At 44.6% G+C, this 72,089-nt stretch overlaps 2 protein-coding genes across 2 annotated transcripts; both read left to right on the forward strand.

Moving 5' to 3' along the window:
- The first annotated feature begins 19,982 nt into the window (after positions 1-19,982).
- Positions 19,983-23,629, forward strand: LOC128837572 (interleukin-8-like). Its single transcript, XM_054028793.1, has 4 exons — positions 19,983-20,245; positions 21,277-21,412; positions 22,180-22,263; positions 22,771-23,629. The coding sequence occupies exons 1-4, from the start codon at positions 20,182-20,184 to the stop codon at positions 22,799-22,801; spliced, it is 315 nt and encodes a 104-aa protein (XP_053884768.1). The 5' UTR covers positions 19,983-20,181; the 3' UTR covers positions 22,802-23,629.
- Positions 23,630-35,700: 12,071 nt separating this feature from the next.
- LOC128837573 (interleukin-8-like) lies at positions 35,701-39,098 on the forward strand. The gene is made up of 4 exons (XM_054028794.1): positions 35,701-35,839; positions 36,774-36,909; positions 37,672-37,755; positions 38,263-39,098. Exons 1-4 carry the CDS (start codon positions 35,776-35,778, stop codon positions 38,291-38,293), a joined length of 315 nt encoding a protein of 104 aa, XP_053884769.1. The 5' UTR covers positions 35,701-35,775; the 3' UTR covers positions 38,294-39,098.
- The last annotated feature ends 32,991 nt before the right edge of the window (positions 39,099-72,089 follow it).

Below are 72,089 nucleotides of genomic sequence, written 5' to 3' on the forward strand. Positions count from 1 at the left end.
GGAGGGGGGCGGGGTGATAGAAGTATGAAGAGGTAGCACATATTTCCATGATGTCACCTTTCTGGTTAACAATGACCTCATTAAATACAAAATTGTTACCCTTGACTTACATGGATTTGTGCAATAAGACTATCGACATCCCGTGCTAGCATAACTTCCTGTGTTGCAAAGAAACCACGGTGCCACAAGTCCAGCTGCCAACTGATCTGTAGAAAACAGTGTTGTTGAGCAGTGTTGTTATCACAGAGCTGCGACTGGAAATGCCGCGGCAAAGGAGGTGGAGATGGGATGGGGAAAGAGCTCTGAAGGGAAATAACCGTCCAGAGCCTTTGGGGAATTCCACAGTGCCTTATGAACACGCATGAGCCTGCTCAGCAGAAACGCAATACACATCTGGAAAGGCGAGTAGCTTTGTGTCACATTATAGGTACTTAGTGCTCGTTGCCACTAGGTTGGGGTGTGAATACAAGAGAAGTTTATAGGGACTTGTGGCTCTTACGCTGTGAAACCCAAAGAAAGTAAGGTGAGAAGATCACATATTTAGATGTTTGGCCCATAACAGCATCTACATAAACTGTTAAAATGAAAAAGGTACAATCTCTCCCATCTAGCCCAAAGGGCAGCATAGCTCTGTATTGCCCCTTACAGAGGCTCTGTGAAAATTACACAAACTAGCCTTCAGTGTGTTGGCATCTGGGCAAGCTTGTTAATACAACTTTTTAGATTTTAACAGCTTGGATTTTTGAGCGTAGTTCTGCTCTAAGGATTAATCTGGATGTCTTCTCTCTTGTTTGATCATTGCCACTGTAATTGATCACCACATAAAGAGTTATCAAAAAGTGACCAAATGAGGTACCTGCATATGAGCAAAAGTTTCTCCCTGCCATGATGGAGTATGTTCCTCAGGGCATTTTAAATTGATCGGGCCTATTTTGTCACCACACCAGTTGATATCATGGTTCTAACTGGCACTCCCACAAGCTGATACAAATCTTTAACTGCAGCCATATCATGCTCGAAAAGTTGTGTCATTCTTTCTGACCTGGTAGACTCATGCATGCCAAAATTATCTAGCTTTTGGCAGGGACTGACCTAGACCTGAACACCAAATCCAATGACTCCTCTAAATCTGAGGCAAGTTCAGATTTGAATCTGGATCCATGCTCGGTGGTTTGGTTATCTCTGACAGCAAGAATTGATTCATTGGGTCACTACCCTCAGTGACATGAAAGGCCCACTGCCTAAACCCAGTTTGCATGTAACAGTTCTTATACAAAACAAACACCCAGTGTATTATTGTCAAAGACCCCAGTCCATCTCCTACACCAGCCCATCTGCCTCAGTCCCATACAGCATGTTACAAAACGCCATGTTCCTTCCAGTGCAAAAGCTTTTTAAGTAGAGGAGATGATGGACTGTGTCGTTTACACAAAAAGAGTCCAGAGTTGTAACCATTCCCCCATGTGGAAGTCCCACTGAAGCCAAAGACAGTTCCTCAAAGGAAATAGCTATCTCATCCCCTTGCTGCCTCCATTGAGAAGTGGATGACAGACAGGCATTCATTTGAATCACATGGATTCAAAACAGAATTTCTTTTAAAATAGTTCTTTATTGGAAGATAGTCGCAGAAAAGCGGTGAGAGATGGTACAGTCACTGAGCAGCTGACTTACAGAGTAATCGCAGCTCTCTGGTCTGGAAAGATCAGTGATTTCTGTGATGTATTGAAAATTTTTTAAATTGTAGGCTGTCACTTGACATTTCAGGGGTGGTTGGTTTGTTTTTCCCCGCTGGCTCCCTCTATAGTTATTTCTTACCCAGTTTTCTTTAAACTTGGATAGGTACAGGAAGGAGTGTAAGGGATGGGTTTTTCAGAGCTACACGGTGTTGTCTTAATTGTGCGCCTATTGAAGGCAAGTGCAGTTTTAACCCCGACTTAATTGGGAACAGGGTAGGACCAATGTGATCAATTCTAAAAATCCCACACAAATAAATAAAATTTAAATACCAAAGCCTAACTCTCATTCCTCAGCAAGTCACTGGCTGACGGAACTTGTATCAAGATTCTCTTAATGTGTGCTTCTGTCAGCTATCTTCTGTTTTACCAAATCCTTCTATTTTTTCCTGGATTTTCCACTAGGAAAAAATAAATTGATGTTTGTAAAGTCTGTGGTTAAAATTATGTAATTTGTTTGCAGACAAAATGCTCTGTAAGAGCCGGATTCATTTTTTTCCTAATGAAATAGTTTGTTAAAGAAACAAAATGGATCTTGTGGCAGTAGTTGATGTAAAACAACATAGAAATGTGAGGGGAGATGAAATTTTCAAGGGCTCAACCTCTACAGCTAGGGTGGGATTTTCAAAAGAGCTCAGTTCCCATGTAGACCCCTAAATAAGGACTTATTTTTGGAACATGCTCAGCACCCAACATGCTCCCGATGTGCTGAGCTCTTTTGAAAAATCTGGTCCATATTGTACATAAATTTATTATCCTTTGTTATTATTACAGTTCCCATATTTTGAGTTACCTTCACCTGGTCCTCTGCACAATTTGACTTTATTTTAAGACATTTAGGTAGATAATTTCCCAAATAAATACATTATAGAGTAGTAATTTTTAAAAGTAAAAGTGAAAGACCATGCATTTGAGTCACCTCTCACTTAGACCAGTTTTATCCTAGTGCAGTGGTTCCCAAACTGGGGTTCGTGAACCCCTGGGGGTTTGTGAAATGTTACAAGGGGTTCTCGGGAAAAAATTCCCTAATGGCGGACAGAGCTGTCCCTAGGAACCCCGGACAGCAGGGGCCCAGCAGTCCGGAGCCCCTGGACGTCCAAGAGCTAAGCAGATCAAAGCAAGCATATCTATCATACTGAGGAGATTTAAACTCCAAGACTCCTTTTACAAAATGGAAAGGAAGGTGGATATTTTTTGCTGTTTTTAAAATTAAATAGGCTGTTAGTGTTGTTTTAAAATTATTATGAAGAACAAGTTTAAGCTTTGTTGTAACGTGCGTTGTTTGCCTGGACTGCTCAAGACCTGAATGCTTGTGTAGGAGGAAGTCTTTGAGTTGGCTTCTTACATCCCTGCATGTTGTTTCACATCTGATACTCCTTGATGAGACATCAGAGCCTTGTCTTATAACGTCTAATTCAAAGTGATACAAGCTACGAAAGTGAGATCTTGGAAGAGTGTTGCCGTTTTCATAATGTAATAAAAATACTGTAATGATAAATAATTAATAATCGTGTGTAATAAGCGTGTCATAAAAACAAATTTTATATTTCCAAGATCACTGCTTTTTATGATTTATACTCAGGTAAAGGAGATAATCCCTGGAAATATTCATTTTTAGGAGGGGGTTGGCGAGACTTGACATTTTAGTGAAAGGGGTTCACAGGTTGTTACAGTTTGGGAACCACTGACCTAGTGTAACTCCACGGACTTCCATTGCATTGCAGCTAACTTAGGACTGGACACACTGCTCAGGGGGAATCATTCCACTGAATTCCTAATACCAGAGCATGATCAAAGGTGAGTCCCATCACTGAAGTGCGGTTGGAAAACAGGGGTGTGGCGCCCAGGATGACTGAGGGGATATCTACACTACAGCGGCACAGCTGCAGTTACATTGCTGCAGTGTAGACATTTGCTACAGAAATGGAAGGAGTTTTTCCATCACTGTAGTAGATCTACCTCCTCACGAGCGGTAACTAGATTGACAGAAGAATTCTTCCACTGGCCTAGTGGTGTGTATAGCGGGGCTTAGACCGCTGAATTTTTCACACCCCCTGAATTGCGTAGCTAGATCAACTTACATTGAAAGTGTAGACCAGGCCTCAACCTTTTGATCATATCATCATGAATCGGTGCCGTTCTAGCGCTCTGAGCACTCTGGTAAGCCCATTCTCTGTTTAATTATTGAAATTGTATTTAACTTGCGCTCTGGTTTGTTGGCTCAAACTAAAGTAGAATAAGAATGACAAAATGACCACTCCCATTTATTTATCCCTAAAAATGTTAGGGAATTTTTCTTCTCACTTGTATTGGTGTAAACCCGGAATAACGCCGCTGACATCAATAGGAGATTTGCCTCAGTAAGGATGGCAGGATCTGCCCTCAATACAAATAAAGTTCCTGGCCTGCCTCACCCCAGCATCACTGCAGTTTTATGCTGGTGTAACTCCACTGACTTACATGGGAAACTAGATTCTGTTGCAATACTATTAAAGAAACACTACACATGCACTATTCTCCTATATGGCCTTCCTTTTGACATCCAAGATTCCCTGGCAGGAATCTCTACTAAAGGAATGATATGTGCATAGGCGCCGACTTCCTCTCTACCTGGGGAGTGATGGACCCCCCCCCCTCAACTCCAGGCCCTGCTCCAGGCCCTGCCCCACTCCACCCCTTCCTCCAAGCCCCCACCCCTGTCCTGTATCTTCCTGCCCCCCTCCACCATCGGTCCCACCCCCACTCCACCCCTTCTCCCAAGGCCCCGCCCTGCCTCTTCCTGCCCCCTCCCCTGAGTGTGCCCCTGCCCTGTCCTCCCCCTCCCTCCCAGCGCCTCCTGCGCACCATGGAACAGCTGATCAGTGGTAGGCAGAAAACGCTGGGAGTGGGGGAGGGGGGAAAAACAGGGGAATTGGCTGCCAGTGGGTGCTAAGTACCCACTATTTTTTGACATGGGTGCTCCAGCCCTGGCGCACCCACGGAGTCGGCGCCTATGGATATGTGCTGCCAGCAGAGTACATCATATCTCCCCTGCATATGTTCACAATGTGTACTGGTGGTGGGTGGGATCTTCCAAAAGCACCTAGGGCACTTAGAAGCACAGATTCCACTGACAAAGGCCCAAATTTTCAAAGACATTCAGGCCCCTCAATTTCAGTTGCGAGTAAGGGAACTAAATGCCTTTGAGGATCTGGGCCTAAGTATCTTAGGCACTTTTGAAAAATCACCTTGCATGAACCATCCCAGTATTTAGGTTACAGTTCAGTCACCCAGAAGCTCCGATTGCTGATATCCATTCCCTGAGATTTCAGTGCAAGTTGGGTCTCTTCTCAGGTTTACCATGCTAGTAAATGTTTAAGAGAAAAAGCCGGACAAAGACACATGTAACAAGATAAAGGAGATTTGATAATAGAGAGAGATGCTGAGATACTTCACTGATGGGTACCAGTATAAAACCCTAAGATAAACAGATGACGTAAGTTATTACACTAGTTGGTCTGCAACTGACTTTCACTTCATCAAAATAGACCATTATAAAACTTTGCTATAGCAATTCATCATCATTGCTTTTCCTGCTGTTATATTCCATATCTCATAGCCACAAGCTGCTGCGCTGGGGAAAAAGGCTTCCTCCCAGACAAATAAGAGAGGAAATTACAAATGAGGGGGGAAAAAAGCAGTCACACATTTGTACATTAATGCTTCTATTCTTAGCTAATTATCACTTACAAAAGCCAAGGCTTAGAGATCTATTATAACTGCTGCTGCTTTGAACCACTAGAGCATTAGCCAGAAAAAACAACTAGTGAAACAGGGAGCAAAAAGCCAATCGAAAATAATTGCTGATATTCCTGACAGACAAGGGAGACTATTAATAAAGAACTTATTCTCAGTTCTTCCTCCTCTGTTAAACCATTAGCAATTTAAAACTTCCATTAGATGCCATAATTTTTAAAGTTACAACTATTATTACTGTATCACAGTACTGCCTAGAAGCCCTAATCAGGATTGTGTCCTTTTTGAATAATTATTTGTATTGCAGTAGTGCATAGTAGCCCCAATCCTTGACCTGGGCCACACAGTGCTAGGTGCTGTACAAACACAGAACAAAAAGATGGTCCCTTCCCCAAAAAGCTTAACAATGAATTTTTAAAAACTTAACAATAAGGCACTTTGACATGATCACGATAAACACATGAGCAAAGAAGCCTGTATCATACTGTCTGGAGTGGTTCATGACCGGGAATGCCAACCTCAGGCAGACTGTGAAAAAGCAGGGCAGACACCTCAAACAGGTGGTGTGATCTATAATTAGATTTCATCAGCCCAGTAACTGGTGAACTCCTGGATCACTGTGACAGGATTACCATGGAGTCACAGACAGCCCCCTTGGGGGTCTTCCATCTATCTTGCCACCCAGACAAGCTGGACTTGTGATCTTTGTTGTATAGCAACCAACTACAGACAAGCTGGACTTTGTGATCTTTGGCGTAGAGCAACCAACTATCACAAAAGATTCAGGTTGCTTCCAGTTCCAAGAGACCAGCCCCTTACCCAAGTCAATTTGTACCTCAGCTCTCACACCAGAGACAATGCTTGCAGCCAATCTATAGTAAAACTAAGGAAGAATTTATTTAGTCTCTCGTTTCTTTTTCCTAGTTATTTACAGGTTAAAGCAGGCAAACGCAGACTGTAACTCGTTTGTGTAGGATTCCAAAAAGTGACAGAGTTGTAGCAATCTGTCAGCACTGAATGGCTTTCCGGGCTGATCCATGTTGACCCTGGGGAATCTCCGGGAGTTTTTGTATTGTGATGTCCCACAATGGCCCATTCAGTTTGACAGCCCTTCCTGATGAGTAAGAGGTAATACCACTTATAGGGATTTAGCATTTTGTACTAGGTACAGTTGGTCCTTGTTTGGTGAACTACATAGTTCAGAACAAACATTTTACAGCTACTTAGCAAACACTTTGGTTTTACCTTATAGCTCAGGATACAGACATAAGTAGGATTAAATACATGTAGCAACTCGCCAGCATTTCACAAAGCCTAAAACACATTGTTGTAAGTCCTATAGCCTAAAGCCTTGGCAAGAGCTGTCACCTGGTTTGCCAGTATCGCAGCCCCTACTGTTGATATGGGTTTGGATAGTGCAGTGTATATACAGGAAGGGTGAGACTTCAATTACTGTTTCTGCAACGCTTTTATTTCCAGGATTATGACTCATTAAGCAGATATGTGATTTTGCTATAAAATCAATATTCAGGCATCCACAGAAAAATAGGGATGTAGCCCCCTTGATATCATTTGTCATGTTTTGTCTACATTTAGGGCATGATCTTGAGCACTTTAAACCTCTGTAAATTCGGTTTAACTCCACTGATTTTAAGTGAGTTGCTTCTGATTTGCACAAATGGGCATGAAATCAGAATTGGCCCTAAACCTGTAAGGGCACCGGGCCTTGACTTTCCCTGTAAATCACCAAGCAGATACTTGGTTCTGATTATGGCCCATCTTCACTTAGAAATTATTTTGATTTCACTTTCATGCAGTGTAGTAGCTGAGGCCACAGGCACGATTTTTGTAATAAACAGGAATTTAACAAACATGCATAAATTAAGAACACACAGGTCCCAACCTAGGCTATAAGAAATTCAGCCCACGATGCACACTAAAGACACTGAGCAGATATATGGAAGTCCTGCAGTATCTGCTCCCCAGGATATTTTAAATGAGCAGTTTATTTGATAATCTGAGGCATGCCGACTTTTTTGACTTCACAAAATGTCTATTTGATTCTTTTAAAACCATTTATTTAAAAATCCTCAGTTTCTACCCTGGATTCTTTTTTGATCATGTAAGTAGAGAGTTCTGTATTTGGGTGGTTTCTTTCTGAAGCCACTGACTGATGAGACTGAATCAAATCCTGTCCTCACCCCTTTTTGATTTTGCAGCTGTTTGGAGTGGTCAGCCATTTGAACTCTGAACCCGACAACTTATGATCTGCCCAGAAGCGGAGAACACTGTGGCAAACCCTGCCTGCTTTCCCTGTGAGGATGTGTGGGCTGTTTCTTTAAATATGTAGCAGGAAGCCAGGCATGTGCTGGGAAAATTCTATGCAGAAGTACTATAATGAAGCAAAACTCCAGATGATTTCAGCTGGGCTGGGATGTCTGAGGATTTTTAATATTTTTTTCCTTATTCTAATAAAATTCCATCTTCAGAATTCTGTGTGTTCCTGACATCATTCTCTCCCTGTCCTTGTATTGAACCACTCTGTCTCAGAGCTAAGTTCTGTTAGTGCTGTCAACAAGTGACCATTCCACATTAGCGCAGACATCTGCAGCGACATTTGGCTCATCTCACTAAGGGCTTGTCTGTGTGATGGGGTAAGGCACTCAAGGGGGTTGTGATTTCTCAAGTGCAGTAATGTGTTGAGTATTACTTACTCCGTGTAGACCCTGCTGATGTGCTTTAATATAGTGTTGTTGAAACAATACTATGTTAAAGCACACTAGGGAGCCTTTAGTGTGCACCAGCAGGGTCTGCAAGGACCAAGTTATGTACGTTAGTGTGCTTTAGAGATCACACCTCCATAGAGCACATTACTCCACCATGTAGACAAGCCATACCTCCCTACTGCCAAGTCAATTTAATCATGTCTCCTTTACAATTCCCCTGCCCATACCTTTTCCCCTTCATCATCTCTCCATTCTAAAGAAAGGAAGGACTGAGAGCAGCAGAATAAGGATAATGGACTTCAAAAAAAGCAGTCTTTAAGAAACTCAGAGAACTGGTAGGTACGTCCCATGGGAAGAAAATCTAAGGGGAAAAGGAGTTCAGGAGAGCTGGCATCTTCTCACAGTCAATATTAAAGGCACAACTGCAAACTATCCCAATGAGAAGGAAAGCTAGGAAGAAGAGTAGTAGACAGCCAATATGACTCCATCAGGACCTCTTTAATGAGCTGAAAAGAAAAAAGGAATCCTTTACAAAAAGTGGAAACATTTTCAATTTCCTAAGGAAGACTACAAAAGAATAGCACAAGCGAGAAAATCAGAAAGGCTAAGGCACAATATAAGTTATACCTAGCAAGGGACATAAAAGGCCACAAGAAGAGGTTAAATATATTAGGAGCAAGAGAAAGATAAGGAAAATGTATGTCCCGTACTTAATGGGGAAAGAGAGCTAATAACTGATGGCATCAAGAAAACAGAGATGTTTAATGCCTATTTTGTCAGTCTTCATTAAAAGGTTAATGGTGACCAGATACTCAACACAATAATATAAACAGAGGAGGAAGGAATGTGATCCAAAATAGGGGAAGAACAGGTTACAGAATATTTAGGTAAGTTAGGTATATTCAAGTCTGATGAAATTCATCCGAGGGTACTTCAAGAACTGAAGCAATCTTAGAATCTTTGCTTGTCCTAGAGGACAAGCGAAGTCCCAGAAGACTGGAGAAGAGCAAACATAGTACCCATCTTTAAAAAGGGGAACAAGAGGACTCAGGGAATTATAGATCAGTCAGCCCAACTTTGATAACCAGAAAGATACTGAAACAAATTATTAAAAAGAGTCAATTTGCAGGCACCTGGAGGATTCTAGGGTTATAAGCAATAGCCAGTATGGATTTGTCAAGAACAAATCATGCCAAACCAATCTATTTTCCTGCTTTAACAGGATTACAGGCCTAGTGGATGGGGGGAAGCAGTAGATGTGATATATCTTGATTTTAGTAAGGATTTTGACATGACATTTTCATAAGCAAACTAGGGAAATGTGGTCTAGACGAAGTTACTATAAGGAGAGTGCATAAGTAGTTGAAAGACCATACTTGAAAAGTAGTTATCAATGCTTCACTGTCAAACTGACAGGGCATATCTAGTGAGGTCCTGAAGGGGTCAGTCCTGGATCCGATACTAGTCAATATTCTTAGGCTACATCTACACTACAGGGGGGAGTCGATTTAAGATACGCAAATTCAGCTACGTGAATAGCGTAGCTGAATTCGACGTATCGCAGCAGACTTACCCCGCTGTGAGGACGGCGGCAAAATCGACCTCTGTGGCTTCCCGTCGACGGCACTTACTCCCACCTCCCCTGGTGGAGTAAGAGCGTCGATTCGGGGATTGATTGTCGCGTCCAGACGGGACGCGATAAATCGATCCCTGAGAGGTCGATTTCTACCCGCCGATTCAGGCGGGTAGTGTAGACCCAGCCTTAGATAAAGGAGTGGAGAGCCCGCTTATAAAATTTGCAGAGGACACCAAGTTGGGATGGCTTGTTAGCACTTTGGAAAACAGGATTCGAATTCAAAATGACTTTGACAAACTGGAGAAATGGCCTGAATTAAACAGGATGAAACTCAGGAAAGACAAGTGAAAAATACTTCACTTAGGAAAGAAAAAAAAATCAAGTGCTCAACTACGAAATGGGGAATAATTGGCTAGTACTGCTGAAAAGGATCTGGGGGTTATAGTGGATCACAAATTGAACATGAACCAACAATGTGATGCAGCTGCTAAAAAGGCTAATATTGTGGGGTGCATTAACAGGCATCATATGTAAGACATGGGATGGAGTTGTCCCACTCCACTCAGCAACGGAGCAGTGTGTTCAGTCCTGGGTCACACACTTTAGGAAAGACGTGGACAAACTGGACAGAGTCCAGAGGATAGCAACAAAAATGATAAAAGGTTTAGAAAACTTAAGTGATGAGGAAAGGTTAAAAATCCTGCACTTGTTTAGTCTGAAGAAAAGAAGGCTGAGGGGAACCTGATAACAGTCTTCAAAGGGGCTGTTATAAAGAGGACTGCTATCAATTATTCTCCACGTCCAATGAAGGTAGGACAAAAAGTAATGGACTTAATCTGCAGCAAGGGAGATGTAGGTTAGATACTAGGAAAAACGTTCTGACTTTAAGGGTTGTTACGTACAGGAACAGGCTTCCAATGGAAGTTGTGGAATACCTACCACTGGAGGTTTTTAAGACTAGGTTGGACAGATACCCATCAGGGATGATCTAGTTTTACTCAGTCTTGCCACTGTGCAGGGACCTGGCCTTGATGACTTCTCAATGTCCCTTCCAGCCCTGCATTTCTCTGATTTTACCTTCCTTCTGCACTCTCACATACCCTCCCACCTCCTTTATTTCCTTCCACTGAGTTGAAGGGGAAATATGACCAAAACAAACCTAAGCAACCACCTAATCTTATTTAAGTTCCCTTCTCCTAATCCCCCACTGTAAGCTCTTTGGGGGCAGGGACTATGATATTTATTCTATCAAGTACCTAAATACCTAGGATGCTCTATAAATAAAATAATAAAAACATACTGATATGTATTGCAAGAGTCTTGGGGGTTGGGGGAGGGAAAGTCACTGAAAAAGAAATACTGGAAAGACCAGGAAAAATTCAGTGATAAGCTTTTTTCTTAGAAATAATGCAACCCCCACCCCATGCAATAAGGTCAAAGAACTATCTGCTCAATTCCCCTTTTTCTTGTTGCAGGCGTGGATGCATGCCAACCAACACATGCATCCTAATCATGTATCAAGCAAGTCCAGCGTTTTGCCTAATTTTTTTTAGTGCTGCTTCCTCTTTTTGAGATGACTTCATTTCCTATGGGGCTATCACACAACATAGGGAAAAGCCCAGGAATACACTGACAGATATGACACATTCTGCAATATCTTATACTTAATTCAATGAGATTTAACTAAGTATTTTAGTTCATTGTACTAAAAATGCCAATGTTTACGCATCATGATGGGATTGGATGCAACTTCTTTAAGGAGAAGCTTTGGCTAATGTCAACTCTAGGACACGTTCTGCATTTCAAAGGACTCTGAAACAATGTGCTAGTCAAACAAAAAAGGTGGATTCCTAGGAAATACGTGCTCTGAATTGAGTCATAAACCAAGTCAGATATTGCTCTGATTTTCACCTTTCAGAAGTGATCTGGAAACTAAGTCTAACAGTGTCTCTAATAGGACATTTGTCCTCGATATGAGGACTGACTCCCCAGGAAGTGGGCACTGTGCTTTTGAATAACTCTGGAAAATTCCCAACAAATTTCTTAGTCAGCAAATAAACGTTTTGACTCACTCTCCACTTTTGGCAATTGGCTAAAAGGTAAAGACTCTGTTCATAGTCAAGATGAGTCTCATGTTGTGGCTATTATTGAAAATGACTTTGAATATTGGCAAATTTAGTATTGGAGTAGCACATTTGTGCACAAATGGCCCCATGGATTGCAATAGGACCTTAGAATCATAGAATATCATGGTTGGAAGAGACCTCAGGAGGTCATCTAGTTCAACCCCCTGCTCAAACCAGGACCAATCCCCAGAAAGATTTTTGCCCCAGATCTCTAAATGGCGCCCTGAAGGATTGAACTCACCACCCTAGGTTTAGCAGGCCAATGCCCAAACCACTGAGCTATGTAAGGCACTATTGAAAGTGAGTAAGCAGTCTATGTAAATAAAAGTAAACAAGCATTATAGAGGGGGTAGGCAGATAAATACGGGGCCAGATTCACAGACGATTGAAGACCAATGGATAGCCAAGTTATGTATCTATTAGAGCGCCATCTCTGTTTTCAGAAGCATACACTGTATCTTTGGCACCATAATTTTTTAACCTGAAACCTGGCAATCTCTCTCAGTCTGGAATTTTTCTGTTGTCCATTTAGAAAAAAATAAATAGGTTATAGACCTAGACCTAGCACTGAATTCTTCATTTGTTACATCTGCGCAAACCTCACTCAACTCTCAATCAAGTTACCTTGAGATGGCTGAGGGCAGAAATTGCTTCACTGCCACAAGAAAATATGGCCTTTGGTAGAGGCAGAATGACAGGCTAAGACACAAATCTAATATTTTTCTCCTTGGCAGGTTATTATGCATAGGTTTATGCATTTAAAATTCCTGGAAGTACCAGATAGTTGGAGAAATAACTTGCTTGAAAGAAACCTGTTGATTAAGTGAGATTATCCTTTGTTTATGGACTCTAATTGCTGTTATTTTTGAAGATAAAAAAAAGAATCTCATTCACTGACTCAGCTATTGTAACACTCCAGAATTTCCAGACCAAACCAGCCAGATCTGAAAACTCAGAAAGGAGGAGCTTAGATCAGTGGTATTCTACAGTTTGATTGGAGCAACTGTCCCCACAGATGACTGCATGCTGACCTGTCATGTGACTGAGATAGTAATAGAAGCAGCCCTAACTATTTTGCCAGCCAGCCAGGGCGGAAAGTGTATTTTTGGGGGGAGGAGGGGAAGGGAAGAAAAAACCCCTCGAAGGTGGCACCCAGGGAAACTGTCCTGCTTGCCCATCCCTAGAACCAGCCTACAGTGGAAATTTTGTATCATTGAGCCAAGTCACTTGACTATGGCCGGGAAATAAAGTTCACTCTCTCTTTCTAAGATCCCTGTGTCTCACACAATTACAATTCCGCTGTTGCTTAATTGCTCCTGTTGTTCCTAATGAGCAATCGGATTTGATATGTATCAAGGTGCTATTGTTGCAGCTCTGATGAAAGTGTGGAGTATTTTGGCTTGGAGACTTATTTTTCATCAAGGAGTGGCAGTCACTTGACCAAAAAAAATTGTATGGAGTTGGAAAAGAATTTTGTCTGACACTGGATTGCACATGACGAATTTTAAAGAGCATACTATGGCTGAAACTAATCGTAATCTTTGAAAGTTGTACCAAAAGGGGTTTGATTCAGACACCATATGCATTAAAATGTTCAGGAGCGTCTGGTCCATGGTATTACCAGTCTCAAGCATTCAAAAATCATGAGTCAGGCCCCCAAAATCATGAGACTTAAAAAATAATAATTTTGGGACTCTTTTTATTTACCTTCTGGCTCTTGAGCCTTTGGGGGTCACGTTCAGAGGCTTTTTTCTGCAACCATGAGTGCTAGAAACTTACTTTGTTTTTAAAATGAAAGCTCCATGACTCCAGGAGATGGTTTCTTTCTTAAACACCAAAGGTTGCGAAAGTATGCAACACCAGTCCCATCAAGACAATAATATCTGTACACTAATTACAGTGCTCAAATTAATCTCTCCACTTATAGTTGTGACTGGGACTTGTTACTTTCAGTTGTCTTGCCTTCTTTCTACCCACCTTGTGGTCACAGGAGATCCTGCAGCCACAGTCTCTCAGCCCATGAGCCATAACAAGATAGATCAGGGGTAGGCAACCTATGGCACGCGTGCCGAAGGCGGCACGCGAGCTGATTTTCAGTGGCACTCACACTGCCTGGTTCCTGGCCACTGATCCAGGGGCTCTGCATTTTAATTTAATTTTAAATGAAGCTTCTTAAACATTTTAAAAACCTTATTTACTTTACATACAACAATAGTTTAGTTATATATTATAGACTTATAGTAAGAGACCTTCTAAAAACGTTAAAATGTATTACTGGCACGCAAAACCTTAAATCAGAGTGACTAAATGAAGACTCGGCACCCCACTTCTGAAAGGTTGCCGACCCCTGAGATAGATACTCACACCATGTGTCACCTGCCTTAATCAATAGGACAGAAATGTTTCTTTCAAGAGCACCAGGCAGTACTTTCCCTTCAACAGAGTCTTTTTGTTTCATCCTCTGTGTTTCATATAGAACAGTTGTTATATGTTAACTGCCAGACATGAAATACATCTACAGCAAGTTAGTGAAAATCTTAGATTTGATAGAAGATCAAATACAGGAATGAAAAAGTTATTTCTTAGAGCTAGTTGGAAAATAGGGATTTTGCTGCCTGGAGGAAAATCAAGTTTTTGGTTAAATAAAATCAAAAGCCAAAATATTGCAACTGAAACCAAAAATACTTTGATTAGGAAATGTCTGTGTAGGCACTGCCTATTGGGAGTTGTGGATTGGGGGCCTCAAGCTGCCATTTTCCTCTGTAGGCTGCACCACCTGGCCAGACTACATCCCCAATGATGTCTCCCCTTTTGGTAAGCTGGGTGGTGCATCCGGGAGAATTGCCTGGACTTGGTGCATCATAAGAGGGAAAATCCAGCGAGGCGGAGGGGGACTCTGAGGAGCATGAGGAACCTAATCTACAGCTCCCATGAGGCATTGCAGTGAGATTTTCTAATCAAAACATTCTGGTTTTTAGCCCAAAACCATTTTTTCCCCTAGTTTTAGGGTAATTGTTTTTTTCCACAAAAAGTTGAAAATTTCCACAGAAACCAGGCATTATTCATGAATTTTTTAAAATACCTAATTTTCCATTGCAAAATAGTTTCTGGGGAACCTTCTTGCCTATCCCGTTATTTCTGCACCTTGTAATGGAAACATCTTTGCTTCTCTCTCATCACCATGAGGCATAGCTGTCCCTCTCCTTAGAGGATGCTTGTTTGCCCAGATGATAGCTACATTGCTCAAAAGGTGACGATTTACAAGTGATAGTTGCTTAGTGCTGTATCTATACATCATATTGGCTAATCATTAACAATACATCCTCCACGATCATTCACGTCTTGAGCTGTATGGGATAGCTTTATTTACACAAATACTGCGTTATATAATTATGACAATTTCAAAACAAACTTTGATCGAGGGTTAGCTAATTCCAGCACTGTCAGAAAAAGCTTGAGTTCTATAGCCGTCTGGGCTTTCCAAGGTTCAAGTAACTCCCCTTGACCTTCCAGCCTTTAAATAAATGTAAAGAAGGGTTAGTTATCCGGCAGTGGTTCATTGAAATTACTGCACGTTGCTCTCACTTACAGTGTCCACATGCCCCAGCACAGGAGTTTGGAACATTTTCACTAGCAGTGGCCAGCAGTGATCACACATGCACCCTGCGTGCCTTCATCCCCACCCCCAGCATGAAGGCACAGCAACCCCAACCCCGCTAGTCAGTTCCTTCACTGCCCAGAATCCTCATGGGTAAGACTCTGAGCTGTCTGGATGGAGGGTGGGTTGCGAGAGCCACATGTACAGAGCATCTTCAAGAGCTACGTAAGGTGATTAGTCAGGAGTCACCTTTAAGTACCTGGGAGCTAGGAGTTATCTGAGAAGATATTGCAAAACAGCTCTTCTGAACAAAGGGTCAGATCATAATTGTAAAACTGGAAGGGACCTCCAGAGGTTATCTAGTTCAGTCCCCTGCACTCATGGCAGGACTAAATATTATCCAGATCTCCAAGGAGTGACCAATAGTGTTTGACAAATGTATGAGCCCAAGACCAGGCAGCTGCTCCACATATTTCCAGTACTGAAAGGCCAATGTAAGCATGCTATCCACACAGCTTGATTTCTGGTGGAGTGAGGTCAAATGTTTGACAGAAGATTATTCTTATTAATATCATAAGCAATTCCAAAACAATCCCCCTACCCATTTTGAAAGTCTTAGTGATGAAAAAAATATTACTGTGAACAATGAAAAGTCTGGATGTTTTAGGAAAAGATTAGTTCTACCTAATAAAAACTTATGACCTCACTTTGAAAGCATGTCATTTAGTGTCAGAAGGTGAAGAATGGAGTTTTTAGGGGGAAAACTGGTAAATGAATGAACTGTTTGATATGAAAATCTGATAGTACTTTTAGGATTAAATTATAGATGTGGTCTTGTAGTTACTCTATCCATGTGAAAAAAATATATGTGAAGAAAGCACTATATTTAAGTCCTATATTGGAGTGATCTCTCGCACAGGAAGAAAAACGTGATCAAGCCCTGTTCTCTGATTGATGAGAGAAAAGTCTACCTCTCTCTACTGGAGGAAGAAAGGCTGATATTGCTGCCAAATGGACTTGGATTGAAGAGACAGGAAGTCCTGAGTGCTTTAAAGATAAGACGTAATTAATGCTACAGCAATAGAACACTGACCTGCAGATAATCTTCCTAAACTGGGAGTGTGATAAATTGGCGATTTGACAGTAACAGTAGATCTGAGAATCAAAACTGGTAAGGCCCAGGGGGACCCACCTGTATAACTCAAGCCTTTTCTTGACTTATTTTCTGTAACATCCTTTGAATTGGTGTAAATGGTGTGTGTGTGACCAACTCAAGAATATGTCTGCTAGAGCTCCAGGTCACTTTTCTGCTTGAGCACAATATATCAGACATTTCCTGTTTTGAACTGTCGCAAATAAGTCTGTCTGGGGAAGTCCACGTTCTTGGAAAACTTAGTATTGAATTTTTCAATTCCCATTGGTGGAATGAGTACAGTTTCCTGCTCAGTAGTTTGTTAGACTGTTTTTATCTCCTGCGAGGAGAAGAGCTGGGACATTCATGTGATGCTGAATGCACCACGCCCAAAAGTTGCCTGGCTTCTTGGCAAAGAAGGCCTGATCGCCGTGTCTGTTTATGTAATGCGTGTCTGTGCAATTGTCCCTGAGAACCTGGATTGAAGAATCTTTTACGATGGGAAGAAAAGCTTTGCAAGCTAACCTCACCCCAGGGCCCTTAACTAACAAGCTACTTCAAACAGTAACAAGTACACTAGCTACTAAATACAAACAAATTAACTACCAGCTATCAGATTAAGTACTAAGTACCCAGATTACTAGATTGTTGGGACTCACTGCCTACGGAGGTTAGGAGGATTCTGGGTGACGGTTGGAGTCGCTGTGAAATGAAATTACAGCTGGGATTGTTGTATAGTCTCCTGACTCCAAGAGCTGGAGATTGAAGAAAAACACCAAAGGTCAAATCCTGGCCCCGCTCAAACCAACACTTGAGAGGGAAGGGCAAGAGCTGGAAACACTAAATCTCCTTCTGCGGAACCAGACTCTTGGCCAACATTTTCCTCAGTTCTTGCGTTTTCTTAGACAAGGCTGAGGCTGGGAGGAGGAGGAGGAAGACTGAGGCCTTTGACCTAGGGGCAGGGAGAACCCTTCCTCTCCCCCGCCCTCATGTGGGACAAAAGGGTGGGGAGGGGGAATAGGAGTGGGGGAGGGTGGGTCTTCATTTCCTGCCGTCTTCTCAGTAGTCTCTCCCTCCTCTAGCCCCACAGAAGAAAGGCGGCTTTCAGCACTACTGCTCCTTTCCCCTGGGCAATTTGGCTTTGCTGGGAAAGTGGGAGCAGGCAGCGGGGGCAAGTGCTGATAGTTCCCCCCCCCCACTGGCAGGGCTGGCCCAGACGCCCTTCCTGACTTCAGCGACAGGGAATGGAGACTCTGCTGGTGCCAATCCCCTTGGCTGGGGTGGGGGAAGCAGGTGACGCCAGAGTTCGGAGGAGCTCCCACTCCCACAGCTGTGTGAGGGTGCTGGGGAGGGGAGGGAAGGGTTGGTACTCCCAGGGTTAGAGCTCAGGAGTGGCTGTGACTCCCAGATCTTAAAGGAAAACGAGGCGGGTGTGATAGAAATCCACTCTATTGGTTGCCTGCTATCACACAGAAGTAGCTGGCTGACAAAGAGGTTTATATACACGAAAATATTAACATACACTATTATGCTGATATTCACCAACTGAAGATCTAGGCCAATTAAGTCAGTATCTTGGCAATCTGAGGATATACATGTCACATCTCAGGAAATACAGCTCACACCAGAGAGCATGGTCAGGGCAGGTGGTCAATTTAATCAAATGTAAAAAAAAAAAAAAAAAATACCCAGCATAACAACCTTCAGCATCTTGGAATATCTGTGCCTCTCTCCTGCATTCACAGAATGACCTGCGTTTCCCAGGATTTAATTGGTTTCCATGCAGAAATCGGTGAAGCAGCAGCAAAATGGGAGAGGGATTTTAGCACCATGCGTTGAATGATGATGCGGAAACAGTGACAAGTGTTTAAGAACATCAGAAATACTACACTTGACATGCTCTGCAGACTGTGCTTCGCTACACACTGGAGAACCTGGGAGCGATGCGTCTGGATAGAAGAAAATCATCGTGGGGCCAGTCTGGGGAAGGCACAAGCATCAAGGCTGCAGTTAGCCTGAGGGTGCCCCTAGTTGCATCTGAAATCGATCCATTTCTGCTAATGACATGTAGCCCAGAATGCTCTGCCAACCCTCCATGGTGGATCATGCAACAGATCGGGGTTCAGCCCCTTGTTTTCCTTTTCGAACACACCCCACAAAAAACATAGTAATTTCTTTAAATCACAAACAACTGAAATCCCTAAAGGAGATAAACATAATTCAGGCAGACGTGTGATATCTATGTTGCTTATCAAGATTATTGCAATTGAAAGAAATGAGAGAGAGAGAAAGAAAATTATTCCTCTGTGTGTGTGTGTGTGTGTGTTTACTCTGGCAACACTTCGTTGCCTTCAGTTCCATTCTTTCCTCCGTAAAGTCTGTTGGGGTCACATTTCCAGAGGTACTTCAGGGTACTGAGGTGCTGACACACCTGAGATTTTCAAAGCAGCCTGGAATTGGGTATCTAAACCCTTGCAGGCAGCTTGAAAAAATCACAGCCCAACGCCTTTCCCAGAAAACTGGCCAGTTGAGAGGTTTCATTCTCATAAGCAGGGCCGGCTCCAGCCACCAGCCTGGCAAGCAGGTGCTTGGGGCGGCCACTCCGGAGGGAGGCGGCACGTCCAGCTATTTGGCGGCAATTTGGCGGACGATCCCTCACTCCCACTCGGAGCGAAGGACCTCCTGCCGAATTGCCACCGCAGATCACGATCGCGGCTTTTTTTTTTTTTTTTTTTTGGCTGCTTGGGGCGGCCAAAACCCTGGAGTCGGCCTTGCTCATAAGAGACTATTGTGTTAGAGGAAAACGCCTGGTTAGGGCAGGGAGGAAAAAATGCCAGGGAATAAGACTATATCCTACAAATAGAGGGTCAAAACTCCTGGCCCCATTGAAGTCGGTGTGGAGTTTTGACCTTGATTTCAGTGGGGCCAAGATTTCAGGTGTTCAGAATCAATGTAAGGAGAAAAGTAGGAGCTCACTCCACATTCAAAAAGAGAAATATATATATATATAGAGAGAGAGAGAGAGAGAGCGAGCTGCGTGTGAGACTGGCCACTGGATTTAAAGCATAGTTCATTTCTACTCTCCCCCCGCCTCCCCGAAGAAATGCTCGGGGAAAGTCACGAGTTGAATGTCTTCTTAACCCGCCACATGATAAGACAAAAGAATAGAACGTGACAGTCAAATTAATCATAAAAGAATAATAAGAAGAAAGTCACCGGTTACACTGAGCTAACTACACGGCGATGTTGTAGATCTTTTATATTTAATTCATTGATAAGGAGCTTGATTGGAAGGATAATGTCAGGGTCATCTAGGAAGGGATTTTACCCACAGTCACGTGACTCATTTTGCGATAGCGACTTGCACACTTTGGGAATTTCCTCTGACACAATCCAAACACGGTGCTGCCTCGCACGCCCCGGACGGTATATAAGAGGGTTGGGTTACACAGCTCAGACATCAGAAATCTTCCGAGACAACAAGAGAGCTCACTGCTCCTTCCTAGCACGCAGAGCCAGCAGAATCAAGGAGAAAAGCTCGCCTCGCCTCTTATCATGAGCTGCAAGTTGGTTGTTGCTGTCTTGGCTCTTTTCCTAACCTACGCAGCGGTGTCAGAAGGTAAGCAAAATCCTTCCTCGGGCTCAACTGACTTGGCTTAGTTATGTGCCTATTATGCACGGAGAGACATTCTTAGGCTTATTTTTAAAAAGTTGAGGTCTTGTTAAAACTTTTTCCAAACGATCTTCATTGGAGAGAGAGCTGTAAATCAGTCACTGCTCTGAAGAGCTGCTGACACCTGGTGGAAAATTTTGAGAAATAGTCTCTTTGCTATAGAAAGTTATGCTTCTGCATCATTCTCACTATCTGCTTTTCCCCTGGTTTTAAAGACAGGCTGAAAGCGGGCTCGTCTGATTACAATGTTCATCTGCGCCTCTTGCTTCTTCCCTGCATGAGGTCATCAACCTGTTTGTGACACCACGTTGTCTCAAACGTAGGAAGATCCAATTTGGAGTGGGGAATAAGCAATAGGAGCACAGAACATGATCAGAGATAGTCCTCAAAACGGATGAAAAGCAAGGGGGCAGATCTTATCTTCAGTTACATGATTTTAAATCTAGGCTCACCACCATTGTAACTAGATCAGAATCTAGCCAAGTAAGGGCTTGGCTAGATTCTGTTAAAAAACAAACAAAACAAAAAAAAAACCACTGGTGACTTAGAATTGTCTTTAAAAAACAAATCCAAACATTATTTTGCAGAAAGAACAGGAGTACTTGTGGCACCTTAGAGACTAACAAATTTATTAGAGCATAAGCTTTCGTGGACTACAGCCCACTTCTTCTTATGCTCTAATAAATTTGTTAGTCTCTAAGGTGCCACAAGTACTCCTGTTCTTTTTGCGGATACAGACTAACACCGCTGCTACTCTGAAACCTGTCATTATTTTGCAGCAGCAGCAAGCGCTCTCCATACCTTTTCATAATTAGGTTTTAGAGGTGAGGACCAAGCTAACCTTTTAGCCAAGACCCTTGTGAAAAAAACAGAGCAAGCATGTCTGATCAAGCAACAAGCAAAACCAAGAGCTCTGCTTCACATGTATAGATGGCGAGATACTCAGCTAACCTGACACAACTCTTATTCTTTTCCAGGGATGAGTCTGGCAAGGATGGGGAATGAGCTCCGATGCCAGTGCATCACCTTGCATTCCAGCTTCATCCGTCCCAGGAACATTCGGGACGTGAAGCTGACGCCGAGCGGACCTCACTGCCAGAACACTGAAATCATGTAAGTAGTTTTGCAAAATTCTACCTGCTGCTAAACTAGGAGCAAACAGCTTTGCATTGTGCTGGTCCGGGAGTTTTCAAAGGGGTGGAGAGCACTAGCAGGCCCACACCACCCAGGGAGACTCCCGAAGAGTGATTTTTATTCTTTCTAAAGACGTTATTTTAGGTATTGCACTTTGCTTTCCATAGCATCCAGCATCTCTGGGATGGAAATACAAATCCCCATGGGGAATAATGGGCATTATCTATAGAGTGCTAGAACCTGCATTGGAAGGGCAGGAAAAATTATTAATCCGCAATACAACCTTTCAACCCAATTCCTCCAGTCCTTCTGCAGGCAAAACTCCCACTGAAAATTTTCCACTGAGTCCCTAAGTGGTTTCCCTGATGGAGGAGTGCAGGATTCAGCCCTTTATGTAAAAAGCAATACCAATGCAGACAAAGACATTTTATATATATACAGATGTACAGAGAGAGAGAGATACCAGGCAATATTAAAAAAAATGAAGGTATATATATATAGAGAGAGAGGGAGGGAGGTTTTGTTTGTTTGTTTTTGCATACCTGGAACATTTTAAAGCAAACAAATGATGTAGGGCCAGATCCTCCACTAGTGTAAATTGGAGTAGCTCTCTAGTGAAGTCAATGGAACTATGTCAATTGACACCAGCCGTGCCTGTATTTTAAAAGGTTGAAAGATACCCTGATGAGAGTTCACAGAGTCCACCAAGTCGATAGATGCCTGACCTTTGTTTTTCTTCTTTGCAGCGCTACTCTTAAGGATGGCAGAGAAGTGTGTTTGGATCCCACTGCTCAATGGGTGAAGATCATTATTAAAGCAATTTTGGACAAGTAAGTCATTCATTCTCAGAACGATTTCATGAAAAATTATTTTAAAAGAATAACTAGGTGGTTCCTTAGCACAAGCTGCTTAAGAGTTACTTCTTCTCAGGGCACAGTAATCTTTCCCAAAACTTGTCTCTCTCAATCCAGTAAATAATCACCATATCCTACCTTAAAGGTGGCCTAGTGGTTAGATTATGGAACTAGGTTCTTCCTGTTCCCTGCTGTGCCCCAGACTTCCTGTGTGAGCTTGGGGAAGTCATTGATAATGGCCACATATACTGGGCAGCTGCAACTCTTTCTGGAGACCATTGGACTCACAGGTGCTCAGTGCGTCTGAAAAACCAGGGTGGTCCCCCGCCAGATTTTCCTCTGGTGTGAACCAAGAGTAACTATGTCAAAGTTAATGAAGTTGCACTGATATGGTTGAGAGCAGGCTAAGAGTTCTCATGTTCTAACTAGTAATTGTTCCATGAACAGGTTTCTAAACTATTCCTTTTCTCCCCCTCTTTACAGAGCTCAAGTCAATGGTGAGGCAAAACGCTGAGAGAAGCCAAAGAAGAAAAATCACTGATGTTTCCCCTTGAAGGAAACATCTCTGTGAAAATGCCAGTCCATCTGCAAGCAGCCCACCTCCTTCTGTTAACATGTTTTCAGGCAGACTCCAGCTAGCAGTATCTATTTTCTATTTATGTATTTATTTATTGAGGCGCATCATTTTAAGAAAGATATTTATAAAAAAAAAAGGCTCAGTTGACCATGGGATATGCCACTTTCTGAAGTTGAAAACACTGGATAGGGAAAAGTGATTTGCTGAGGGAAATGAAAACCCTTTGGAAACCACTTCAGCTCAACAGGGTTGTTTGTATGAGTGCAATGCACTTGCAGCACAGCTGTATTTATTCTAAGCCTTGCTCTTTCACTGTGAGAGCAGTAAACTGGCAACAGTTACCCCTCCCCTGCACTGGTATGTTGCATCAACAGCACCATGAGTCATAGCCAGCCTGAGGCTAGCTACTGACTGGGGTTTTGTGGCTTTCCGAAATGGAGCAGCCAAAGTGCTGTCATTTGGGGAGCATTAGTTATTGTGCTATAGCACATCGATGTCTTTATATCTCGCTCGCTATTTAAAAAGTTAATATTTGAGTAGGAAAAAAAAACTATTTAAGTGATTTTGATTCATCTGGATTTTTTCTAATATGCTAAATCCTTATGAAGATAGAATATTTCACATTCCTGCTGTTGTGTGTGTTAGGATTTTGTTATGTTAATTATTGTATTTATTTTGTTCAATGAATGGAAAAATGTTGAGGCTCATGTTGCAATTTTCTTATTCCTGTGAATGTTGGAATTCCATCAGTTTTACATTAAAATATGCTTAAAAAAATGGATGTGTTCTGTTTCTTTGTTGTTGGCACTTGTCTCGATCTTTGTCATCAGAAAAGGTCAGGGTATAAAAATATCAAGGTTTACAAAAAGAACTAGATAAATTCCTGGAGGATCAGTCCATCAATGGCTATTAGCCAGGATGGGCAGGGATGGTGTCCCTAGCCTCTGCTTGCCAGAAGATGGGAATGGGCAACAGGGGATGGATCACTTGATGATTACCTGTTCTATTCATTCCCTCTGGGGCACCTGGCTTTGGCCGCTGTTGGAAGACAGGATACTGGGCTAGATGGACCTTTGGTCTGATGCAGTATGACTGTCTTATGTATCGCTACCCAGTTCCCAAACTCAGGTAGAGCTCAACTGCAGATTTGCAGCAGGTGGAAGTAACCCACTTAGGCTTAGTTGGCATTTCTCAAAATGATGGCCAAATGCAAGCTCAATGAGCAGAGGGAAGCGGAACACACTAGACCTGTTCTGTTGGTTCAATGCCATGCACACTCCTAACTTTCTTCTCTGGGTGCTCCATGGGGTTTGGTCTCCACAGTTCTGAAAGGCATGAATTAATGTTGGGGCTGTGGGGATGGCTGCTCTTTATAGCAGTGGCTTTCAACCTTTCAAGACTACTGTACGCCTTTCAGGAGTCTGATTTGTCCTGCATTCCCCAAGTTTCACCTCACTTAAAAACTACTTGCTTACAAAATCAGACATAAAAATCCAAGGGTCACAGCCACACTGTTACTGACACATTGCTTATTGTGTCATTTTACTACATAATTATAAAATCACTTGGAATATAAATATTGTGCTTACATTTCAGTGTATAGCATACAGAGCAGAATAAACAAGTGAGTATCTGTATGAAATTTTAGTTTGTACTGACGTCATTAGCGCTTTTTATGTGGCCTGTTGTAAAACTAGGCAAATATCTAGATGAGTTGATGTATCCCCTGGAAGACCTCTGCATACCCCCAGGGGTATATGTGCCCCTGGTTGAGAACCACTGCTTTATAGCATCATTTCTCCTACTGAACTCATGGGCAATCCTGTTGAGTGTAGATGAGCTCCATGAGTCAGTAAGTAGAGGATGCATTCTGGCATCAGGGTTCTGATGTGGTTCAGTGGAGCATTTGTTTTCAGACAGGCATATTGTTAGTAGTCAGAAATATTTTAGCTTTGGACTTTAGAAAACTGCAGTCTGCATATCCAAGAAACTTGCCCAGCGTTGTTGGAGTCATAGGAACAAAAGGACTATCGTGAATTAGTAACAGATGCTTTCTAATACTGGTTTTTGAGGGAACATGACTAGAATTATTTCTGAGCAGTGGTGTAGTGGTAAAAAAGGGGCTAAACACCTAAAATAACTCAATATTCTGCAAAAGAGAAGTGGGTAAACTCCATTTACCCTCAACTACACTACTGTTTCTGACTCTGCGCCTCCTCAACTGACCAAACTCAATGTATTCAGAGGTTCTATGATCATTTTTGTACTTCCTCCAAAAGTAGTATTAAGTAGCAATAAAATTCAGAGCTACAAAGGCGTGAACAAATAATATTTAGTCCCAGCAATTCCAAGGCAGTAGCAACAGATGCTCTCAAAGAGTTTTAGTTAAGTATCATACTGGTGAGATACAATAACTGTGCAGAAATGAGCCAGCCCGCACTAACGCCTTGTATCCAGACTTAGGTGGCTGGTCCTACTTCAAAGTGAGACAAACCAAACCAGAGACTCAAACACCTCTGAACTTCAGAAAAGTCAGAAAGCCAGATGTGATGGCTACAACCTCCATGGCCTTAATATCCTGCTGCTGCTGTGGAGGGAAACCTGGAAGATCCAGGTAATGCCAGATCCTCGGCTTCTGCCTCCTTCCCTCCCACGGACGCTGTTCCATCAAACTGTAGCCTCCACCTCCCCCTACATACCAACACACAAGGGGAATTGTACAGCTGTGCTGCATTAATGGTGCACAAACCCAACATGTCCCTGCTCCAACTTCTGCCACTCCCGCTGGAGAAGCTGCTCCTGATCTGTAGAGCCCTGCAAATCTGTGGATATTCATTTTAGATCTGTGGATATCTGCATCCGCATATCCGTGGCCCATATGCAGATACAAACTTTGTATCCACGCAGGAGTCTACTGATTCGTTGCCCTTGGAAGCAGGAATTGTTCTATAGTGTAGTACGCCGTATTTTTAACCTGCATTTATACTAAATATGTTTGAAGAGAAAAAAATGGTTCGCTTTGTATTTTTTACCTTTTTTCTCGATATGACAGAGCCTGAGCTGGTGTAAATTTGTGTAGCATCATTCAAATCAATGGAGATAACGGATTCCCACCAGCTGAGGGCCTGGCTTAAACATATATGAATTGATCAAATCTAACTAGAAAGTGTGTCCTTTATGATTCTTTTTTGGGAATTATTTGTATTTAAGTCTGTGGCTGGCCAATTAAAAAAAAAAAGTGCCCTATATGCGTGACTGATGGGGAAAACTATTGTTGTTCTACAGCTTGAGTATTTCAGGCACTGTCACCGTGGTTGGTAAACCACAGGTTTCACCCATCTGGAAACACAAGAGCTATTACCTCAAGCAGTTTCTATCTCTTTGAGCACCATCACAGTACATTACAGAAAAAGCCACATAGGATCAACCTTTCAGATGTATTAAAAGGGAATTTGAAGCTAGTCACAGGGGTCGGCAGCCTTTCAGAAGTGGGGCGCAGAGTCTTCATTTATTCGCTCTAATTTAAGGTTTCGCGTGCCAGTAATAATTTTAATGTTTTTAGAAGGTCTCTTTCTATAAGTCTATAATATATAACTAAACTATGTAAAGTAAATAAGGTTTTTAAAATGTTTAAGAAGCTTCATTTAAAATTAAATTAAAATGCAGAGCCCCCCGGACCGGTGGCCAGGACCCGGGCAGTGTGAGTGCCACTGAAAATCAGCTTGCGTGCCACCTTCAGCAGGCGTGCCATAGGTTGCCTACCCCGATCTAGTGAAACAATGCTCTGTTACCCAATGGATACACCTCATCTGAAGTTTCCTCCTAAGGGCCAGATTCAGCACCAGTGTCACACTCTGCAAATAATCCCACTGAAATCAATGCAACAACCTGAGGAGTAAGATACTATTCAGTGTGAATAATAGTGACAGTATCTGGCCCTAAATGAACACGCCTCCTGATTCACGTCAGATAGATGAACGGAAACATCTTCTCCTGCATCATGCTTGGGAGGCGGTGACAGGGCTTTGTTCTTAATTAATTAAATATTTAACCAAATGCTCACCTGCGTTACATTTCTTTAAGCAAATATTAAGTTTATGAATTTGACAAATGTATACATGCAATAAATTTGTCCTACTGCTTGACAGTAAGCAATTTATATACGTTAGAGTGACTCAAATATTTGCAACTTGGCTTATTTCTTGGTCAAAGTAAATTATCACAGTTTTGAATGCAGCATCTCAGGCATTAATCAGTTCTGAGGTCTGGCCATATAAATAAACTGGAGGCATGGCGAGCTGCTGTTCTTTTATCCACTAAAAGGGTCTGGAATAGTTGAAGCGATTATACATTGTTGCAAAAAACTTTCTACCTGTCACTTCTGTTTAAAAGTCTGGTGACAGAGCGGAGGAGGGGGCTGCTGAAGAGGGCACTCTGGAATCTGTTTAGACTGCTGTTTAAGTAAACCTAACAGAGTGCTTTGAAATTCCTGATTCATAATATTTATTTAATTTTAAAAACTGTTTTAATAAACAAGAGATTATATTAGTATTTTATGGTTTTACTTCCTCTTCCTGTTTTATCTCCCATTTCTTGCCCCCCACCTCCGCCTACAAGCTCTGCTTGCTTTCCCTATACAAGGAAGCCCTGGACAACATAGCATGCAAGTTATTATATGTGGAATCACGTAGCATTTTCATCCATTAGCAATAACAATGAGATTTTTACTAGAGAGGCCCGAATTGAAAAATTAGGATCTGAACATCTCCACATTTGGGGATATTGAGATCTGGGATTTTTGGTTCAGCCCCAACTCTGATCAGGGCTGGATTAACCCATAGGCTAATAAGGCTATAGCCTTAGGCCCTACTGGTCAGGCAGGGGGCACGGCTGGGGCTGGGTGAGGGGGAGGGAGCTGCTGGAGCGCTCCTGCTAGCAGGAAAGGCAAAGCAGTCCCATGGCTTGGAAGGAGCTCAGCCGGCAGCATCTCCCCGCACTGCAGGAACACACTGCCAGGGATCCGGTTAACACTGGTGGCCGGACACTATACATCCGGTCACCACGGAAACCCATGCCAGCCGTGGGTGTAGTTTGAGCAGGCACTGACACCCCGATTTCTCCGGAGCTCTGCTTAGCTGCCAGGGAGGGAAGAGGCTCCCTCTGTCCCTCTCCTCAGCTGAGGCTGGCAGGCAGCTCCAGGGCACTGCCTCCTCGGTCCCAGTGCCGTCACCGTCATCTTCTGTGTGTGCTGGGTCCTGTTTCTGGACAGCTGGTGAGTGCCTGTGGGGGGGCAGGGCAAGGGGGGGCAAGGGGAAGAGGCAGTACTAGAGCGGTAGGGTGGGAAGCTTGCACAGAACCTGCACACACTCGATCCAGCTCCAGCCAGAACTATTGCCCCTCCCATGTATAAGGAACGAATTCCCACACGTCTGTAGGAGAAACAAACGAAAGATCCCATTCTGGATACCAGTACTTTAACTTTTACAGAATCTTCCATCGAGGGGCCTCAGATTTAGGATGCACTGTGTTCAATACTGCATTGCACTCTACGAACAATCAAAGACATCCAATTTTTTTCTTTGATGTATTTTTCTGTACTGGGATGCACAGGCAACCAAGTTCTTTCCTTATGCTCAGCCTACTTCCACCGGCCAACGCATCTTTGTACTTTTAACGGGTTGCAAAAGCACTGGAGGAAGCTCAACACACAATGTGGTAGGTTTCTCCCTCAAGGATTTTAAATCCACTTCTTAGCAGGCTATGGTAGAAAGACTGGCTGAATAGGCTAAAGGCCGGTTCTGCCGGTTCTCTAGCAGTTCAATCCATCATCAATCCATCTGGGATTGTTTAGTCTCCAGAAGAGAAGAATGAGGGGGGATTTGATAGCAGCCTTCAACTACCTGAAGGGGGGTTCCAAAGAGGATGGAGCTCGGCTGTTCTCAGTGGTGGCAGATGACAGAACAAGGAGCAATGGTCTCAAGTTGCAGTGGGGGAGGTCCAGGTTGGATATTAGGAAACACTATTTCACTAGGAGGGTGGTGAAACACTGGAATGCGTTACCTAGGGAGGTGGTGGAGTCTCCTTCCTTGGAGGTTTTTAAGGCCCGGCTTGACAAAGCCCTGGCTGGGATGATTTAGTTGGGAATTGGTCCTGCTTTGAGCAGGGGGTTGGACTAGATGACCTCCTGAGGTCCCTTCCAACCCTGATATTCTATGATTCTATGATCATAAAAGTACCTCACATTTGATTTCTTTTGAGTTTCATTCCAAAATCTTAAAAGCTAAATAAACCTGAAGTTAGTCCTCATTTTTCAGCCCCCAACTCAAACTAACTTCTTTCCCAAGTGGAAAATGTTGGATAAGCCTGGAATGGGTGTGATTCGAGAAGGGAATGAAATCACAGCCAATTCCTGCTGACAGTTACACCCGTGTAGCCTTATTGACTTCAGGGAGAACAGATTTTTGCACAAGAATAGATTTTGGTCCCATCTGCTTTTTCACACCTGGTATAAGCAGAATCTCATTCACTTTCCTCCCCTAAACTCTGAGCACTTTAAGGGGGGAAAAAAATAAGCAAGGTCTGCTTGATTTACACATGCAAACGAAACAGGAAGCTCTCCCTTCATTCTACACCAGCCTTTTAAACAAACCCCAGGCCTGAGGTAACAAGGATGTCACTACAGCAGCCTTGGTTGGATTGTTCTTTTGAACGATACTTAGTGGTTCTTTTAAGATGCTGGTTTTCAATGAAGTCTTTTTATTCAGGGGGACAGAGAACACAACAGGGAATAGCTCTCTTTTGAGGCTTTAGATTAAGTTTGTTTAATGTTTTTACAGTGATTTTTGAAGAGCTAATATAGTACAGAAGTGCTAAATATGATGACTGGGCAACCATCTAAAGATCTGTGTCCCTTCTAGCTGTTACCTTTTTCTTACAGAAAGCTTAAAACAAACAAATGCCGGTGCACACAGAACTCATGCTTAAAAAACACCTCCTGTCAGAGCTGCTGATCACACATTCTAGAATAGACAATAATTAGTCCTGCCATGAGTGCAGGAGACCAGACTAGATGACCTCTCAAGGTCCCTTCCAGTCCTATGATTCTATTCTATGATTCTAATTGTGGAAGAGCTTGGTGACAGAATGGTCTGATGTGGTGAATCACTGGAGATTAACTACACAAACTGGATATCATCCCACAAATAATATTTGGGTTTCAATGTGTAAACAGTAACTCATTGTCCTCAGCCAGTGCAATACTGGGATGCAGCTTTCACAACAAGACAGCCTAAAATACAATGCCACCCAATGTCTTTTTCCCCACTACTACTTCCTCTACTCCAGTGGAGTTTATACCAGAGTAGTTTTCTTTTACATAATAAAAGCTGGCTGACTCCCCGACTGCAGTCAGAGTGAGATAGGGTGTATGGTATAGAGTCCAAGCTTGGGGAAAACACCTGCAGGGGTTGGCTTTGCACTGTGCCATGTGGAGAGATGAAGGGAGAAGCACAAGGTTGACAGAGGTGAGCAGGATGGGGGATATTGCAGTGTTCGTCCTCATACAGAAGAGCACTCCACTACCTAGGAGGAAGGAGGCCTAAGAGAAGGACAGTGTAGCATCCCTCGTGCTACCTCTTACTCAGAAGTATCTGTTTGGAGAATTGAGTGTCATGAGAACAGAATAAACTTGTTAATTCTATATAAATAAAAAAATATGTAAATATGTGTAGAGAAATGTTTGATGACTTCATAATTTTTTTTGCAATATGTCATTCATACTTAGGCCCTACCCTCCCATTATCCTTAGGCTCCTCATAACCTTAATCCTTCCCTGACTCTGATATTTGAAATTGGATTAGTTCAGCTCTTCAGCTTCCTGAACCTTGCTTTGATAGTAGTGACTGCTGCACTTATGTGGAAATCCGGTAATTCTTTTAGACACCTGGGCTGGGTCTCCAAAATAACCTTCTTTCACTCTCCCTCTCTCTTCTTTTAAGTGGCTAGATGGACTTGACCTCGCTCCAGATGTCAGTCATTTGTCCTGCAAGCAGATATAGCCAAGGTCCTTGACTCTTGTTATCTTGCTAAAGATAAAATGCTCTGCATTGCAATGTTGGAAATCCAGTGTTTTCTCCCTCTAACAATAATCCCCAAAATAGTCTTGCAAAACCAAGTAACTGGTCTGAGTCACAAAACCAATCTGTAAAGTGTTATGTTCTCTCCACTTATTTTTTGTTTGCTTTTTAAAGAGCCCAGGAGCTCAAGAAGAGGAAACTGATTCAGATCTCAACTATACTGATATCAATCAGGAGCGTACCTCCACTGAGTCTGGTGCACTCAAGGCGAGATTTACAGGGGTATTGAGGCTTTGAATGGGATTTTCACATGCACCCACGCAGGTTAGGTGCCTAATTCTGTGGGTTTCAATGAGAGTTAGGCATTTAGCCTGATTAGGCGCTGTTTAAAATCCAACTAGGCAGCTATCTTCATCTTTAGGACCCTAAAGACCATTGTGCTGTGCCTCTCCCTGGGGATGGAGGCATCTGGGTGCTTTTGAAAATTATATTAGGCACCTAACTGCAAAATTAGGTGCTTAGATGCCTTTAAAAAGCTGGCCCTGAGTGCTGCTGGGTAGGGAGAGTGGAGAGGTTGGCTTCACTCACTTTTCTGTCATCACACTCCCCCCTCCCAATCTGGAAGCAGCTCTGAACTGAGCTGGTGTCCGACCGCAAGTAAAAGCAGCCTAAAATTCACAGGTAGTGGCAGAAACCCTCCCTAGAGCTGCTAGGAAGCTTTCCATGGGCCACTTACCAATTCCCCAGGGATGGAATGATCTTGCTGGGAAGCCAGTCTTTTAGGGCAGGCACACACCACTGGAGTGGCACACAGCTGCCCCAGCACAGGAGAAGATGAAGGCCACAAACTGGTGCAGGAATCAGATTCACTGTGATGCGCTTGCCCTTAGTCCCACTATTCTTTCCATCATGGACCTTCTTCATTTAATTAAGCACCATGGTTCAGATCATTACTATGGTTCACCAGCCACATTCCGAGAGGAAAAAATAGCTATTTTCTAAGTTATGATTTATAGACTTCAGCTCCCAATACACTACATGCAAAAAATAGTTGACATTTCTGGGCCCTTGGTAGGGATGGAATATACAATTGAGATAAATAAGAGCTGGTCTACCATTCTTCTCTAAATGAACCACCGTAGAGGGACAGCTGTGACTTCTAATTGTTCATTGCCAGCAATAAGAAAGACACACAGAACTATGGTAATTCCTTAAGTAAATATGACAAAGGGATATAACAAACAGAGAACTGATGTGTTGCAATCTAAATGCGTCCTGACTAACAGCTGACAAATACTGGCATAAAATAAACCAGCAAAAGATATAATCCAAAGGGCAGATGTTCAATGTACAGATCCCTATCAGTTAGAAGTGTTCGGGTGTACCGACTTACCTCAGTTATCCTAAAGATGGGATTACTTGTGATCCTGGGAATATGTCATAAGAGTGGAGCTTGTTTGGCATTGAGAATAAATGTAAGTTTAAGGGCAGGTCTACACTAGAAACTAACGTAACTTAGGGGAATGAATTTTTTACAACAACATTTCTAAACTGGCAAAAGCCCTAAAGAAACGACAACATCTCCTCAAGAAACTCCCGAAAGAAACACAAGAACAAATCTACACTGACACACCCCTAGAGCCCCGACCAGGGGTATTCTATCTGCTACCCCAAAATTGTGGACGCCCCATCATCTCAGGCATTGGCACCCTGACAGCAGGATTATCTGGCTATGTAGACTCTCTCCTCAGGCCCTACGCTACCAGCACTCCCAGCTATCTTCGAGACACCACTGACTTCCTGAGGAAACTACAATCCTTTAGTGATCTTCCAGAAAACACCATCCTGGCCACTATGGATGTAGAAGCCCTCTACACCAACATTCCACACAAAGATGAACTACAATCCATCAGGAATAGCATCTCCGATACCATCACGGCAAACCTGGAGGCTGAACTTTGAGACTTTGTCCTCACCCAGAACTGTTTCAGATTTGGAGACAATTTAATACCTTCAAGTCAGCGGGACTGCTATGGGTACCCGCATGGCCCCACAGTATGCCAACATTTTTATGGCTGACTTGGAACAACGCTTCCTCAGCTCTCGGCCCCTTACGCCCCTACTCTACTTGTGCTATATTGATGACATCTTCATCATCTGGACCCATGGGAAGGAGGCCCTTGAGTAATTCCACCAAGATTTCAACAATTTCCACCCCACCATCAATCTCAGTCTGGACCAGTCCACATAAGAGGTCCACTTCCTGGACAGTACTGTGCAAATAAGTGATGGTCACATAAACACCACCCTAGACCGGAAACCTACGGACTGCTATACTTACCTACATGTCTCCAGCTTTCATCCAGACCACATCACACAATCCATTGTCTACAGCCAACCTCTAAGATACAACCGCATTTGCTCCGATCCCTCAGACAGAGACAGACACCTACAGGATCTCTATCAAGTGTTCTTAAAACTAAAATACCCACCCGGTGAAGTGAAGAAACAGATTGACAGAGCCAGAAGGGTACCCAGAAGTCACCTACTACAAGATAGACCCAACAAAGGAAGTAACAGAACTCCACTAGCTGTCACCTAGAGCCCCCAACTAAAACCTCTCCAGCGCATCATCAAGGATCTACAACCTATCCTGAAGGACGATCCCTCACTCTCACAGACCTTGGGGGACAGGCCAGTCCTCGCTTACAGACAGCCTCCCAACCTGAAGCAAATACTCACCAGCAACCACACACCACACAACAAAAACACCAACCCAGGAACCAAACCCTGCAACAAACCCCGGTGCCAACTCTGTCCACATATCTATTCAAGGGACTCCATCATAGGACCCAACCACATCAGCCACACCATCAGAGGCTCGTTCACCTGCACATCTACCAACGAGATATATGCCATCATGTGCCAGCAATGCCCCTCTGCCACGTACATTGGCCAAACTGGACAGTCTCTACGCAAAAGAAATGGACACAAATCTGACATCAGGAATCACAACATTCAAAAAACAGTAGGAGAATACTTCAATCTTCCTGGTCACTCAATAACAGACCTAAAAGTGGCAATTCTTCAACAAAAAAACTTCAAAAACAGACTCCAATGTGAAACTGCAGAACTTGAATTAATTTGCAAACTGGACACCATCAGATTAGGCCTGAATAAAGACTGGGAGTTGTTGGGTCATTACAAAACCTGAACCTAATTTCCCCAATACTCATTTCCCCCTACTGTTACTCACACCTTATTGCCAACTGTCTGAAATGGGCCACTCTCATTACCACTTCAAAAGTTATTTTTCCTCCCTTGGTATCCAGATGACAACTGAATTATCTCATTAGACTGACCTCACACTTGGTAAGACAACTAACATCTTTTCATGTATTTTTACCTGCTCCTGTATTTTCCACTCCATGCATCTGAAGAAGTGGGTTCTAGCCCATGAAAGCTTATTCCCAAATAAATTTGTTAGTCTCTAAGGTGCCACAAGGACTCCTCGTTGTTTTTGCTGATACAGATGAACACGGCTACCGCTCTGAAAAGTGTAGATTCAGTTATCCTGGCAAAAAAGTCCTCATGTCAGCATAGCTAATTTTGTTCAGGGAACCAATATAATCTACACTGACAACAGCCCTCTTTTGCCGATATAAGGTGCATCTGCACTAGAATCGTTTGGCAGCGTAGCATTGCCAGTTCAGCTATATTGGCAAACCTTTTCTAGGGCAGCGTAGGCCGTAGCTTGTAGGCCTGAGCAGACTCAAAAATGGAGGGAACCCAGAGGTGGTGTGGCCCTGTGGAACACCTTGCCACAGGCCATGCGGAGTCATCCAGGGGCAGATGCTTTCCACTTGCCCACTACTGTCTCGTTCTCTCCATTACGCCTCACACTCCTCAGAACTTGGTCCCAGGGTGACTGAGAACAAATCTGTCCATCTGATAACTGTCCATCATACCAGTAACTTTTAGACAAAGTTTACAAAAAAGAGTAATAGGGTTTTGCTTTTGACCAAGCCCTGAACATACCTTAGTATGCATGAGGAGATCCAACAGACATTGAGGACACTACATAGCACTATTGTGTTAGAGGAAAACTCCTGGTTAGGGTGGGGAGGAAAAAATGCCAGAGAATAAGACTAAGACTATATCCTACAAACAGAGGATCAAAACTCCTGGCCCCATTGAAGATGGTATGGAGTTTTCACCTTGATTTCAGGTGTTTAAAATCAATGTAAGGAGAAAAGTAGGAGCTAACTCCACATTTAGAAAGAAAAATTATAGATATTATAGCTGCGTGTGAGACAGGCCACTGGATTTAAAGCATAGTTCATTTCTACTAACCCTCCCAGCATATCCAATCAAAAAATGGTCAGGGAAAGTCACGAGTTGAATGTCTTCTTAACCAGCCACATGTTAAGATAAAGAATATAAAGGGACAGTCATATTAATAATAAAAGAATAATAATGAGTTATAGAAACCAACCAGTTATACTGAGCTAACTACACGGCGATGTTGTATATCTTTTATATTTAATTCATTCATAAGGAGCTTGATTGAAAGGATAACTAATTTCAGGCTCATCTAGGAAGGGATTTTGCCCACAGCCATGTGACTCATTTTGCAATAGCGTCTTGCACACTTTGGGAATTTCCTGACACAATCCAAACACGGTGCTGCCTCACACGCCCCGGACGGTATATAAGAGGGTTGGGTTACACAGCTCAGACATCAGAAATCTTCCGAGACAACAAGAGAGCTCACTGCTCCTTCCTAGCACGCAGAGCCAGCAGAATCAAGGAGAAAAGCTCGCCTCGCCTCTCATCATGAATGGGAAGTTGGTTGTTGCTGTCTTGGCTCTTTTCCTAACCTACGCAGCGGTGTCAGAAGGTAAGCAAAATCCTTCCTCGGGCTCAACTGACTTTGCTTAGTTATGCATGGAGAGATATTTTAGGCTTATTTTTTAAAAAGTTGAGGTCGTCTTAAAACTTTTTCAAAGGATTTTCATTTGAGAGTAGGGTGACCAGATGTTCTGATTTTATAGGGACAGTCCCAATTTTGGGGTCTTTTTCTTATATAGGCTCCTATTACCCCCCACCCCCTGTCCTGATTTTTCACATTTGCTGTCTGGTCACCCTATCTGAGAGAGCTGTAAATCAGTCACTGCTCTGAAGAGCTGCTGACACCTGGTGGAAAATTTTGAGAAATAGTCTCTTTGCTATAGAAAGTTATGCTTCTGCCTCATTTTCACTATCTGCTTTTCCCCTGGTTCTAAAGACATTTGAGTGAAGGCGGGCTCGTCTGATTACAACGTTCATCTGCGCCTCTTGCTTCTTCCCTGCATGAGGTCATCAACCTGTTTGTGACACCACGTTGCCTCAAACATAGGAAGATGCAACTTGGAGTGGGGAATAAGCAATAGGAGCACAGAACATGATCAGAGATAGTCCTCAAAACGGATGAAAAGCAAGGGACCAGATCTTATCCTCAGTTACATGATTTTAAATCTAGGCTCATCATCATTGTAACTAGATCAGAATCTGGCCAAGTAAGGGCAGGTTTAAAAAAAGAAAAACTGGTGACTTAGAATTGTCTTTAAAAAAAACCCAAACGTTATTTTGCAGCAGCATCAAGCACTCTCCATACCTTTTCATAATTAAGTTTTAGAGGTGAGAACCAAGGTAACCTTTTAGCCAAGACCCCTGTGAAAAAAACAGAGAGCAAGCATGTCTGATCAAGCAACAAGCAAAATCAAGCGCTCTGCTTCACATGTATAGATGGTGAGATATTCAGCTAACCCGACACAATTCTTGTTCTTTTCCAGGGATGAGTCTGGCAAGGATGGGGAATGAGCTCCGATGCCAGTGCATCACCTTGCATTCCAACTTCATCCGTCCCGGGAACATTCGGGACGTGAAGCTGACCCCGAGTGGACCTCACTGCCAGAACACTGAAATCATGTAAGTAGTTTTGCAAAATTCTACCTGCTGCTAAACTAGGAGACAGCTTTGCATTGTGCTTGTCCGGGAATTTTCAAAGGGGTGGGGAGCACTAGTAGGCCCACACCACCCAGGGAGACTCCATAAGAGTGATTTTTATTCTTTCTAAAGATGTTATTTTAGGTATTGCACTTTGCTTTTCATAGTGTCCAGCATCTCTGGGATGGAAATACAAATCCCCATGGGCATTATCTATAGAGTGCTAGAACCTGCATTGGAAGGGCAGGAAAAATTATTAATCCCCAATACAACCTTTCAACCCAATTCCTCCAGTCCTTCTGCAGGCAAGACTCCCACTGAAAATTCTCCGCTGAGTACATAAGTGGTTTCCCTGATGGAGGAATGCAGGATTCAGCCCTTTATGTAAAAAGCAATACCAATGCAGACAAAGACATTTTATATATATACACACATGTACAGAGAGAAAGAGAGATACCAGGCAATATTAAAAAAAATGAAGTCATATATATATATAGAGAGAGAGAGGGAGGGAGGTTTTGTTTGTTTGTTTTTGCATACCTGGAACATTTTAAAGCAAACAAGTGATGTAGGGCCAGATCCTCCGCTAGTATAAATTGGTGTAGCTCTCTAGTGAAGTCAATGGAACTATGTCAATTGACACCAGCCGTGCCTGTATTTTAAAAGGTTGAAAGATACCCTGATGAGAGTTCACAGAGTCCACCAAGTCGATAGATACCTGACCTTTGTTTTCCTTCTTTGCAGCGCTACTCTTAAGGATGGCAGAGAAGTGTGTTTGGATCCCACTGCTCAATGGGTGAAGATCATCATTAAAGCAATTTTGGACAAGTAAGTCATTCATTCTCAGAACAATTTCATGAAAAATTATTTTAAAAGAATAACTAGGTGGTTCCTTAGCACAAGCTGCTTAAGAGTTACCTCTTCTCAGGGCAAAGTAATCTTTCCCAAAACTTGTCTCTCTCAATCCAGTAAATAATCACCATATCCTACCTTAAAGGTGGCCTAGTGGTTAGATTATGGAACCAGGTTCTTCCTGTTCCCTGCTGTGCCCCAGACTTCCTGTGTGAGCTTGGGGAAGTCATTGATAATGGCCACATATACTAGGCAGCTGCAACGTCTTCTGGAGACAATTGGACTCACATGTGCTCAGTGCGTCTGAAAAACCAGGGTGGTCCACCGCCAGATTTTCCTCTGGTGTGAACCACGAGTAACTATGTCAAAGTTAATGAAGTTTCACTGATATGGTTGAGAGCAGGCTAAGAGTTCTCATGTTCTATCTAGTAATTGTTCCATGAACAGGTTTCTAAACTATTCCTTTTCTCCCCCTCTTTACAGAGCTCAAGCCAATGGTGAGGCAAAACGCTGAGAGAAGCCAAAGAAGAAAAATCACTGATGTTTCCCCTTGAAGGAAACATCTCTGTGAAAATGCCAGTCCATCTGCAAGCAGCCCACCTCCATCTGTTAGCATGTTTTCAGGCAGACTCCAGCTAGCAGTATCTATTTTCTATTTATGTATTTATTTATTGAGGCGCATCATTTTAAGAAAGATTTTTTTTTTTTAAAAGGCTCAGTTGTCCATGGGATATGCCACTTTCTGAAGGTGAAAACACTGGATAGGGAAAAGTGATTTGCTGAGGGAAATGAAGACCCTTTGGAAACCACTTCAGCTGAACAGGGTTGTATGAGTGCAATGCACTTGCAGCGCAGCTGTATTTATTCTAAGCCTTGCTCTTCCGCTGTGAGAGCAGTAAACTGGCAACAGTTACCCCTCCCCTGCACTGGTATGTTGCATCAACAGCACCATGAGTCATAGCCAGCCTGAGGCTAGCTACTGACTGGGGTTTTGTGGCTTTCCGAAATGAAGCAGCCAAAGTGCTGTTATTTGGGGAGCATTAGTTATTGTGCTATAGCACATCAATGTCTTTATATCTCGCTCTCTATTTAAAAAGTTAATATTTGAGTAGAAAAAACCCCTCAAACTTTATTTATTTAAGTGATTTTGATTCATCTGGATTTTTTCTAATATGCTAATTCCGTATGAAGATAGAATATTTCATGTTCCTGCTGTTGTGTGTGTTAGGATTTTGTTATGTTAATTATTTTATTTATTTTGTTCGATGAATGGAAAAATGTTGAGGCTCATGTTGCAATTTTCTCATTCCTGTGAATGTTGGAATTCAATCATTTTTACATTAAACTATATGCTTAAAAAAATGATGTGTTCTGTTTCTTAGTTGTTGGCACTTGGCTCGATCTTTGTCATCAGAAAAGGTCAGGGTATAAAAATATCAAGGTTTAAAAAAAGACCTAGATAAATTCCTGGAGGATCGGTCCATCAATGGCTATTAGCCAGGATGGGCAGGGATGGTGTCCCTAGCCTCTGTTTGCCAGAAGATGGGAATGGGCAACAGGGGACGGATCACTTGATGATTACCTGTTCTATTCATTCCCTCTGGGGCACCTGGCTTTGGCCACTGTTGGAAGACAGGATACTGGGCTAGATGGACCTTTGGTCTGATGCAGTATGACCGTTCTTATGTATTGCTACCCAGTTTCCAAACTCAGGTAGAGCTCAACTGCAGATATGCAGCAGGTGGAAGTAACCCACTTAGGGTTAAGTTGGCATTTCTCAAAATGATGGCCAAATGCAAGCTCAATGAGCAGAGGGTAGCAGAATCCACGGGACCTGGTCTGAGGCACATAGGGGACTCTGTTGGTTCAATGCCATGCACACTCCTAACTTTCTTCTCTGGGTGCTCCATGGGGTTTGGTCTCCACAGTTCTGAAAGGCATGAATTAATGTTGGGGCTGTGGGGATGGCTGCTCTTTATAGCAGTGGCTTTCAACCTTTCAAGACTACTGTACGCCTTTCAGGAGTCTGATTTGTCCTGTATTCCCCAAGTTTCACCTCACTTAAAAACTACTTGCTTACAAAATCAGACATAAAAATCCAAGGGTCACAGCCACACTGTTACTGACACATTGCTTATTGTGTCATTTTACTACACAATTATAAAATCACTTGGAATATAAATATTGTGCTTACATTTCAGTGTATAGCATACAGAGCAGAATAAACAAGTGAGTATCTGTATGAAATTTTAGTTTGTACTGACGTCATTAGCGCTTTTTATGTGGCCTGTTGTAAAACTAGGCAAATATCTAGATGAGTTGATGTATCCCCTGGAAGACCTCTGCATACCCCCAGGGGTATATGTGCCCCTGGTTGAGAACCACTGCTTTATAGCATCATTTCTCCTACTGAACTCATGGGCAATCCTGTTGAGTGTAGATGAGCTCCATGAGTCAGTAAGTAGAGGATGCATTCTGGCATCAGGGTTCTGATGTGGTTCAGTGGAGCATTTGTTTTCAGACAGGCATATTGTTAGTAGTCAGAAATATTTTAGCTTTGGACTTTAGAAAACTGCAGTCTGCATATCCAAGAAACTTGCCCAGCGTTGTTGGAGTCATAGGAACAAAAGGACTATCGTGAATTAGTAACAGATGCTTTCTAATACTGGTTTTTGAGGGAACATGACTAGAATTATTTCTGAGCAGTGGTGTAGTGGTAAAAAAGGGGCTAAACACCTAAAATAACTCAATATTCTGCAAAAGAGAAGTGGGTAAACTCTATTTACCCTCAACTACGCTACTGTTTCTGACTCTGCGCCTCCTCAACTGACCGAACTCAATGTATTCAGAGGTTCTATGATCATTTTTGTACTTCCTCCAAAAGTAGTATTAAGTAGCAATAAAATTCAGAGCTACAAAGGAGTGAACAAATAATATTTAGTCCCAGCAATTCCAAGGCAGTAGCAACAGATGCTCTCAAAGAGTTTTAGTTAAGTATCATACTGGTGAGATACAATAACTGTGCAGAAATGAGCCAGCCCGCACTAACGCCTTGTATCCAGACTTAGGTGGCTGGTCCTACTTCAAAGTGAGACAAACCAAACCAGAGACTCGAACACCTCTGAACTTCAGAAAAGTCAGAAAGCCAGATGTGATGGCTACAACCTCCGTGGCCTTAATATCCTGCTGCTGCTGTGGAGGGAAACCTGGAAGATCCAGGTAATGCCAGATCCTCGGCTTCTGCCTCCTTCCCTCCCACAGACGCTGTTCCATCAAACTGTAGCCTCCACCTCCCCTTACATACCAACACACAAGGGGAATTGTACAGCTGTGCTGCATTAATGGTGCACAAACCCAACATGTCCCTGCTCCAACTTCTGCCACTCCTGCTTGAGAAGCTGCTCCTGATCTGTAGAGCCCTGCAAATCTGTGGATATTCATTTTAGATCCGTGGATATCTGCATCCGCATATCCGTGGACCGTGCTTGTAAAGTGTTATGTTCTCTCCAGTTATTTTTTGTTGCTTTTTAAAGAGCCCAGGAGCTCAAGAAGAGGAAACTGATTCAGATCTCAACTATACTGATATCAATCAGGAGCGTACCTCCACTAAGTCCGGTGGACTCAAGGTGAGATTTACAGGGGTATTGAGGCTTCTAATGGGATTTTCACATGCACCTAAGCAGATTAAGTGCCTAATTCTGTGGGTTTCAATGAGAGTTAAGCATTTAGCCTGATTAGGTGCTGTTGAAAGTCCAACTAGGCAGCTATCTTCATCTTTAGGCCCCTAAAGACCATTGTGCTGTGCCTCTTCCCGGGGATGGAGGCATCTGGGTGCTTTTGAAAATTCTATTAGGCACCTAACTGCAAAATTAGGTGCTTAGATGCCCTTAAAAAGCTGGCCCTGAGTGCTGCTGGGTAGGGAGAGTGGAGAGGTTGGCTTCACTCACTTTTCTGTCATCACACTCCCCCCTCCCAATCTGGAAGCAGCTCTGAACTGAGCTGGTGTCCGACCGCAAGTAAAAGCAGCCTAAAATCCACAGGCAGTGGCAGAAACCCTCCCTAGAGCTGCTAGGAGGCTTTCCATGGGCCACTTACCAATTCCCCAGGGATGGAACGATCTTGCTGGGAAGCCAGTCTTTTATGGCAGGTGCACACCACGTGAGTGGCACACAGCTGCCCCAGCTCAGGAGAAGATGAAGGCCACAAACTGGTGTAGGAATCAGATTCACTGTGATGCGCTTGCCCTTAGTCCCGCTTTTCTAAATGAATCCTAACAGCTGACACATACTGGCATAAAATAAACCAGCAAAAGGTATAATCCAAAAGGCAGCTGTTCAATGTACAGATCCCTGTCAGTTACAAGGGTTTGTTTGTATTGACTTACTTCAGTTATCCTAAAAGTGGGATTACTTGTGCTCCTGGTACTATGTCATAAGAGTGGAGCTTGTTTGGCATTGGGAATAAATGTAAGATTAAGGACAGGTCTACACTAGAAACTAAAGTCACTTCGGGGAATGAATTTTTTACAACATTTCTCAACTGGCAAAAGACCTAGTGTAGATTCAGTTATCCTGGCAAAGAAGTCCTCATGTCAGCATAGCTGATTTTGTTCAGGGAACCAGTATAAACTACACTGACAACAGCCCTCTTCTGCCGGTATACGGTGCATCTACACTAGGACTGTTTGGCAGTGTAGCTCTGCCAGTTCAGCTATACTGGCAAATCTTTTCTAGGGCAGCGTAGGCCTTAGCTTGTAGGCCTGAGCAGACTCAAAAATGGAGGGAACCCAGGGGTGATGTGGCCCTGTGGAACACCTTGCCGTAGGCCATGCGGAGTCATCCAGGGGCAGATGCTTTCCACTTGCCCACTACTGTCTCATTCTCTCCATTACTCCTCAGAACTTGGCCCCAGGATGGCTGGGAACAAATCTGTCCATCTGATAACCGTCCATCATACCAGTAACTTTTAGACAAAGTTTACAAAAAAGAGCAATAGGGTTTTGCTTTTGACCAAGCCCTGAACATACCTTAGTATGCATGAGGAGATCCAACAGACATTGAGGACACTACAGAGCAACGGCTTCTGGGAGCATCCCATCCAAAAATTCACATGAACACTCAGAAAAGGAATTACTTTGGGAATTACAGTCCGCAGGCCAGATTCCACCTGGCATTTACATGGGTCCATAAGGAGCTTTACAGGGACTGCTCCTTCCCCACCTCCCTGAGGATGTATGGCACCTCAAAGGGGGTGAAAAGGGGCAGGCAGGAGGCTATGGCTCCAGCCCCTCACAATGCAGCCGCCTGCAGAACTGGTAGGCCACAGCAGCACCTTATGAAGGGGATTTATAAAGCATAAATAGTCTTTGGATGACAGGAGCTCTGGGAAGTTTTCTGCCCTTTATTATGAGCTGTACCTCATGGACAAGGAATCCTCTTTGAGAGAAGAATGTGTCCCCTTGTTATGCCAGGGCTGAGGTTACGAAACAATGGATTCTTTTTGTCTTTTCCCCAAAACCAATAACATCCACCTCCATAAAGGAAGAGACACAGTGAAATCCTCAGCGTGGGAAAATCCAACACGAGATACTTAAAGCAGGGAGTATAAACAGTATTGCCGTGTTGACTCTGGCATGTCTCCAAGTCTAATTCATAGCACACATTAAGAGGCAGGTTGCCTAAATAAACATTGCAGCAGGAAATGAATGTTCTGTTGTTCAATTTGTGCTCTAATTTAGCCTTATACAAACTAAAATAACGATAAGTTATAAAGCCTGAAACGTTTAGTCCCATTCGTCTCAAAGCCCTTTCTGCAAGAGGGTGAGTCTAACCAGCTCCATTTTACACATGGGGAAACGGAATCATGCGCAAGTGAAATAACTCGCCCTAGGTTACTCAATGAGTCTGTGGAAAAATCGCTCACATTTCTTCACTCACAGTCCTTTTCCCTCTTAATGTTGCATGCACCCCTGCCCAAAAATCTCTGGGAAATAATGTCCCCCGTTTGAGCAGTCTTCTTGTTCTCGAGACTGTCCCTCTTCTCCCCTGATGGCAAACCGTTTCCCTGTGGCCCCCTTTGCTGGCAGTAATAGGCCTTTGATTTATTGTTTGGACCGTAGCCTGTACACAACAAAGTTTTGCTAGCATAACTATGTTGGTCAGAGGGGTGTGTGTGTGTGTGTGTGTGTGTGTGTGTGTGTGTGTGTGTGTGTAATCAACAGCCCCCCTAAACTGATACAACTATGCCAGCAAAACCCTCGGTGTAGATGCAGCTATGTGGCTAGAAGAGTGCTTTTGTCAGCATCGCTAATGTCATTAGGAAGGTGGTGTTATTATACCAGTAGAAAAACGCCTTCTATTGGCTCCCGCTATGTCTGTAGTAAGGAATTCCACTAGTGCTAGTATAGGTCTGTGATTTTTCTTCTGTTTCTGCCTTCCTCTATGTCAGGAAACAGGAGGCCATCTCCTCTGTTTTGGCGGAGCTGCGCTTGGCATTTAAGCCACTTAAGTGTCCCCCAGCTTGGCCAGATATAGGTGGCATAAAGCCACCAGTTAGTATCTTTAAATTTCAATATATTTAATTAAGTTCCTGATCCAAAACCTGTTGTCATTTTGCCCCTAATTTCATGAGAAATGAAATGTTACCAACTCTCATGATTTTATTGCAAGTCTCCCAGTATTTTGGTGTTTTCCTTAAAGCCTCAACTCCTGGAGTCATGTGATTACATGAGACTTTCAACTTTCATTTAAAAAAATGCCCTCATGATTGTGTAAGGGGACTGTTGCCCCCTTACTAACACTCAGTGGGGGTGTTTTGGTTGGCTAGCTCCCAGCACTAAAAGGGGAAGGGTCAATGGCAATTCAGGAGCCTGAGACTGACAGTCCCCAGGAACAATGGGGAGAGGCCAATGCTCCAGATCAGCCTGATTGACAGGGTGGGCAGCTAATCAGGGAGTCAGGAGGCCAGGGGGGGTCCCGTCCTCCGTGTGAGCTGGAATGGCCTGAGTCAGACAGAGGGGGGCCGAGCTAAGGAGAGAGCAGAGGTCTGAGCTGAGCTGCTGGGAGCAGAGCTGCAGCCCCAAAGCCAGAGCACAGCCCAGAGATAGCAGAGCTGCCTTGGGAGCAGAGCTGCAGCAACCAGAGCCAGAGGGGCCAGACAAGCAGCCAGGAAGCAGGTCAGAGCTGGGAGCAGAGTCACAGAAGCAGCCTGCAGAGCCGACCTGTCCTGGGGGCAGAGCTGCAACAACCAGAGCCAGAGGGGCCAGAGAAGCAGCCCAGGGAGCTGGAGGCAGAGCAGCAGCAGCAGCGCTAAGGCAGAGTGGAGCTGGAGCCGGGGCTGGAGCTGGAGCCGTGTGCAGTCCGAGTGTGGTGAGCAGCTGGGGAGAGTGAGGGGGACCCTGGGCAGTGGGCCCAGCACAGGGAGAGGCCTCAGCCAAGAGGCCTTGCAGGCCAGACTTGCAGGGGGATCATAACCCCGACCGGGCGGGGGCGACGCTGAGAAGAAGGGTCCTGCCACCTAGAGCCTGAGACAGTGTGGCCACCACCAGAGCAAGCGTCCAACCCACGGCGTCCCTGCAGCACAGACAGGGCCTGAGAAGCAGGCCTGGGACCTACAAGGCACAGACTGTGACCTGCCCTGACGTACCAGAGACACGGTTTGTAATGTTCCCTGCCACAGAGCAGGGTGATGTGTTTTCCTTTAACCTTTCCCATTTTTCCTTATTCTTTTTTAAAATTAATTGTTAATTAAACAACTTGTATTTGCTTTAAATTGTATGAAATGATCAGTGGGTCAGGGAGGTGCCCAGTGCAGAGAGAGTACCCCGGAGTGGGGACACCCTAGCCCCTGTCCTGGGTGACCACAGCAGGGTTGGGGGTCGAGCCCCCCAGGAATCCTGGGCCCAGCCTTGTTGGGGTTACGAGGACTTTGCCAGACAGGAGAGTGCAAGGGGAGTCCTCAAGGGCAGGGAGGCCTCTGGGTAAAGGAAGTGGGAGCGAGGACTCAGATCCTTTTGCTAGCCCACTTCACCGGGGTAGTGCAGAAGCCAGGAAAGTTCCCCACAATAGCGGGACCATTCCCCCGCTTACAATTGCACAGAAAAAACTTGCAAATGTGACCCCTAACGGCTGAAACACTTGAAGGCAAATAATAACCCCTGAATTTATCATTTTTAAATCTCATGCTTTTTAAAGCCAATCTCATGAAATTTGGGGGCCCGACTCCACTTCTGAATGCATGAGGTTGTCATGTGGATTAAAGCCCACTGAATACACCAAAAGACATTTGCCCATTTTAAAGAATTCTTTTGCTCACAAACACTTTGTTTGCATCATAACCCACAATGAAATCCACTCCGCTTACTGCTAACACCTTCTGGATGCTCTCTCTTCAAAGGCCTCTTTTTAGGAGAGTCTTTGAGGATGATAAATGAGATCTTCCCTGGAGGAAGTTACTGCTTCCCTGGCAGAATAGGCAGAAAGCACAGGGAAGGAGCTACAAGGAATGCGGGGTGGAGGGAAGAATCCTCCTCTTGGCCTCAGAGTAGCAACAGAACTGCTTTGCAATCACATTAGCCTGAAGACCAGCATAGCTGCCATGGCTCCTCCACCAGTCCCAGGATTGCACTTACGCTAGTGTATCTGCAGCTGTGTGGATCTCCCAAGCCTCATCCCTGGCCCCCCACTTGGCCAGCCCCCGCCCTCTTGCATGCTGGAGTTCAGGAAGCTCCTGATTAGCTCCATAGCAGGCTGGGGGGGGGGGGGTTCCAGAACCTTTGACCAGGATCACAGCCTTCTTCCCTTCCTCACCAGTTCTACTGCAGACAGGGACCTCTATGACCACCACAAAGGAATGGAGACAGGACTTGACCCTAAATCTTTAAATTGCTTCAGTTTCAGAAGTGGTGCTGAGCTTCTGAGGCCTTCAGCAGTTGTTAGTCAGGGTGGCAGGTGCCACAGAGTCCTTGGAAACAGCTTCATTTCTTTACAAACAAACAACAAAACTTCCTAGCCCTGATTTGGATCTAAAGAAGAATGAGCCTTGCCCTGGGTAGGATTGTTTACATAGTGCTTCTCGGCTCTCTGAGCTGAGGGTTGAAAACATTATGTGCTTCCTCCAGAGCAAGGAATTTCCTCCACTTACAAGCTTGTTGTAACTGGCTTTGGAAACAAATGAAATTTGATCATGATGCCCTCCCCAAGAAACTTATTTGCATGTAAAGTAAATGGCCTGGTGTTCCATTATAATTTATAGTTGGACTCTACCCAAGTTCCAGGTTGAATAACCTAAGTCTGATAAGTTTTAATTGCTGAATGAATGCCAATACCCAAAGTTCAGAGAAACACCCCATTGTAACCAGCCATACAAATAACCATTTCCAGTTAGCTGCCTATCTTTTATGTTAGAAATACTAACAAGAGCACAATAACCGCATGCAAGCCAACAGTCTCGTTTGAGTTTTGAACTTAAACTTATTGGCACAGAGGAGGAAGTCACAGTAGAGGCACGCGGGCAGTAAATGTTAATGCCAAGCAGCCAGTTTTGTGCTTAAAGCTCTGGCTGACATTTGCAGAAGCTTGCATTGTCCAAATTGGTGGTTTGGGTGTCCTACAGCATCCCCACTCTCACCTCCTTTAGATGCTCAAGGCATTTTCAACAGCGCATAAGTCCTTGTCAAGCCCCTGAGTACTGTGTACTCTGTCTGAAGGCAGGGCTAGGGAGTGGTTAAGTGCCCATTAGCCCGCATACATACTGCAAGGACCCTTTGAGATAATTATGCCTAATGCACAACTACCTGAGGAGTCACAAGATGATTCCTTGTGGTAGTCAACTACCATGCCCTCTCCTCTGTCAGGGCTGCCACACAAGTACAGGGAAGCAGGACATATGGTGTCTTGGCTCAACATTTCCCTAAGCACCAAGCAGCCATGCTGGGCAAACAGGTAATAGAAAGCAGAAGTTTTATTACAAATGTCAGTGTAAAACATGTACACATTCTGGCTAGGTCAAGACTGAATTCACACTTACTGAGACTGACCATCTTTTGTTCTTCTTGTGGTCAGCTCCATTGCCATGTGCAGAGTCATTGTTAACATCCTGCGCCTGGTGCATCATCCATGCTGTGTATGTATTTTGGGATGCTAAGTGCCTTCCTAAAAGTCTCTCACCTTTTCCAAGAACTTCCCTGTGTGCACAGACCTCATTAGCATATAGTGGTGAGTGATTTGCATATGATAATGAGATTCAGGTAGGTGAGGATGTGCAGCTGAGTCATTTTCTTCTTCTCTTTGGACAGTTTTGCCCCCTTGCTGAGCAGTGCCGAGTGTTCCCAACGGTGCTGAAATCCTAGCACCCCCATCATCCTAGCAACCTCCTCCAGGGGCTTCTGGACAATCAGTGCTGCAGCTATCACTGAGAGGAGCTGCATACCCATGTCCGCCCCATTCTCGAATCCTTTATCCTATCTGTTGGTAGCCTACATACATAAGGTTACAGCCAGGACTGCCCAGGAACATTTGGAGAGCTCGTCTGTAATGCAGGTCTTAGATATTGGCTTATTACTCTGTCGTAGGGCATGACTATCCCATAGCACCCCCTTCTGCTTAAGCATGGCACTGCCAGCATTCCCTGCCTCACTTTCCTTCCCCAGGATGGGTCTCTTCAGCCTTCCACATACAGGTCATTGCTGGAGATGTGGCTCAACCCTCTGGTTAAGGCTATGTCTACACTACCACTTATGTCGGCAAAACTTCTGTCACTCAAGGGTGTGAATATTCCAGGTGGAGCTAGCCTCCCATCCCCCCTTAAAGGGGCGAGTCACCCAGTGACAACCTCAGACCATGACACAAACATAAGCAAATTGAGAAACAGCCCCAGCCAGGGTGGGTAACTTACAACTGGTATTTTCAGAGACTGCTCCACCCCTAAAGCGTGAAACCTTTGATAAATCCAGTGTGTCCAAAACGAAGCACTCAGTTCCCCTGCTATGCACCCAGCCTCATCACCGTGAACAATCAATCTCTCTCTGAATTCATCTTCAAGGATAGTATATATTTAATGTTTGTCCTTCCTGAGATTGGTGTGGGTTTTTGATGACCCAGATGATTTTGCCAAAGCCTCCTTAATAATTGACCCGGTGGACCTTTCTCCAGAGGATAGGCTTGTTGGCCTGGTCCAATATGGGAAGGGAGAGAACTGAAAGCAGATGCAACACAGTGGTGCCTCTTAATAGTGTGGCTTTTCCTCAGGGATACACTTATTATTGGTCTGTACCGGGTCTTCTAGAGCTTCCCCCCTCTAATAGAGCTGTTGCAAATTAGTCATGTGACCACCTTACGTCTGGAAAGCCTTCCCCATCCAGTTTCACCAGCCACCATCCTATCCTTCGTCAAGTCCCGCTGAAAGACTCACTTCTTCCATGATGCCCGTAAAAAGTGAGTTAATTAAAAATTAACCAATCAACCAGGTGATGTCCTCTGCAAAGTTTCCCAGTTTGCCTGGTCTTTTTGGCATCTATCTGTCTTTGAAGGCCAGCGTCTCCCTTGCCCTAGAGTTTGAGAGAAGGTACAAGGAACTTCCCTCCCCTGCCTCTCCTATGCAAAGCCCATGGTAGGGAAGAAGTGGGACCATAGCTGTCCCTTCCCTATAACGGCCTGCAGAGAGGGAAGCAGGCTGCTCCCTCCTGTGTGTTGGTCCATCCCTCTGTACTGCCTGGAACACTGAGATTGTGGACAATTGCCATCCCCCCAGGAGCTGCTTCGGCCTGTGGATAAATGACACAACTAGCTTTAATTGATTTATCCAAGGCCATCGGTAGTCAGAATACAGCCATCGTTTTGCTTTTTAAAACTCTGAATTACTGAGAATTGCCTTGGCCAAGTTTCATGCTCTGCTGACAAGGATGAGCAATGCACAATATTTACTTTCTGTGGTTTTATTTTGAAGACAAACCAGATTGAAGTAGAATGGTAATCCCTTGTAAACACCAATTCTAGTGACTCAGACAGTAAGTGTGATTTTCCTCTGGCAATGTGAAGGGATTCAAACAAACAATGTAGAGTTAAAAGCAGGAAGGCTAATGGGGGCTTTACAAATGCAGGGAAGAATATTTATTTAAAAATAAACTATCAGTCTTTTTTTCTTGTCTGTTTCTCTGTCTAGCTCTCTTTCCTATCTGTTCCTCGTGCCTGTCCTTGTATCAACCTTTTTCTTTTCTTTTGAGTTCATGGAGAGACGATGGCAACAAATCTCACTTTCTAGCCAGCCCGAGCCTCAAGAACTATGATTGAGCCAGAAGATCGTAGGATAGTCGTACTGGCCTCACTGCAGCCCTGACACAACTCCATCCAAAATGCACAGAGGCATCATGTGTGAGGCCTAAGCTATTCTAAGGTCGCTCTCCAAAGAGCCAAAAATATATCCTCAATAACATTAGAAATATTTAGGCAAAGGCTTCAGTAATACAGCACTAACCTCCACAGGAAAGCTGCATCTCATTCACTAAAGGGATTCCTAGAAAAGAGAGGGATTACTGAAAAGCTCCACATGGCAACTATGTCTTTTATCGTCTACCATTTAGTTATCTTTAAATACTTATTTTTCTGTAATTACCAGTTTCTCTTTCCTTATTTTTTTTCTTCCTTGTTAATATCTCCATGTGGCAGGGCAACGACTCACCGACGTGGCGCTTCCTGCTGGTCGTCTTGGGAATTAGCTGTTTCCAGCCCAGAGCGCCCTCTGCAGGCCAGTGTCTCACCTGCCACTGGCCCCCATGTCCCTCCCAGACCCCGGTGCCCTTTGCCCAGGGGTTCTGCCCACTGCAGCACCCCCACTATCTCTGGGTCTCCCCTCCTGGGGGGAACCCCCAACCCTCTATCCTCACCTCGCCTCAGTGGCTACTGCCAGTCACCATCTGGCCCCCACTCACTGGGGCGGACGGCAGTCTGTAAACCACTCATCATCAGCAAGGGGGTTAGGACCTGCTGCCTCTGCCTATCTCTGGGCTGCCCCTCTGCAGCCCCAGTACCTTTTGTGGGCCCTTAACTAGGCCTGCAGCCTGGGGCTCTGCTAGGCTGGAGCTCCGCAGCTCCCTGGCCCTTCCCCAGCACTGCCCCACCCTAGGTACCCTGCTCAGCCTCCCAGGCAGCCCGGTCCTTCTCTCTCAGGGAAGCTAGAGAGTGTCTGTCCTAGCTTCTGGCCCTCAGACCTCTTATAAGGGCCAGCTGGGCCCTGATTAAGCTGGCCACAGCTGTGGCTGCTTTCCCCATCCGTCACAAACCTGTTACAGCGTTCTCCCACACAGCCACTCAGCTGCACAAGGAGAGAGAATGAAACTTCACAAGCTTTCACAGCCTTAGCACAAATTGCAGCTGGCGCCACTAGATCCTATAATTGGCCTCCTCTTTTCCTCATGCTGGCGGGTTCTACAGCCTCAGAAAAGAAGTAGCCCACTAAGAGTTTCCTCCACTTCCAAACTTGATATTTGACTGAAACCTGTAGAAGCCGTTTGGAAAGTGTCAAAGGCAATCTCCTTCCTCCCCTTGTAGCAGCCCCAAGCCTCTCCTGGTGATTGAAGGTGCCCCACACCTCAGACCAAGATGCTAGCAGCTGCACAAGGACCCGGGGAGCTTAACTTCTCCCTGTGAGTTGCTTAGGCCTGGTCTTTGCTACAGTTAGGTCCAGGCAAGGCAGCTTACGTTGACCTACTTGTGCTTGTGTCTACACTTAAATTTGGCTCCTGCTGACATAAGTGTCCCGTCACGCCAAGTTAATAACACCACCTCGCCGAGCAGCATAGAGCCACAGTCAATGTACTTAGGTTGATGCAGTGTGAATGTAGACACTGCATAACTTATGTCAGTCTTAACTGTCCTGCAGCAGCTGCCCCACAATGCTCCAGACTGACTGTTCTGGTCACCATTGTGAACTCCCGGCCCTTTAAAGCCCCACCAATTTTTGAAATTCCTTTTCCTGATTGCCGGCTTGCTGAGCCCATCTAGCAGCTCTCCACTGTTCGGTGCCACTGCCCAACTGACCCCACTGGCTACCCACTCCAGATGCACTCCTGCCTGGAGTACACAGGAGGTACTGGATGTCCTGGGCCTGTGGGGAGAGGAGGCTATGCAGGCACTGCTCTGAACCAGCTGGAGAAACATGGACATCTATGAGCACATTGCTTGGGGGTGCAGGAGAAGGGGTACGACATGCACCCCACGCTGATGGTAGAATTAGATTTCACCAACCCAGTAATAGATGTGAACTCCTGGTTCATATACCAGTTTTATCATAGAATCACAGACAGACCCTTAGGGTCTCCAGTTTACTTTGCCACCCAAACAAGCTGGACTTAGTGATAAAAGGTCACTTATACCAAAATTCACAAAATATTCAGGTTGCTTCCAGTCCCAAGAGACCAGCCACTTACCCCAGATCAACTGGTATCTTAGATCTCACACCAAAGACAACGCTTGTAGCCAATTCCGTAATAACTAACTGAAGGTTTATTAACGAAGAAAAAGAAATGAGTTATTTACACATTAAAGCAAGCAAGCAAATAACACAAATGAGTTGTAGTCTAAATCCTAAGAGTGACCGAGTTGTAGTGATCTGTGACGGCAAAATGTCTTTCTTCAGGGCTAACCCATGCCAAGCAGCATGGGAATCTCTATGCTTACGTTGAGGAATCTTTGTATCTCAGAGTCCAGACAGCATAAAAGAGATTCCGTTTCTCTTTATCAGGGATTTTTATCCCTTCCTTTCTAGCGTTCAAAACTGATGGCATGAGTCCTTATGTAGGTCTCTTCTTCCTGGAGGGAGTTAGTAATGCAATCACAACATCTCTGTCCTTTGATGTTACACAATATGTCAATTGCCTTCAAGTGGCCATTCTTGTAGGCAGGGCAAGCACGTTACCTCAATCAGAGCTTCTTTTTCTGTTTGCTGTAGTTACACAATAACAGAGGTTTACAATGCAAACACCCAATATAACTTTATACCATGTGGGCTATGGAGATTATAAGTGAGATCAATACTTGCAGGAGTCAACAAGCATCTTATAAAATCTAAAACTAAACACATTCTTATCAACTTCACCTATAACAGTGTTTCTCAAAGTGGGGTCGCCGCTTGTGTAGGGAAAGCCGCTGGCGGGCCGGGCCAGTTTGTTTACCTGCCCCATTCGCAGGTCCGGCCGATCGCGGCTCCCACTGGCTGCGGTTAGCCGCTGGAGGCCAATGGGAGCTGCTGGAAGCAGCGGCCAGTACGTCCCTCGGCCCGCATCGCTTCCAGTGGCTCCCATTGGCCTGGAGCAGCAAACCGCGGCCAGTGGGAGCTGCGATCAGCTGGACCTGCAGACGGAGCAGGTAAACAAACCGTCCCGTCCGGGGCTTTCCCTGCACAAGCGACAACCCCAGTTTGAGAAACACTGACCTATAATATCTATTTTGATGATGCTAACACACAGGTAATAAAAGCTTGTTCCCAGCTATGCATTTGTAAGTGTTCAGTGAGGCCTGGGACCTTGACATGAGCTGGCACCTGGTCTGCCAGCGTCACAAATGCATGGCAAGAGCCCCTGGGTCCAAATGGATTCCCAGCTGACCGGTAGCAATATGGTCCTGCAAGTTTCCACAGTGCGATTACCACTCATTTCTCCACCGTCAGCGCGGCTCTCATTTTGGTGAGGCACCGTTTGATCAGACCGTATTCTTTAAGCCAGTGTTTCGGCTGAAGGTACACCTATAAAGTCTGACAAAGACGTTTGCAGACTGCACGGTCAGATATGTGGTGAACCTCTTTGGGGAGTTCACCAGCCCAGAAGACAGCACCTTGCACTGAAAATGGTCTCTTTCAGACCTGACCCGGAAGTACTTCCTTTGTCTTTTCATTGTCAAGATGTGGAAACACGCATGGCAAAGATTAAGGGATGGGCAAAGGGCTCACTTGGTTCTAGAGTGGATTCAAACTCTCTAAAACCCTTGAAACCATAAGGGAAGCTAGGATAGGGTGCTGAAAAACAATTTAAATCCTGGAAAAATAAATGAAACCCCTTCTCTAGATGGGTGAAAGAATTCTGCCTTACGAGGGACAGATGGTCGTTATACAGAATGACCCCAAACCTCTCTCTCAGGTTCCAGAAATATTAATATGAGGGCTACTAATAAATTACTCAAGTGGAAAGCTCATCAGGACGATTCACCACAGTTGCCTTCCCCACCGGGCAATATAGCTTCAACTTCTCTGTTACACAAACTTGTTTATAACTTTTTGTTATACATATTAATTAGCCTTTCATTCCTATGTTAACTTTCCTCCCCCAGTCACTACAGCTTTAGTGTTAGTCCAAACCGGTCCTGTCTAGCTACTTTATTTTGTTTTCACAAAGATGAGGACTCTTCAGTTTCTTACACCTGCACAACACTAAACACGATTACTCCGCAATTTCTTATCCATACACAGCTCTATTTAGGCTTACACTGTTAAATGTTATCAGAAGATACTCTTAACATCTACCGCAGGCTTCTGTCAGGCCTGACTCTGGTTTCACTCCCAACACTGGGGCTTTAAGAAAAACTACCAAATATCTCAAGATTCACAATACAATCGTGAGAATTGTAAATCCTCCAGTTATAGTCGTTCATATTAAAAATCAAACCTTTCTTTTGGGGTTGAGTATCCAAACGTATTTATCTCCCATTCAGAGACATTTAATCCAATGATATTACAAACTTTCAGAAACATTCATGAACTATGAAAGCAGTACAGCCTAATGGAGGGTGTCCTGGACTAGGACCCCTCGAGGCTTAGGTTCTATTCCCAACTTGGCCTCTTGGGTGATCTTGAATGAGTCACCTTTCCTCTCAATGTGATGAGTTTCCCCCACTTCTTTGGGGCGCTGACTGGGATACCCCTGGGCTCCCTTTACACTGTACTTCTGAGCCAAGCCCTCCGTCAGGCTTCAGACTGCACGTAACCAGCACACATACAGGTAGGGACACACCCCGCTGCAGCTTTACACACAGATGCTGTGATCAGCTCTGTGTGGGAAGGCTCAGCTAAGGAACTGCCCAGTACTCAAGTGACCACCCCCCTCTGGAATGCAAACCCAAACTTGTACCGTCTTGCACTGCACAGAGAATTGTACAGCATAAGCTCATGAAATTCACCCTCTTCCTCAATGTGGAGAGAGATATGCAACAGCTTTTTGCCCCCCCCCCCCCAGTTATGAATTCCACACACTGGGTTTTAGCCAAAACAAAAACAAGATTATTAACTACAAAAGATAGATTGTAAGTGATTATCAGGGGTAGCAAACAGATCAAAGCAGATTACCCAGCCAATAAAACAAAACGCAATCTAAGATTAATATACTAAAGAAACTGGTTACAAATAGCAAATTCTCACCCTAAATGGTGTTTTAGACAGACTGCAGAGACTTGCTTGTGGCTTAAAACTTCAGATAATCCATGCACAGGCTAGACAATCTTCTAGCCTGGGTTCAGCCCTGCCCTTCCCCTCCCCTGACCCCAGCTCAGTCTCTTTGTTTCTCAGGTGTTTCCAGCAGCCTTCTTTCTTGGGTGGGGAGTTAGTGAGGAACGAACCACGATGATGTCACTCCCCTGCCTTAAATAGTTTTTGCATACGGCGGAAATCCTTTGTCTCCCAGTGTGATTCCCACCCTCGATCAGTGGGAAAGATACAAAAATGATACATGCATACAAATAGGATAATCATATTCAGTAAATCATAACCTTTTCAATGATACCTCACATGTCTATCTGGTACAAAATACATCATAGTTATGCCATAATCATATCATAGCAATATTTCTATGACTAATATGGGGGCGTAGTGTCACACTCAGTCTCCCCATATGTAAAACGAGGGTAGTGATGTTCGTCTGCTTTGAGATCTACTGTTGAAAAGCGCTAGGGATTATCAATGGAGCTATGAGAATTTGCTTCAGCTAAAGATCTGAATCCCAGACCTTTATAGTCCTGTGTAGCTTTATACTTGAATTCATAAATTGTACAGACAGATTCCCCCAAAACATCAAAAAGTCCTACTGGGTTTGGCTATCTGGTTCTTCCCCACAGGACCTGTGACCAATGGTGAATAGAAAGATTCCAAGCAGCCTCCTTAAATTTAATCTTAACAGTAGGAACACAGCATAACAAGAGAAAAGGATTTTTTTAAAACAATGAACAGTCTTTATGCATATCTGAGCTGGGGACTTAGGCAGGCCTATCTTACCCAGACTCTGGAGTCTGGGTGTCAGGTTGTTTCCCCAACAGTCTCTGCCTCAGTTGCCCCATTAACCATTTGACCCCTCCTCAAGAGAGTATCTGTGTCTTTATACCCTCCTGAGGCTTTTGGTCCTTCCCCCACCTCCTCACAGGGACTATCTCTCCTGGTGAGACTGTCTCCGACCCAGGCCCAACAGGACGGCTAAGCCAATGCTCAATGTGAATGGCTGTGAGATGTCCTACAGGTTTTTACAGAGAGGGACATATCAGGATTCATTCATATTCCTAGATCCCAAGGCTAGAAGAGATTACTTTGATCATCCACTCTGACCTCCTGTATGACACAACCTATAGAACATCCCCCAAATAATTCCTGGAGTATATCTAGAGGATTCATCTCTCCCTTCCTGAGTGCATTTCCTGACAAACCCACTAGTGAATTAACACAATAGCTGCCCACAGTAAACAACACATTGATTCTCTCAAGATATGGTATTCATAAATGATTACAGGCAGCTCCAAATCTCTCATAGCACCTTTAGTTATTAATTATTATTATTGGTATTACAGTAGCAGCCGGAAGCCCCAGCCACAATCAGCACCTCACTGTGCACTGTACAGACATATAGTGAGAGGCAGTCCCTGGTCCAAAGAGCTCACAATCTACATAGACAAGATACCAGTCTATCCACATGAATCACCAAACAGGAACATGGTCTAAGGTCCTAACTAGCTAGCCATTGCTCTGCAGCCCGGATCTAGTGGGACAAACTGCTAGAGATGAGCCGGTAGCTCAGTTTTTGTATGTGTACAACTGATTGTTCCTTCCTAAGTGGAGCACTTTGCATTAGTCCTTATTGAATTTCATCCTATTTACTTCAGACCATTTCTCCAGTTTGTCCAGATCATTTTTAATTTTAATCCTAACATCCAAAGCACTTGCAACCCCTCCCAGATTGGTCTCGTCCACAAACTTTATATGTAAACTCTCTATGCCATTATCTAAACCATTGATAAAGATATTGAACAGAAGCGGACCCAGAACTGATCCCTGCAGGACCCAATTCATTATGCCCTTCCAGCTTGGCTGTGAACCATTGATAACTACTCTCTGGGCATGGTTTTCCACCAGTTATGCATCCATTTTATAGTAGCTCCAGCTAGGTTGTATTTCCCTAGTTTGTTTATGATAAGATTATGTGAGACAGTATCAAAAGCCTTACTAAAGTCAAGATATACCACATCTACCACTTCCCCCAATCCACTAGGCTTGTTACCCTGTCAAAGAAAGCTATCAGGTTGGTTTGACACAATTTGTTCTTGAGAAATCCATGCTGATGTTTGGATTTGGCCCATTACAGAAATAGAGGTAAACTGCCAACCAAACTCAGGGCACCAAGCGCTCTCCCGTCGACTCCAGTACTCCACCGGAGCAAGAGGTGCAGGCAGAGTCAACGGGGGAGCATCAACAGTTGAGCTACCGCAGTGAAGACACCACAGTAAGTAGATCTAAGTACATCAACTTCAGCTACATTATTCATACTTCAATGGATCCCTCCGCAGTGTAGACCTGGCCTCAGATCTGGATGGGGAGAAAGAATGGGAGTTGGAGCAAGCCCATGTGAACTTCATATAATTTAAATGACAATGGCTAGTAGTTGCAGTTGTTCTCAAAGAATATTCACCGAGCCTAAAAGCAAGCCTTACAGAAACAAATGTGGTTATTGTAAGCACATTAAAGAGTAGATTCTATCCATGATAAATCCAAGGCAGAGATTGCAGAAATACCACCCACTTCTTATCCTTTCCTCCCACTCAATACGCAGCAGTCACACCCATCTGTTTCCTGCACATACATCAGGTGCTAAAATTAAAATGTCCCTTTTCTCATCAGTCTGGAAGACGTGGCTCTGAGGCAATTGAATACCTTGATTGATTCATTGAACTTGTTTGCGAAAACCAGGTGCAACTCACTGAAGTTCAGCCAGTCATACTAATCTTTTCCTTCTTATTCCTTGAAGCCTTCTTTCCAAAATTGCTCACTGTTGTCCTACTAGTCATACTACGTAAGTGCCTTTTCTAACCCAGGTTGGAAATTCAATTTTTCCTATAGCTTCCCTGAGTAAAAACATCAGGCTTCAGGAAAGTTATGTCCCAGAATGCCTTCTGTGACTGATTTATCTTCATTAATTAAACTTTTGCATAGCCTTGCTTTGTTTAACTCCACAGCCTTTTTTCTTACATAGACTATGAACACAGTAATACTCTCCAGATAATCCATTGTCTTCCTGAAATGGGACAGTCTCTATGGCTTTTTAGTCCTCAACCTTTACTGAGAGTGGCAATAAAGATTTCTATTACCGCCAAACATGTGAGTGGTTTTTGTGATGGATGCCTGCCCACTGGGGAAAAGTTTGAGATCACTAAACAGTCAGTAATGGTGTAACAATGGTGGCCAAGGATCTCATGCCGTTTCCCTGGTGAGCAATTCCTGCTTCCAGGGGCGGGAGAACTTTGAGCTGCAGTCCTGCTCCTTCAGACGGAACAAGGATCCTCCCCATCTCTTGTGACAGGCCCTTCCTTACTGGGGTGGGGCTCTCCCCCACCATGTACCCTTCTTCCCAAGATGGAGCTCGAGATTCCATTGACTGAGCCTGACTCCCCCGCTTCCCGCAAAAGGAAGTTCACATTGCTGTGTTTCTTTCCTGTGCGGTGCTAAACAGCCAGAAAGCTGAAGGCCAGAAGAGGCCACCAGATCACCCAGTCTGACCTCCTGTGGATCACAGACCACCAGCACCATCCAGCCCCTGCACGGTAAACCTAACCATCGAAATTAGACCGACATATTACAGCCTGCAGCAGACTCGATATGTACCTCAGCAAGAGAATGGGCGGGGCTGAGCTCCGCCAGTGCCTCAGGCCCCCACAATGGCAGGGAAATAATTAAGTGAGATATACCCAGATAATCCTGGTAATTACGGGCTGTTTAACTGACAGTTCTTCCTTTTCGATCACACAAAAGGGCTTTTCTGTAGGGAACAGCTTTGGCCTTAGGGTACATCTTCACTGGCGACGTTAAAGCGCTCCTGTGGCAGCACTTTAATGTGACTTGTGTGGTCGCGGCAGAGCACCAGGAGAGAGCTCTCCCCGTGCGCTAAAAAGCCCACCCCCACGTGGGGCGTAGCTCCCAGCGCTAGTTTCCTGTCTACACTGGCGCTTTACAGCGCTGAAACTTCCTGCGCTCAGGGGGGTGTTTTTTCACCCCCCTGAGCGAGAAAGTTGCAGCGCTGGGAAGCGCCAGTGTAGCCAAGCCCTTAGATCCAGGACTGGGTGTTTTTTGCCATTCACCTCTCATGGAAGTACTGACCCCAGGCCTATCTCAGTGGCATCTGTCTGCAAAGTAAACTCTTGAAAAATCTGGATGAAGACGACAGGCTCTGACTTCTGCGTGTGTTGAACTAGGTGGGAAAAAAACCATTCACTATGTGCAGCTACGATCTTAAAAGTGATAAGATATAATACATGATTCATGTAAACTTGTCACCAGTTGTTTGTCTTGGCTGGGAGGATGACGAGGCACTGGCCGTTACATTTGGTTTCACGTCACTCCAGTGTTGTTGTAGAGTGAGTTTTTCAGCTGATCTCTCAGTGTTTATAAATAACACTGTTGTGCTTTTCCCCACAAGCCAGAGTTCATTTCTTCCCAAGGGAAGGGCAGTGCGGCCAATTAAAATCCATGACAGATTTCCTTCCCAGCAGGCCTCCAAAATCTAGTTCGTCAAGTTACACTGAGAAACATTTCCTGTATGTTCTACCCTCAGAATGCTCCCGCGTTTGAGGCTAGAGAAGGATGCACAGAATAATATTGCTGTCGAATGTCATGAGTCTTAGTGGCATGTGGCCACCTGAATATAAACTCAATTTCAATCAAGTCCTTTTGAGCTATCCCGGTCCCCTTTCCCCGAATTCTAGCACTTCTCCTGGGACTTCAACAACTCACCTTCCAAAAACAGTCCTCAGAAAAACCTTCCCAGACCTTTCAAATCTTCCATCTGGGCAGAGTGGCCACCAGTCCTCCTGCTCAGACATTTTTAGGGGGAAGGTCAAGTGTCCCAGTCCCACTGATCCTCAGGTAACCTCATGGGCGGTGGGTGAAACTTCCCCTGGGGGAGGCGAGCTCCTTGTCCTGCCTCTTCCACCCACAGCCCCGCCCACACTTCACACCTGCTCTGCCCCCACCCACCACTGACTCGCCACTCACCTCTTCTTGCCAGATAGATTCTCCTCTGCGTGGCGGGGAGTTCGGTGTACGCTGTACAGAGAGAGACAAAAAGCCGGGCTATCTGCGCCAACCTGACGTCTAATCTCTCCTTTTGAAAAAGTGCTGGTCAGTGACAGCCTGCGTTCGGGTAGTAGTGTAATCCCCTTTCTTACACAGAATTCTCTGCCAGACTCGTTTACTTAAACTGGGTTTGGATAAAACAACTAGGTCAAGAAATAAACTCACTGGCTATGTCAGCTCCTCCTTGAGCCAGGTCAGCAGTTACTTCTGCTGGGTACAGAGAATAACTGAAGGGTCGTCATTTGGAAACGGTTTTTAACCCCAATAACACATTTCCTACAATAGAAAAAGCCAGCTGAATGTGGCCAAAGGCTTCCTGTCAAATGGCTTTATTACCGCTTCAAAGGCTCTTTAACAGTTGCAGTGATCTCTGCTACTAGGTCTCTGGGAGGTTTTTTCACTGTGTAAAGTTACTCAGGGATCCCCTCTGCTCACTTCGTCCCTCCCCCGTGTCTGCCACTGACTCCCCGCTGGCATTCTCACACACACACACACAGTGCCCCAGGGGGACAGGGGGGCGGGAGGGGGGATGAGGAGAGATGCCACCGGCAGCTGCGGGGACCTCTGAGGGGAGAAAGGGATGGGGTGGAGGAGAGGAAAGGAGGAAGACTCCAGGCAGCAGCAGCAAGCCTCCGGAGCTTCAGGGAAGGGTCAGAGCAGGAAGGGGAAGAAGTGGGAGGGGCACCATGGCCCAGGTAAGGAATGGTGTCCCTAGCCTCTGTCTGTCAGAGGGTGGAGATGGATGGCAGGAGAGAGATCACTTGATCATTGCCTGTTAGGTTCACTCCCTCTGGGATACCTGGCATTGGCCACTGTCGGTAGACAGGATACTGGGCTGGATGGGCCTTTGGTCTGACCCAGTCTGGCCGTTCTTATGTGTCGGGTGTCAGGGACGGCTGTGCTAGGGGACGCAACGCCTTCCTTTGCCTATTATACCCGCCGCCCCTGGGTAACCTCTCTCCACGCCCTGTGTCCTCAGGAGGGTCATCTCGCAGAGATGCTTCTCCCCAATCAGGTTTTTTAAGAGTTTAGAAGCTGTCAATGCCTTAACCTACAGCAGCATGAGTAGGAAAATAGACCAGCCTCACTGCTGTTGTAGGCCTGGTAAACCCTTAAGCTCCATTGGCATGTAGCTACAGAAATTGTGGAGATTCTGGCTACCATGCAAGGGATTCTGGGACATTTTTCTGTGTCGGAGCCAAGCCAGCCATCAACAAGGGTGTAGAACCAATTCCTGCACCCAGTTCTGCAGGGATAGGCAGCCGCCCATCTCCCTGTTGATCAGCAAACTTACCAGACAAGCCATCTGCATAGCTGCAAGATGAAGGAAGCTACTTTGACCTGAAAGAAGTGTCTCTCCAGCTCCCTGAACCAGATTCTAAGATTAGGTAGTGGAGGTCTGGGTAGAAGCCACCAGGAAGTCCACTCCTGTCACCCAGAAGACTTCAAAACTCAGGGGAGATTCCAGGGGACTCTCTAAGATGCCAGGGCCTGAGTCTGGAGAAAGGGAGCTCCTATAAGGTGGGGAGGAAGAGGGAGGGATGGAATTTGGACTTGTTGGTTTAATACAAAATCTGGGAGGAGGTGACGGTCATGGAGGAATGACAATAGGGCCGGGTTTAGAGGCAGGTGTACTAGGCAACTGCCCGTGATGCAAGGCTTGGGGTGCTGTTTTTGTTGTTAGCTACAAAAGGGAAAATAGAATGTTTGAAGTAAAATGTTTCAGGTGTTCCGTATGTGGAAGCAGAGAAAGAACTGACAGGAAGGGGATGCAATGTATGACAGTTTGTTAGCAAGAGTCAGGCTAACTGTAACCCTAATAACGCGAGATTTGTAGAAGCGAGGAATGTGTGAGGCGAGTGGGAAAGAACTGTGTGAGAAGTTGTTGCGACCTTGTGTAGATAATATGGAATGTAGACTAAGTCTACATTAGTGAGCAAAACAAGATATCAGAATGACCTATGTATAAACAAAATGCAGCTGTTGCTCATTATTGTCTGTAACAAAAGGTATAAATGCTTGCTGTCATTGTTTACCTGTTGAAAGACCTGTTTAGCTCTCTTCCTCTATGCAATTGATACAGTACCTGACTTGCTGTACCCAAATAGAAAGTGAGAACTCTGTTATTCTCTGACACGTACATGGATTCATTTTTCACTAACCCTCCTAGAATGTTTCAAACCTTCGTAGAATCTTATGGAACCTTCCGGACTTTGTGAAGTACATTTTCCTTGAACCTACTAGAATGATGTAGGCATGCCCTTGTGGATATACCAGGGGTGGGGCACTGCCATTCAGTCAGTGAGAGATAAGAACAAACTGAATGAGAATAAGATAGAGCTTCAGGACTGCCAAGGCACAAACATGAAGGGAAGAAATAGCGGCGTCCAGGTAAGGATCCTTGCGCTGAATCCAAGAGCTTTGTTCGTGCCTTGTGGCTACCACTCCCTCAACCTGGTTGTGTCAGATGCAGCATCTTCTTTAGATTCAGTATCTCTCTTTGAAGTACTGCAAAGGACCTACATCCTGTTTTCAGCATCAGCTATCAGGTGGAAGATCCTCACGGACAATATGACCAATCTGACCATGAAGCCAGTAAGTGACACTCACTGGGAGAGCCGCATTGACAGCGTAAGACCAGTGAGGTACCAAGTGACTGAGGTTTACGACGCCCTGATGGAACTAGCGCAGTTGAGTAAAGCGGAGGCTGGAATCTGACACGAGGCGCAAAGCCCAGCAAACCCGCTCACTGACTTCAAATTTCTGGTCTCAGTTGTGGCTTGGTAGGATATCCTGTTCCAAGGAAATGTTGTCCAAGGGGGAAGGGCAAGCAGGAGGGGGCTTCGGGGAGGAGCATGGGCAGGGCCATGCCAGGCTGTTTGGGGAGGCACAGCCTTCTTAGCCTATGAAAATAAGGGATTCAAAAGTATAACAAATGAAGGGTGGAGGGCATTGAAGACGCTCCTCGCCTAGGGCGTCATTTGGTCTAGGGCTGGCCCTGAATGTTAACCAAAAACGACAGAGCAAACAACCAGGACAGACCCTTATCTCAGTGTTTAGTTACCATTTATTGAATAATCCGCTAAAGGACACTCCCCAGATCAAAGTCGTTAACCTCCTTTTAACTACTACATTGAGCAAAAGTAAGAGTACAGCTGACTTGATGATGACCCTGTGGAATATATGACAATATCCCACTGTAGCTCAAACACTACAATATAATACTGTAACATTTTTATAACCTTAAATACACATGCATCTTCTGTCCACAAAGCAAGCAGAGACAAAGGTCATTTCCTGCTATTTACATGAGTTTACTGCAATATACTGTGCACCTTTATGCGACGTACCTAACAAGTATGTGATGGTATACTGTATTTGAGACAACCCATGCAAATGAAGACTGTACCATGATGCATACATACAGTGGAGCAGAGTTTGGGTGATGTCTGCATCAGCCCTGCTGCAGTCTTTTGACCTCTGTATTTATTTTTCTTTGTTATTAATACTCAAGCAGCAGCACCCAGAGCCATGCATTGCAGCGAAAGTTCTGTTCGCATTTTTATGGCAACCGCTCATTTTTTTCTGACTTTACTAAATCTGGTTTCCTGATGCAGTTGCCTGAAACTTGGCTCCAAGATTGTTTGCTAGAGATTCCCATCTGGACTGACAAACTGTTACATAAAGAAATTCAGCTTTTGATTTAGAGATGGCCAAAGAAAACAGTTCTTGTGGATTCAGATGGTTCTTGAAGCGCTCTGGGTGATTGTGACCCAAGGCATCTCTATGTTCACACCCTACACGCTACTGCAATAATATTTGTACAAAATATGGCTGTGATGATTGTGACACTTCACCCCCTATTCTTCACAGTGATATTAGGATATGATTATAGCATAATTATGATGCATTTTGTACAAGACGGGACATGCGAGGTGTCATTGGAAAAGTTATGATTTGCTGAATATGATTATCCTATGCGTATGCATGTATCATTTTTGGATCTAAAATTAGGAACATTGACTATGTATCTGTATTTCAAATGTGCTTACTTTGGGTGACACCCACAATGAGCCTTTCCGGTTAAACAATAAGGAAACTAGACAGTGCTGATGGCCCATCAGGAAAGACAATGGACTCTGGAAGAACTTAACCTTCCCATGAACGTTCCAGACAGCATGTAAGTAATAGCTATGACTATGCAAGATATGCAAGGGCATGTGACCAGGCCACATAACTCTGGACTCCATCTTGGGATGTCTGGTTTTCCATAAACTGAGTTTGGGACAAAGGGTTCCCACCCTATGTTAAAACTATACAAGGAAGGGAGTGACATCTGTTATTCTTCATTCCCCACACAAGAAAACTCCTGGAAAAACCTAAGGAATGGGAGACCGAACTGGGGGAAAGTGCTGGATGCATGCTAAAGGGATTTCTAGTCTGTGTATAAAAACCTGGCGAAACCCAAGCTGCAAAGCAAAGGTAGCTTGTACCCTAAAAATCTGCAAGCCTGCTTGTACCATCACTTAGGGTGAGAAACTACTAATTTATATCTAATCTATGTAGTAAGTTAAGCTTAGTTTGTGTTTTTGTTTATTTGCTAGGTAATCTGCTTTGATCTGTTTGCTATATCTTATAATCACTTAATATCTATTTTTCTGTATTTAATAAACTTATTTAACGTTTTAATTTAAACCCAGTGTGGCTTTAAGTGAAGTGTCTGGGGGGAAATCTCAGCTTGGTTTAACACAGGCTTGTTGCATTTCCTCTCCACATTGAGGGGCAGGCGAAGTGGATAATAAATTCATACTGGTTGGGTTTGGGCCAGGACAGCTCTGGGGTCCTAGGCTAGGAAGCGGATGGTTATTTCGGCTGTAGCCTCTCTATTGTTGGTTTATGCAGTGGCTGGTTAGAGAGCCTGCATGTAACTGCAGCTGGGTGTGTCTATCTGTGTGAATGGTGGAGGAAGTGTAGGATCAGGAGCAGGTCTGCAACTTGTCACAGAAGCACAGTGTGAGAGGGAGGCCAGACTGGAGGATCAGAGGGCTCAGTGGTACCCCAATTCCAGGTGATACCCCAGAGGGAAAGCCATCACAATGGTCTTCTCTCATGGTGGACATTGCCTTGTGGTCAGGGCTTAGGTCCTTTGAATTATGGAGTCAGGGGGTTGGTAGGGGAGCCCTGGCCCTCCCATTCCACCAGGCCCCAGCCCAGGGTCCTGTGAGGGTTATCAGAGGTCTGACAGCCAGGGGCACCTTAAGCCTGCCCTTCCTGGGCCTCTTCCTCCCACCCCACCATTGCTCAAAGCTCACTGTCTGCGATGAGATGTGCAGGGGGTCAGCTCACTGCTTGGCACCTCCTTGTAGCCGTGCGTGGTGCCGTAGCTCCCTCTCTCTGGTAAATTAGGCATCAAGTTGTTTTCTGGAAAATTTGAAGGGACCATTATTCCACAACCTTCGTGAGGCTGTGCGAGAGATTTGAATCCCGCATCGCTGATCCCTGACCAGTTCTCTAGCCCAAACAGCTGCTTGGTGTTTTGTGCTCTCTCTCCTGTTGGAAGGAATTGGCATATTAAGCCCGAGGCTTTCGTTCCATTTCAGAATTTGTTGTTGTCCATTCAGGGAGCAGAACAGTACCATGTGAGGTAAGGGTAGGGTGACCAGATAGGAACTGTGAAAAACAGGACAGGGGGCAATAGGTGCCTATATAAGAAAAACTCCCCAAAAACGGGACTGTCCCTTTAAAAATGGGACATCTGGTCCACCCTAGGTAGGGGCTTAGTCACACAACAGAAATGCTGACCAGTGACCAGCTTGCGAAGAATTTCAAAAACCTCCCAAATTCTGAAAGTTACACATTCAAATTATCCATTTGACATTTACGAAGAATAAATATAGTCAAAGAAATCTGGATGGGTCCATGAATTAGTAACCACTGATAAGAGCAGGCCTGCCCAGCTAAAGACTCTCCTCTCCCTCCCCTCCCCAACACGCCCAAAAAAAATGTAATAATTGACTCATTGCCTTTCTACTTAAGAGTTAATATAAATATTTATCCATTGGATGAATTCAGGTTCCTAAAGTCTGGGGAATTTCCATGTACTCCAAGCTCCTGTTAGAGGTGCAGTACTCAATATTTTGGATTTAATCGTGACCTACTTAGGGTTTAGCCCTGGCACCATTCCAATACTGCTGGAATCTCTTTGTTTTTCCTCCTCTTGTTTTTCTCTGTGGTGCTTCCCCTCTGTTAATAAGGGGCCCGATTCTGTAACCCATGGGGCTACTTGCTGCTCCACCTGAGCAAGGTTTGCAGAACAGGAGCTAACAAACCTGCATGCGTACGTCACAGCCGCACTGAATGCGGTAACACGGCAGCCTTCTGGATAAGACCAAGGACCTGATAATGCATTTCTGACATGCCCCAATCTCCCACGGAAGTCAGCAGAGGTTTGGGTTAAATACAGAATACAGGACAGAGCCATAAATGTAATATTATGAATTATATTACAGGAATACCTAGTGGCCCCAACCCAGGCTGTGTCTCCATTGCGCTACAAGCTGTGCAAATACATGGTAAGAGACAGTCCCTGCCCCAAAGAGACAATCTCCATAGATAAATCAAATACAGAAGAAACAGAGGCATGGTGATTTTCCCCAAAGACAGAAAGGAGATCACTGAGAAGACCAGGAATAGGTTTCCCCATTCCCAGTCCTACCAATAGATCCAGATCTGTCTTTGCTTCTCGGTAGAGGTGCTACCTCTCTCAGAGAGCTCTGTCCTGCCTTTGCAGATGTATGGATTCCAGGACTTCCATCACTCATGAACTCAACCACTTGCCATCTCTATTCCTAGTGAAACTGTTTCACGCTCAGTAAAGGAAAAACACACGGATGCTGATTCTGGGATGAAAGGGAAGAGGGGGGAAATAAAGGGCAAACAAACCCAGATCTACAGATCTATTTTAAAAGACAAGTGCAGTGCTGATTTGTTGAATGACCTGTGTTCGTGATTTTCCACTGCAATGATAATGTGCACAAAAGCCAGAGAGAGGAACCCTTGAATTCATTCCTCTGTGCTCCCTTTCTGAGTACGCTCGTTGGACAGGGACAGCAAGCCTGGGGAAATTGTATCGGGTAGTGTACAGGGTTTAAAGTATCTCAGTGCACTTAATCTGACACACCCTAATGATGGACTTCTATGAATTTACAAGTTCGTTGGCTGGATCCGCTTTTTAAAAAAAAACACGGCTAATTCCACTTCCTCCCTGAAGGGACCGGCGAAGTGCTTTTTAATACTAGAGAGAAGCAGAGGATACCAGTCAGCCAGCCAATCAGGCTGCAGTGCTTGATTAGAGAAGCACTCTTAAGCACTGTCTACACTGCAGAGTAAACACGTGTCTATGCACCCAGACATGAGAACCTGCACCTTTGGTCGTCTACACCACATTGCTACACATGCGTTGTATCTGCCCTTGACCCAGGCTAGCGCGTCCGTACTGTGATATGCAGACACATATCTTGTCTTGTGATTTCTAGGGACAGATCCCAGGGTTCTTAGCACCCTTGGTAGCTGCAGCTGCTCTAGGGCTTGGTTCATGGTGTATTGTGGGACAACTTGTCCGTCCATCCCGCAGCACTTGCCTGGAAGTGCTCTTAGCCCGCCAACACATCCAGCTGAGCCACTTTGGGGTCTGCATGCTCCTTGCAACCAGTGTCAGCAACATCACTCCAGCACAGGTGGAAGATCTTTTCCTGCTTGTGGTTTCACTGCTATTTCAGGATTCAGGCACTGCATCTGTGAGATGCGGTCAGACATTTCAGTGGTAGTCTGTCATTTCAAAGGCTGCTCTGAGGGGATGCCGCCATGGCATCCACCACCCATCTGATGCCTGTTGCCACCATTGCAGATTCTCCATATGTAGGTTGGCACTTCTGGAGCCGGCCTTCTAGCACAGACTGATGGGGCCACATTATTGGGTGGACCTAGGATGCCCAGCAGTGGTGCCAGAGCTTACACATGAAGCAGACATTCCTGACCCTATGTGAGCAGCTTGCCCGCACCAAAAAGCAAAAAAAGTGAAAAACAGGCAACCTATCTACACTGGCACAGGTAGTCTCCCTGGTAGTGGAACTGGGTGAATTGTTCAGTGCATGGCTCATGGACCAGCCAAGCCCAGAATATTGTCCAATGACTGCCTAGGTTGCAGGACATGCAGCTTGGTGGGGATTCAATGAACACCCCAGACGGATCGTGGCCGGGTACTGAAGCTGGCTCTGGGGCCTGTAGTCTGGTGACCACAAAGACAAACAACCTCTCAAAAAGGTCTTTCTGCTGTACTCTGTCCCCTCCCTGAGCCTCCAGCCACCAGTGTTCCAAGCTCTGCACAGCCTTTGTCTCCTTCTCCCTCTGCAACCTCCTCTTCTCCCTGGAACTGCTCATCCACGTCAGCTGCATTTTGTCCTGACTTTTCCTTCTTTTATGTAGCCTCCCCCTCCCTCCCCCCCGGCTCCTTGTCTCCACCCAGCAGATGTGGAAGGGCCTGCCAAGGAAAATCAAAGTGTGCCTTAGTGTTTGAATATGAGGAAAAAAAAAAAGATTTCTATCCTTTTAGGGGCTGCATAACTGCAAGGTTACAAGTTGATACTTCATTATTTGGGGTTTTTTTTAATTTCATTCTTTATTCAGCAGCCAGCTCAGAAGCTACTGCAACCTACAATTCCAGCCCAGATACATTATGGTGAGCATAACACAATACAGACATTTTAAGCCTTTTTGATTTTTCCCCCCATTACTAGGGGCAAAGTAGGCAGAGGACGAGGATTCCTAGTTTCGGTTTTTACCATAGTTTCAGGCAGGACACACTCTAGAGGTCCCTGAGTGGTGGAGAGAGCTCCTTTTTCAGGCCAGTGGAGGAGAGCTATCTGTCTATGTAAAGGACATGGTTCCTTCTCTGGTGACTGACCAGCATATCTATAAATGGAGTGGACTTGTGAGATACAGAAGTGGTCATGGTAAGTATGCCCTGTCCTGGAATCTAACTGAGTGTACAGATTCCCTACTCCGGGAGAAGTTTGTTTGAATCACCAGCCAGGAATGGGTGAAAATTTTTCGCAAAATTAACGAGATGCTGATATAGGGTGGCGAAACATCACAATTACCTTGCAACCATGCTCAGAGAGCCACATGGGCAGCCCAGATAGTGTGCCATGATCAGACGGGGCCCCCAGAGACTAAATACATCTACCACTGCCAGTAGGAATGATAGCCAGGCAGCCCAGGTCACTGTGGCTGTTCCTGGAGGGCATTTTGGTGTGGCCAACTTATAAACAGAGCTATACATGCTGAAATATGAATCTATGCTTGATAAGGCTAATGCTCCAACCCTCTTTTAAACAATTACTGTTTCTCTAATAAAAAGTTAATGTTTGCTGCCTGTTGAATTTGTTTGCCAGTCCCAGATCTTGGCTCTCACATGGTGTCATGTAGGGAGGGGTTGGTTTTGGAGAAATGACATGGCTTCCATCCTCAACAGAAGCAATATTCACCCCCAGCACATACTAAGAATTGTATTAGTCATGACTATAATAATTTCATTTCCACTCCCCCCCCCAACTAATTAATATACATAACACAAAATCAAAATGGATTGTTCTGATCTCATTTAAACAAAATGTTTTGACCTTCTTACAACAAAAAATGTCAGTAAGGTCAAAACAAAATATGTTTTTTTCAGGGGGGGGAGGGACAAAAACAACAACAAGATTTCAATTTTTCACCCTGATTTAGGACTCGACCAACTTTTTACATCTCAGAGTTTTCTGTGAGAAGGAAAAGTCCTGTGTTTTGCCCAGCTCTATTATAAATGCCGCCCTCCGTCCCCCTTCCAAACAGGAAATTTCAATTGGATCTGCGATCTTAAATGTGGGGAAGGTTATTGCCTGCCTGTTAAGCAATGTATACTGTGTGCTGGTGTCAGCCATATGCTATTAATCTATGAAGGCACCAAGCTGTTTGTAAGTTTCCTATTATTTTCGGCTGGAGAGAGATACATGGGTCCTAGCAGATAATGGGCAATTTTACTCTTAAATCTTAATTTAAATTTTACTTTAATGAAGGTGAAATGGAAAGATAATACTTAGTAGCCTCTCTGATCATTGTCAGATTTACTTACAATATCTGTATCTTTCTCCAAACCCCAATGAAACCCTTTGTTTCCACCTAACTAAACCTCATCTAAACTCATCCCTGTAGCAGTCTGAAAGGAATTCTCCACTTTGTCAAGGCACCACTTTGCATAATGAACAGAGTGCATTAGAGGGAACTTTTCCCTTCCCCTGAAGCATGTGTCATCAGTTGCTGCCGGAGGCAGGTTGCCACACTAGATGGGCTGATGGTCCAATGCAAATGAACCTTCACTACATTCCAGAGGGTGATCTCACATGTAACTACCTTACCTTCTCCAAAAATGGCAACTTCATTTTCTTATAATATGGATGAGTCAAAGTAAAGGTATGTTTCCATGGGGCAACTCAGCTGTTCCTCCCTATAGCAAACCACACTCAATGACATGAACATTGTCAAAGGACGAGGGCCAAAGCAACTAAGAATTCCCAGAGTTCCAATGCCCTTTTGGTTTCATGTTCCACTGCCACTAGTTTCTCAAGGAGTGTCATTGTTCAAAGCAAAGACAGTAACTATCCGGAACAGTTTCTCAAGGCGTAGTCAGCGTCACTGGATCAGCGTGTTTATGGCCAACATTCCACTCTTCCCCAAAGTTCTTCTGTAACAGGCCAGAGTGTTGGTTCCGGCAGACTCTGTGTGTGTGTGTGTGGGTGGGTGGGGAGAATGTTGTGCTGGTGCTGTTGGTTCAGGATCTTTTCTCTCCAGCTTAACCAAAGCAGGTAGAGGAAACTTGAAATTTTCTAGGCTATGCTGTGGCTTGCATCTCACAGGGCCATCAGTCATCAGGAAGTTCTGCTGTGATAGTTTAGTACCTCATGAAGTGCTGAGCACCTCTCAGGATCCAGCAGAACGTGAGCCACAGTGTGGACGCAGCTCAATGCAATTACATGCAGTCGCTTAGTCACAGAAGATATTTGTGTCACAGGTTCTCCTGTCAAGCCGACACCGCAGAATGAAAGACGTGTCACTGCAATCACTAACCTGTCTACCTCTGACACAAACTACCACTCTTTCCCCCACCTCCACACAGCTAGAACTCTTGCCTAAGCTCTCATCTTCTGACATCCTGATTACTGCAATGGTCTTCTTTCTGGCCTTGAGAAATGCAATCTTGTCCCCACTCCTATCCATTCAGAATGCTGCTGCAGTGGTCGTTTTCCTAGCCCGTCGTTTTGATCTTGTCACTCGTCTCTTTGAATCTCTCCGTTGGGTCTCTCTTCTCCATCCCATCAAAAATAAGCTTGTATTCACTTTCAAGGCTGTTCAAAAATCAGTCCCCACCCTACCTCTCATTTGCTATTGAGCTCTCAAAGCTTGCCTTCGATTAGCCCATGAAGCCCCCTGCCAATCACCCACTTGTTACATTTTCCAGCAAGCCCCTTCCTGCTGTTTCCCATGCTGCCCCCCATGCTTGGGAGGTGCACCCCATCCATATCTGCAAAGCCGCTTCATTATCCACCTTCAAATCCCTCCTCAAAACTCTTCTTTGCCATGAAGCGTACAAAAAAGCTTGACAAGAAGTGAAGTGGTTGCTGTGCTGAGAC

The sequence above is a fragment of the Malaclemys terrapin genome, chromosome 5 (assembly GCF_027887155.1).
Source record: "Malaclemys terrapin pileata isolate rMalTer1 chromosome 5, rMalTer1.hap1, whole genome shotgun sequence".
NCBI lineage: Eukaryota > Metazoa > Chordata > Testudines > Emydidae > Malaclemys > Malaclemys terrapin.

Excerpts from the sequence above, each read along its gene's own strand:
- LOC128837573 (XM_054028794.1), top strand. The coding sequence starts at position 35,776 with ATGAATGGGAAGTTGGTTGTTGCTGTCTTGGCTCTTTTCCTAACCTAC. Across the intron at positions 35,840-36,773 it reads CTACGCAGCGGTGTCAGAAG|GGATGAGTCTGGCAAGGATG; the intron begins GTAAGCAAAATC and ends GTTCTTTTCCAG. Across the intron at positions 37,756-38,262 it reads ATTAAAGCAATTTTGGACAA|AGCTCAAGCCAATGGTGAGG; the intron begins GTAAGTCATTCA and ends CCCTCTTTACAG.
- LOC128837572 (XM_054028793.1), top strand. The coding sequence starts at position 20,182 with ATGAGCTGCAAGTTGGTTGTTGCTGTCTTGGCTCTTTTCCTAACCTAC. Across the intron at positions 21,413-22,179 it reads TGCCAGAACACTGAAATCAT|CGCTACTCTTAAGGATGGCA; the intron begins GTAAGTAGTTTT and ends TCTTCTTTGCAG. Across the intron at positions 22,264-22,770 it reads ATTAAAGCAATTTTGGACAA|AGCTCAAGTCAATGGTGAGG; the intron begins GTAAGTCATTCA and ends CCCTCTTTACAG.